Source organism: Anabrus simplex, chromosome 1 (genome assembly GCF_040414725.1).
Source record: "Anabrus simplex isolate iqAnaSimp1 chromosome 1, ASM4041472v1, whole genome shotgun sequence".
Lineage (NCBI taxonomy): Eukaryota > Metazoa > Arthropoda > Insecta > Orthoptera > Tettigoniidae > Anabrus > Anabrus simplex.
Window position 1 is genome coordinate 588,137,375 of NC_090265.1, and position 72,089 is coordinate 588,209,463.

Here is a 72,089-nt window from a genome sequence, read left to right on the forward strand (position 1 = left end):
ATCGTCGCCATAAGAACTCTCTGTGTCGGTGCGACGTAAAGCCCCTAGCAAAAAAAAAAAAAAGCTTCCTTCCAACTCCTAGCCCTTCCCTGTCCCATCGTCGACATAAGACCTATCTGTGTCGGTGCGACGTAAAGCAACTAGCAAAAAAAAAAAAAAAAAAAATGTGCCGGGAGGAATTTTGGGAGTTTATATAGGCTATTCATGGAGCAGCATGACAGGCGTGGCCTTTTCTCCAATGAATATCAGCATCAAGTCACTATCTTTCTACAGGAATCACACTGCCGAACTCTGTTGCATCGCACCCGAGATAACATACACAACCGAAGTAATTAACTACACTCGTCCATAGACCACATACTGCCAAGGCCTGGTATCATTTGGCAAAATTTGATCATCAAAACTTTGTGTAAACTAATTTGAATACAAAATGTTAAACAACTTAGTCCCTGATAAGGAGACTAAATACCGGAAGATAAGGTCATTCTCGTATGATGATGTTGTTTGGGTCATCAGGCCATACATTGGTTGGTTGTAGATCTCCATGCCACCCTATAACCTTCTCATTTCTTCGAGTACGTAATTACTACATCTGCACTAATCTGTTTGTCATATTCATACCTTCATACCGCTCTTACCGTCTACACTTCCCTCAGAAACCAACTGAACAAGTCCTGGGTGTCGTAAGACGTGTCCTATCATCTCTTCTCTCACCAGTTCGATTCAGGATCTCTTTAAAATGAACTTACGTGGCGGTATTTCTTAAGGCTGTGCGTGATTCGATCTACCCATGTCACCTTCAGCATTCTTTTGTAACACAACATTTCAAAAGCTTCTATTCTCTTTTTTTTTCATCTAGTTATTGTCCATGTTTCACTTTCATACAATGCCATGCTCCGAACGAAGGTCTTTAAGAACATTTTTCTAATTCCTATATCAAAGTGAGCACATTTTTTCTTGCCTTCCTTACTTCTGTTAGTCTGCTTTTCATGTTCAAACTTCCTCCATCATTAGTTAATCTGTTACACAAGTAACAATATTCATCTACTTCCTTTAAGACTACATTTCCTAATCTAATATTTCCTGCATCACCTGACTTCGTTCGACTGCCCTCCATTACTTCTTCTTCTTCTTCTTCTTTTTTTTTCTTATTGCTTTACGTCGCACCGACACAGATAGGTCTTATGCGACGATGGGATAGAAAAGGCCTAGGAATGGGAAGGTCTGGTGACAGTGCGGTTCGAATCCACTATCTCCTGAATGCAAGCTCACAGCTGCCATCTGGCTCGGGAAGAAGAATAATTAAAGATAGATGATGCCTTTGCTGGCAGGACCTAGTGTTTACAGTGCACTATGTCTTCTGGTATGGGCTAGAGCAATTTTGTTACTTTCATTGATCTGTCTGTCTTATCCTTGGCTTAGACAATATGGAAGTGACTGAGGTACGAGCGCTGCTATTAATGCCATTCCTTGTGCAGCCAGTCCCTGCTATGAATGGTGTGAAAATGTTGCTCATCGGGTCGGTTGGTGCATGCATTTCAGTGGGCTTGGCAGACTGATATGTAATAGCAACTTCTGGCTCGGTGAGGAAAGCAACGGGAAACTACCTCACTCCTCATTTCCCTAGTACGCCTCTTCAGTGATGCCTAGGCCATCTATGACAGCTGATGGCAGAGCTGTTGAGGATCCAACCAGCCTTAGGGCTGAAGACTGAACATACATACAGATGAGGATGAAGAGTTCTTTACACCAACGTTTACAATATTATTATCTGTCAGGATAACGTCAGGAGTTCAAATTATTATTGCCTCACCCTCGTATAGTAGGGTCTATCAGTAACTTAAATTCCCTGGTTTAAGAGAATAATGAGTAGTAATTCTCGATAGACCATTATGACAAATGCAGAAGTTCTAAGGAGAGCTTGGACAGAATGAGAATAAATAAACAGCAGTAAAGTTAGAGAAATAGCTTATCTAGGTCATATGCTGAGCAGTGTTGCCAATTTGGCGGATTTTCCGCTAAGTTTGGAGCAATTAGAAGACTGTCGGCGGAGAAATATATCATTTACCGGACAGCGGATTTTTTTGATGGAATTCTAGATTTATTATAGCGGAATTTAGTGTTTTTTACGTTTTTAAAATTTATACTCCGAGCTATTCCGTATTTATTTTCAGGAGTTAGCAGTCACATGTGAAAAACATGTTATTTGGATGTGATGTTATGAGATCATGGTATTGCAAATTTGTAATGCTTGGGGAAAGGATACTTATCTTTTTTTTTTTTTTTGCTAGGGGCTTTACGTCACGCCGACACAGATAGGTCTTATGGCGACGATGGGATAGGAAAGGCCTAGGAGTTGGAAGGAAGCGGCCGTGGCCTTAATTAAGGTACAGCCCCAGCATTTGCCTGGTGTGAAAATGGGAAACCACGGAAAACAATTTTCAGGGCTGCCGATAGTGGGATTCGAACCTACTATCTCCCGGATGCAAGCTCACAGCCGCGCGCCTCTACGCGCACGGCCACCTCGCCCGGTGCTTATCTATTAGTGAGAGAGTAGCATTTATATTTATGCTATGAAGGAAGACCCTTTAATGAACTGGCCTGTTTTGTGTGTGGCGCTTGAGGTAGGGGATTCACCTAGTTTCACCCGGCAGTAAAACGCCTGCAAGTTTTAGCCTGCCGGCTCGCAGACAGGGGGGTTAATCCCAGTGAAACTCACAGATCAGGTGAGTGCAGACATTTACTTTTATTATTATTATTATTATTATTATTATTATTATTATTATTATTATTATTATTATTATTACTATTATTTGAGATTGGATTTCTTGGCGGAATTTCAGCGGATTTTTAGTAGTATTTAGCGGAACTTGAAAATATAAGTTGGCAACACTGGTGTTGAGGAAGGAAAATATAGTTTTTTAATTATTAATATTGCAATGGATCACAGAGGGCAAGGGATCAGTTGGCAGAACATTAAGGAATGAGGAACATTCCGAATACCTGCCAGCTTTATAGAGGTACTGAATATGAGACATTTACTTTCCAGGGTAACCGACAACGTCTAGAAGAATAAGTAGAAGAAGAAGAACTCTTCGTACCAACTTTTACAGTTAATATCTATCGGGATAACGTCACGAGTACAAATCATTACTGCTTTACCCTCGTGTAGTATCTTAAACTAATAGCATCGGGGAACAGTAACTTAAAAACATCGATTTCCTTTCACGAAGAAACAAAACAGGAAGCACTCGTTAAATCTTTGATCCCCATTGCTATACTTCAGTTTTCTCTGATGAATCACAAAAGATGCTATCAGAAATCCGTAGTTAAAAGCTGATGGACGTATTGGAACTGTTTGGAGACACTCAAAACCCCTCGTTATAACGAGCAAGATCGTATCTTCACCACTTGCCTTCTTCCTTCTCGTGAATTCAACATAATTATCTTCCCTTGTTTCTAGAAGACAAGGTCTCCTGCTGAGGATTACTAAGGTTTGTGGTCCTACGTGGCGCCTAAGAAATTATTTTTGAGAACACTTCAGTGCTGGAATATATTGTGGATGAATGGTGATAGCAATAGTGGTGGTACTTGTTTCAAGGGGAATGACGACACTAAAGAGGAAGTTGGTCACTGAAATAATGGAATGGTTAAAGAAGACGAAAAATAAAAAGATTCCCTAACCTTCGTAAAAATAATAACCGTCAGGGTCGAAAGACGAAAAAAGTTGACCAAGGAAGTTTGGAAAAGAAATAATAATAATAATAATAATAATAATAATAATAATAATAATAATAATAATAATAATAATAATAATAATAATAATAATAATAATGTTTTACGTTCCACTAACTACTTTTACGGTTTTCGGAGAATAGCATAATAATAATAATAATAATAATAATAATAATAATAATAATAATAATAATAATAATAATAATAATAATATGGCCTCAGCTACCGTGTGCACGCCATTTAAGCTGCCTATAATTTCAACGTCCCGCTTTATTCTTCAAAATGGCGGAGACATGGATCTCTGTTGGGCAATCCATGACTGAGCTTTTAAAATTCATGTTGTCAGGTGAAGACCAAATATATCGCCTGAGATCTTTTACATGTCAACATCGTACGACATGTTGCGCTTAACTGCCATTTCGCCTTTCAAAAATCCATTTACTGTACCTCTGGATCAAAGAGGAACATGCCACAAGTAAATGGGCCTGGCTGAGTGGCTCAGACGGTTGAAGCGCTGGCCTTCTGATCCCAACTTGGCAGGTTCAATCTTGGCTCAGTCCGGTGGTATTTGAAGGTGCTCAATTACATCAGCCTCGTGTCAGTAGGTTTACTGCCACGTAAAAGAATTCCTAAATTTCGGAACCTCGACGTCTCCGAAAACCGTAAAGGTAGTCAGTGGGAAGTAAAGCCAATAACATTATACGAGTACAAGTAAACTGAAGTAATGCCACTCAACTGGGGCCGCGTATCTCCATTCCACGTTCACAAGGTGTGAGCCCTGAAGGATTCTGAACTAATGAGACGGAGAAATGCTAAATATTAATTGACATTTTTGGGACGGATACAGTTCTAACCCGAGAAAATCTGTAGAAACGTAGTAACAAGGCGAAAATCAGGAATCAGAACATGAATAAATTTTATTTTAATATTTAATTATTGCATTTGAGCTGAGTGGTTCAGACGGTTGAAGCGCTGGCCTTCTGACCCCAACTTGGCAGGTTCAATCTTGGCTCAGTCCGCTGGTATTTGAAGGTGCTCAAATACGTCAGCCCCGTGTCGGTAAATTTACTGGCATTTAAAAGAACTCCGTGGGACAACATTCCGTCACCTCGGCGTCTCCGGAATCCGTCAAAGGTAGTTAGTGTGACGTAAAAACAATAACGTTATTATTAAGGCGCACAGTAGAAGAAAATAAAGAAAGCTCATGAATGACATACAGCTCATTTTGAGCGTCGGTTTTGCCAAGACGGCTGCTGTCCATCCAAGTAGCCTGTCGATATTAGAGTAACACGTGTTCAATGTAACGACGTCATCAGCCGTATTGCAAGGCTTTCGTGACTGGATGTGATTTCTCTCGTAACAAACAGCTCCTCAGTTGGTCTCATGAGTCCTCAGTCCAGAATTAAACTACCTGGATTGTCCGGGAATCAAACCCAGAGTAAGACGCAGGCACGCTGCTCCTGCACAATGAGATTGGCAGAAAAAACTCATGTCAGTAATTGAATTTCCTTTTATCTTCAGTATATCAACGGAGTAATGGTAAACAGGCTCCTTCTACCTGGCCTTTTCCCCAATTTATTGGGATCGGCAACCGATGTGGATTTGGTGGTGGTGGTGGTGGTGGTGATTATTGCTTTAAGAGGAAGTACAACTAGGCAACCATCCTCTATATAACACTAATCAGAGGGAAAATATGGAAGGGATCCGACATTTAGGAAAATGAAGGCATCGGCCAAAGAAAGGCAAGGGCCACGAAGGGCGTGAAAATGAAAGACTCCCTAGCCCTCGCAAACGTAATAGCGTCGGGGTAGGAAAAGAACAAGAGTTGACGAAGTAAGGTCGGATAGAATAGATGAAAGTAAGGAGCCTGGCACAAATAAGTGGAAGCAATGCCAGGAAACAGCTAAGGGCCCCGTGGTCACCAACCCACGCTCCATAAGTTCAGAACCCCTGGGGCCCCTTTTAGTCGCCTCTTACGACAGGAAGGGGATACCGTGGATGTTATTCTACCGCCTCCACCCACAGGGGGATGTGGATTTGGCCCAGTTTTACGGCCGAATGTCCTTCCCGACGCCTACCCTATGTGTGGTGTGTTATATATATAGATTAAGAGAACTGTATTCAGACGATCATAAATACCCAGTCCTCGAGCCAGAGGAATTAACCATGAAAATGAGAATCCACAGCCTGTTTTCAGTCACTCCACCGGGTGAGGAATATAATGAATTAGGCCCCCATCTAGCGGCGAGGATAGAAATTGTGCCGGCTGCCGAAGCCTGTCGCACTCCTCTAGGGCAATGATTAATGACTGACAGATGAAATAAAATTATATTGGAGGGTTCCGCTGGAATGAAAGGTGACAGGAAAAATCGGGATACCCGGAGAAAAACTTGTCACGCCTCCTCTTTGTCCAGCATTAATCTATCATGGAGTGACCGGGATTTGAAACACAGAATTCAGCGCTGAGAGGCCGGTGCGCTGCCGCCTGAGCCACGGAGGACCACAGGAGCCTCACAGGAATTAACCATATGCAGTTAAAATACTCAGCCAGGCCAGGAATCGAACCCAGGACTTCTATGCTGAAGACCAGTAGGCTGACCATTTAGCTAAGGAGCCGGGCAATGGTAAACAGTAACAATTCCAATTTAGTTCCGTTAACAAAATTAGCGCTACAGTCTCGTATGTGTTCAAGTGAATCTCCTTTATCATCACGACGCGCAGGTCGCCTACGGGCATCAAATGAAAAGACCTGCATCTGGCGAGCCGAACTTGTCCTCGGACACTCGTGGCACTAAAAGCCATACGCCATTTCATTCTCCTTCCGTTATCCACAAGCAGGCACATACGGTATTTGGAGACAAAAAGTTTGTACTGACGCACTGTTCTGTGTGTTTAACATGTTCGAGGATCCCATAGACATTTTACTTTTAGGAACGTGAACCGGAAGTTATCTACCGTCAATTTTGTAATTATCTTTAAAGATTCGATCATACTGCCTCGTTCCTGGTTCCTGCAACTAAATAGGTTTCTTAGTCGCCAGTGTTTCCACGAAGATGACGAAGTCATGGAAGCTTTGAACATCTGACGTTCATGACAAGCGACGCCATTCTACGAGACAGTGTTGTACCGGAGTAGCCTAAACTGCAAAGAAACACAGTTTAAGGCAAACTGACCCAAGTGGACATTAAATAGTTTGAAAATATTTCAATAACTTAATAACTTATCAGGTTATAACTCAAGTGAAGAAAGAGTAGTCCGCCTCTGTAGTGTAGTAGTTAGTGTGATTAGCTGCCGCCCCCGCAAGGTCCGGGTTCGATTCCCGGCTCTGCCACGAAATTTGAAAAGTGGTACGAGGGCTGGAACGGGGTCCACTCAGCATCGGGAGTTCAACTGAGTAGAGGTTGGTTCGATTCCCACCTCAGCCATCCTGGAAGTGGTTTTCCGTGGTTTCCCACTTCTCTTCCAGACAAATGCCGGGATAGTACCTAACTTAAGGCCATGGTCTCTTCCTTGTCTATCCCTTCCAGTCTTTCCATCCCCCACCGAGGCCCCTGTTCAGCATAGCAGGTGAGGCCGCCTGGGCGAGGTACTGGTCATCCTCCTCAGTTGTATCCCCCGACTCAATGTCTCACGCTTCAGGACACTGCCCTTGAGGCGGTAGAGGTGGGATTCCTCGCTCAGTCCGAGGGAAAAACCAACCATGGAGGGTAAACAGATTATGTAAGTAAGTAAATAAGTTTCATGAAGAACAATAAAATCTGGTGATGTTAAAAAAAATAAAGCGAAAATCCATTTTTCTGATTTATAGTTTATGATATTTTATAATTAGAAAAGCCTCTTTTTTACCGGGCGAGTTGGCCGTGCGGTAAGGGTACGCGGCTGTGAGCTTGCATCCGGGAGATAGTGGGTTCGAATCCCACTGTCGGCAGCCCTGAAGATGGTTTTCCGTGGTTTCCGATTTTCACACCAAGCAAATGCTAGGGCTGTACCTTAATTAAGGCCACGGCCGCTTCCTTCCAACTCCTAGGCCTTTCCTATCCCCTTGTCGCCATAAGACCTATCTGTATCCGTGCGACGTAAAGCAACTAGCAAAAAACAAAAAAGCCTCTTTAAAATGTCGTCAAAAATTCTAAATTAAAACTTGAACAAGAGTTGACCGGGGAAGTCGGATAGTATAGATTAAATAACTATCAGATGCCACCCTTTGCAACATATTTACGAAGCTGGCTTCCAGGCATGCAAGAAAGTCATGGAATACAATAAATCTTTAAGATTATTGGTTTTACTTCCCACTAACTTCTTTTACGATTTTCGAAGATGACGAGATACCGAAAGTTTTATCCCGTTGGAGTTATTTTACGTGCCGGTAGATCTATCGAGAGGAGGAGGATGACATATATGTGCGCCTTTATATACCATCAGACTGAGCCGTGATCAAATCCTCCAGCTTGGGCCAGCGCTATATCACCTGAGCTACTCAGGCTCATGAAAGATATCTGCATGATAAGAGCGCACAGAACAGTAAGAACAAGATAAGTACTGAGGAGGATAATGGTATTAAAGTCGAAGTGAAAATTTCCATTAGGTGTCCAGAAGGGAGAGACGAACATACAAGGGAAGAAAGGAGGAAGAAATACTTAAATGGTAATACAGGAGAAAAATACAAGGAACGATTTTATCTGTGATGTAGTGGTTAGCGTGATTAGCTGCCACCCCCGGTGGCCCTAGTTCGATTCCCGGCTCTGCCACGAAATTTGAAAAGTGATACGAGGGCTAGAACGGTGTCCACTCAGCCTCAGGAGGTCAGATGAATAGAGGGGGGTTCGACTCCCCCCTCAGCCATCCTCGAAGTGGTTTTCGGTGGTTTCCCACTTGTCTTCTGGGCAAATGCCTGGATGGTACCTAACCTAATGCCACGGTCGCTTCCTTCCCGCTTCCTTGTCTATCCCTTACGATTCTCTCTCAGTACAAAGCCACTGTTCGGCATACCAGGTGAGGCCGCCTGGGCGAGGCACTGGTCCTGCTCCCCAGTTGTATCCTCCACCCAAAGTCTCACGTGGCGTGACCACTGGTCGATTGTCACGGTAGAGGTGGGATCCCTCGCTGAGTCCGAAGGAAAAAACCAACCCTGGAGGGTAAATAGATTAAGAAAGAAAGAAATGTATACAGCAGTTCATTTTCAAACGAAAATTATATTTCTAGCGTGACTGATTGATGATTCAATTTAAGGATCAAAACCATTTGGTCCTCACACAAGATCTGAATCCTTTGGAGACTTGCAGAGCTTCTCCTTTTCGTTCTCTAGTAAGCTGTTTAACGTCGCATTAACAAAAGTAAGTTTTCGGCGAAGCTGGTTAGGAAGGGTAGAGAACATGACCTTAATAAAGGCAATGTCCCGAAATTTGACTGGTATGAAAATGTGAAATCATGGAAGATCAAATCCAGGGCTTCTGACGCTGTGGTTCGAACCCACATCTTTCAAATGCAAACATACAGATAAGTGTTATTGTTAAACACTAAGTGCCAAGGTTACCAGTGGTGATAGTATTTTACCTTCCATTCCTCCAAGGACGTTCAAGCCTATGCAGAGATATACCTCGTCTCAAGCGAGTTGTACTCAAAAAGATCTTTTTCTTTCAAATGGTAAACCATGAAAACAGCAGTATAATGAATAAAATTGTTACCGTGCGATCACTATCAAGTCTTGGCTACCGGCAAGTTGTAAGGTATTCAGCCACTGGATGAGAATGGTGACGATCACGCCTTTGCTGCCTCGGCTAGGTAGCTCCAATACATGTATTTCAGCGCGAGCCTCCGTGGCTCAGGCGGCAGCGCGCCGGCCTCTCACCGCTAGGTCCCGTGGTTCAATTCCCGGTCACTCCATGTGAGATTTGTGCTGGACAAAGCGGAGGTGGCACAGGTTTTTCTCCGGGTACTCCAGTTTTCCCTGTCATATTTCATTCCAGCAACATTCTCCATTATCAGTTCATTTCATCTGTTAATCATTAATCATTGCCCCAGAGGAGTGCGACAGGCTTCGACAGCCGGCACAATTCCTCACCTGACCGCTAGATGGGGGCTTCATTCATTCCATTCCTGAACCGGTCGAATAACTGGAAACAGGCTGTGGATTTTCACATGTATTTCAGGAAAAGAAGTTCAAAGGAAATGGAACGCCTTAAAAGTTGGATATGCCAGATCCCACGCAAACAGGGAAGATGTGGTGCGAACAAAAGACGACGTTATGTCTACCATCATCTTTCCTTCTACCACTATTAGAAAACGACAGCAAGTTATTTATATAACTTCTTTTTGCCTTCTATTTTAGAAAATTAACAGTATTTTCCAGTTTTATAGTTTAATGCCCCATTAAATGGGGTAAACTTTTTACCTATTGAAAAATGAAAATCCACAGCCTGTTTCCAGTCATTCGACCGGGTCAGGAATGGAATGAATGAAGCCCCATCTAGCGGCGAGGATAGGAATTGTGCCGGCTGCCGAATCCTATCCCACTCCTCTGGTTTTTACCTATTGCATCTTTTAAATATTTTACTTTTGAATTGTTATTGTTCTTTAAATGTTACTTCTTTCTTTTTAATGACTGATGTTTTCTTATTTTTCTCATTCTTTTTATGGTTTTCCTTTTCTTTTAAAGGACGACACACACCCAGTCCCCGAGCCAGTGGAAATAAACCAAGTAAGATTAAAATCCCCGACTCGGCCGGGAATCGAACGCGGGGCCCCTTGAACCATTTAGCCATGGAGCCGGATAGTGAAAGGAGTTGCTTTGTTAACCACAATGCAATCCACATTTGTTTCAGGCCTACTGGAAACATGAAAATAGTTCCGGAACAAGAAAACGAAACTGAACGAATTGAACCACTTCCGCCCATTGTTCGCATTGAAACACCTTCGTCAGTGAGAAATAAGAAAGAGTCTTTTGAAAATCAACTGATCCAGGTAGTGAAAAGGGAAACATCACAGCAACACACAGCCTCGCCAGACAACGATGCGGACAAACTACTTTCATTATTGCCGAAAATGAAACAATTAAATCAGCCGGCATCTTTCGATGTCCAAATTAAAGTTATGCAAATGCTGCAGCAGTATTTGGCCGACAACAGAAACACCATACATCCCCACCTCTTGTCTACCGAAGTAGGTCTACCTACCTCTTCAAACCACCACCACCACCACCACCACCACCACCACCACCACCACCACCAACAACAACAACAACAACAACAACAACAACAACAACAACAACAACACCACCACCAACAAATCGTTCCCAGACTATACAAAACATGCAGACCCAACACCAAATCCCTCCCTCCGAAACGTGTAATCTAAACATGCCTTTCCTCGCGTTCAAATGCCTTCACCATGTTACCCATCCAATTCCTCCCTGTCCCAACAGCCAGTAATACCAACGGAAGGAAGTGAAACGATGATGTCTGAAGAATCAGTGATGTCAATTTGGAACTTATAAATTGGACATTCAAATGTTATATGCCAATGTAGAAATGGATGTAAAATGTTTATCTACATGACATAGACTTACCTTAATGCAACTGACAGTCTTTCTTCTGCTCCTACACCTTCCCTCGTCCTGGTGTTCATTTTCTTCAGATTGTCTGAGACCACAGCCAGAAAATAATCAAAGCAACTCTCCGACATTCGGTAGTACTCGAAACTTTATCAGTAAGCTTGTGATGGATGCATTACAACAAACCTGACTCCACGTTTCCTTATATTGGCTGTATCCACCATTTCCTTTGTTGCAATCGTCCTCGACGGCGAACCAGTGTCATACATAAAATTACTTTAAAAATGACTAGAGTAAATTAATACTTAATCAATAATTGTTGACTTACAATATTACTATCTGTATTTTGTTTGATATTATTGTATTTGGTGCACAGTACTCGTATACAAAGAATATCTCAACGCAACTGCACAGAACTGTTAGTAGAGCCGGACTACAGCAGAGAAGAGCAGTAAATTACTGCTTTCATCTGCGAAAAATTTACAGCAAAGAGGGTCATCCTTTTGCAGTACAAATTGAGACAGTAACACGCAGCAGATAATTACAGCTAGTGGAGTCCTGACCTCCTTATACATAAAACATGTCCACAGCTATTCGAAGTGGGATGAGCCGGGTAGAGCTACAACCAGTAATTCCAGTACAACTTTGGAATGTCTTGTCGCTAGTAAACGATCGAACATAGTGCGTCGGTTCAAACGGACGTTTTGTGTTCTTTTCTGGTGAATATCCTGTATATTAAAAATAAGCTGCCTCGTTAATAAGGGATCACCGGGCGAGTTGGCCGTGCGGTTAGGGGCGCACAGCTGAGAGCTTGCATCCAGGAGATAGTGAGTTCGAATCCCACTGTCGGCAGCCATGAAGATGGTTTTCCGTGGTTTCCCATTTTTACACCAGGCAAATGATGGGGCTGTACCTTAATTAAGGTCACAGCCGCTGCCTTCCCACTCCTAGCGCTTTCCTATCCCATCGTCGCCATAAGACCTGTCTGTGTCGGTGCGACGTAAAGCCACTAGAAAAAAAGGTGGGGGGGGGGGGGAATTGGAGCACAGAAAGCTTCTAAGGGGATACCTCATTTTCAACCCCTTCAAAAGGATTGTTGAAAACTCAAAATTTATTTTCAGGTTGTCTGGCATTCCTGTTTTACCCAAATTACGTGCTAAAGAAGGCATCAGAGCATGGAGAACTTATAAGGTTTCATCCACTCAGTTCTGAATTGCAATTCTTGGACGGGATGAGAATCGAATCTCGAGCCTGATCACAAGAATTTTATTTATACCTGGACACAATTCCACTGGCAGCATATTAATGAAGATTATTTATCAGTTGTGATCACTTGGAACTTTCGTCCGTCAATGATATCCACTTGCCTAGGATGAGTAAATGAATTGAATGATAAACAGATAAATATAACATAAATCAGTGGTCGCCTACGAAGTGAAATATCATGTGTGGAACCAGGTGTCTTATTATTATTATTATACTATTATTATTATTATTATTATTATTATTATTCCGATAGTTTAAGGTCGCACTAACACATCGAAGGTTTTCAACGACGCAAGGAAGGTAACGGCCGTTTCCTTAATTAAAGTACATCTCCTGCATTTGCCTGGTGTGAAAAGAGAAGCCACTGTAAACAATCTTCAGGGCTGCCGACGGTGGGATTCGAACCCTTCATCTCCCGAAAGCAAGCTCAAAGCTAGGCGACAGCAACCGCACGGCCAACTCACTCTGTATTACTATTATTATTATTATTATTATTATTTCCGGTCCCATGGCTAAATGGTTAGCGTGCTGGCATTTGGTCACAGGGGTTCCGGGTTCGATTACCGGCAGGGTCGGGAATTTTAGCCATAATTGGTTAATTTCGCTGGCACAGGGGTTGGGTGTATGCGTCGTCTTCGTCATAATTTCATCCTCATCACGACGCGCAGGTCGCCTACGGGAGTCAAAAAATGGCGAGCCAAACATGTCCTCGGACACTCCCGGCACTAAAAGCCATACGCCATTTCATTTTTTTCATTATTATTATTATGATCATAAGGGATCTATATTTTTACGCCAAGATAATCAGTTCAGAGCAGTGGTTCGCAAACTTTTGCACCTGGCACCGCCTTTTGTAAGCTTTGCAAATCTTATGCCCTCCCCGCGTCTCTTACCGTTATTACGAATATATTATTCATCAAGTAAAAGTCAATAGTAAGCTGCTGCTTCAAATCCGAAGTGTTGGCCTGAAGAGAAATTTAAATAAATATGTTAAAAAATCAATTATTTTGACACATTGATTTACCTTAAATTAAAAAAAAGAAGAATGCTCTGAAGAAGAATACCTATGCTCCAGTACAGACACTGAGAGGTAAGCCTGGAAGAGACATGCTGGGTGTATGGACAGAAACACCGAAACAAACCCTACAATATGTGCTCACTGGAAGGATCTATTGAATGATGATAATGATGATGATGATGATGATGATCCGTGTTGTTTAAAGGAGCCTAACATCTAGGTCATCGGCCCGATCTATTGGACATGGAGCGAGATCATAACTCATCACTCATAAGTTTTAATGTTATATGTATGTTAATTTACCTATTTATCAGGCCACACTTTCATTTTCTTTCTTCTGAGTAAGTTGTCTGCGGCCTTTTAAATCTCTGACGACGCCTTCCCTTCCCCCAGTTTGATAACCATAGCTTTAGAGGATAAGAAAAGTATCAGAAATTTAAAATAATATGTGACAGAGCGAAAATCTCAAATAGTAGAAATATAGCCTCCGAAAGTGATTTTCTTAATCCCTTAACTGAGTTTCCATTTTCCTCCTGTTGAGTAATTAATTTTGGTAATTTTTCCCTCCACAAGGGCAAAGTTAACATGAACCATAAAAAATTTTATACATACACACTCCAGACTATTGGTTCTGCTAGTTTATCAGAAAAGAAATGTTCGGAAACTCTTTTCCTTCTTCTTTTCTGTAGCCTATTGCCCATCGCGTAGCGCTACATCCAGATGGTAAAAAATGTCTATAGGTTCAGAGTTATCCTCAAAGTGCACATACAAACCAGCATCGCCGGTAAATAAGAAAATTTCGTGCTATTCCAAACTGTGCCCACTCTGAATGTCTATAATTTCAGTCACCTGCGTCATCTTCTGCATCTTTGCCACCACTCGGATCACTAAAGTAACTGTCAATATCAGCGTCACTGTCTTTCGAATCTAACTACTGTACATACGCGCAACATAGTTTTCGGCTAAATCTTTCAATTTGTTTTTGTCTCGGGAACCACTGTAATTTGCCATGCTGATAGCACTGTCTGTTAGATGCAAGGGCGATAGCTGCAGTCGCTTAAGTGCGGTCAGTATCCAGTAATCGGGAGATAGTGGGTTCGAGTCCCACTGTCGGCAGCCCTGAAGATGGTTTTCTGTGGTTTCCCATTTTCACACCAGGCAAATGCCGGGGCTGTACCTTAACTAAGGCCACGGCCGCTTCCTTCCAATTCCTAGGCCTTTCCTATCCCGTCGTCGCCGTAAGACATATCTGTGTCGGTGCGACGTAAAGCAAATAGCAAACAAACAAACAAACAAATAGATGCAAGGGCAGTGTGCTGTAAGAGTGACAGACGAAGATCCTGAAGGTAATTTCTCCATCCCTATTTGAATTCCGTGATCAGCAAGACGAACTATCAACACAGTAGATAGCAGAAAGGTTCACAAAAGATTATACGCTTTTAAGTGGTTTGCGCAACGTACAATGCTAATTTGGCTTGACGCTTGATAGTGGTTCACGCAGTGTGCCATGACGCGTATAACTAAGCGGTTGACGCCGCAAAGCTGTCACTAGCTAACGTGTTAACTATTAGACCAGCATATGGTTTACAGAAGAAAAAGTATTTCCGAGAAGCAGTGGACAAGGAAGTAAATTGCTAGTTAGTTACAGTGCTCCAAGGAACAACGAGTATCTAGTTCTACTAACGAACCTTGTAATAGCCGGTTACTAGCACGAACGTTACATACAGACGCGGTTCTCACGGCAACTTTCAGAGGCTACATTTTATACTATTGTCCCATGGCTTCTCGCGAGGGGGATGTGTGATTCATACACGAGTGATCATGGTGTTATCTTAAAATCCGGAGCGTAATGAATGGGATACGTGCCCGCCTGCCAAAATAAAAGTTCGGGCCCCCCGAAATAAAACGTAAAACCTATAATCAATACACTTAATTACATCAGGTAGAAGTAGTGCAATATATTGTTACGGTATACAAAGGAAGGGATTAGTCATTAGATCGTTAAAGACAATGTTTAATAGGTTTTATTTGATTGTCTCCGTGGTTTAACGCCTAAATTTCTGAACTACCAGCCGTGTACCACTTAGGTGTTCGTACTTTAATTGGTTTCGTTTTTCAGTAACTACAGAACTATACTCTGTAGGGAAACCAGTCTTAGTTATAAGTTCGATTAGAGGGCAGAAAAATATGCAAACAAAATGAAATTAAAAACGTTTCAAATATAAAAACATTTAAACTCTTAGGCTTTTTCAATCGTGAAATTACCAACGTTTCGCCACAGTATAGTAATGGGCTCATCAGTTGGATTGCTACACCTTTCCAAGACGCTGGCAGCTAGTGCGCCGTTGTGACACTATCTGTCTATTAATGTTTTCATTCCCCAACCTGAAGGGAAGGGGTGGACCACCTAGGGAGTAACGCCCTCTCTCTGGCCAAGAGATTCGGGCGGGATCTAAAGGAATGAAGGAATCGGGAGATGGGTAATTGGATGTGTGGATATAGGAAGGAGAAAAACTATTCAGCCTCTTGGGAGGGTATGAGACATTTTATTAAATGTCAACAGCATTTGGTTTTATTTACGTATACATTGCAGAGTACGCGAGATGATTCAGTGTATTGGCTGGGAATAGTTCAGTGGGAGCATCGATGAATATATGACAAGTGGCTAAGATTTGGTGGATTATTTATTTATTTATTTATTTATTTATTTATTTATTTATTTATTTAGTTGTTTATTTTAACACAGTGTTACTGGATGGGTGGTGCAGAGCGAGAATGCATGATGGGTGGGAAGAGATCTTAATTATGTTGACGGATTGATGATAATACTATGGATGACATGGGGATTATAAGTTGGGTGAATTATCTAGTGATACAGGGGCTGGCAGGGAAGCGTTGTTCAGACTAATGTTTCCAGACGGATGAAAGTGAAATGCGTATTAAGTCCACTGTGTGAAGTGTAGAAATGTAGGTTGAGAGTTTGATTCGCTTCTGCTTGAAGACTGGAAAGTACATGATGGCGATCGAAGGGATGGCTATTGTAAAGTGCAATTGTGATAAAGCGAATCATACCTTCTGTTGCTGTCGGGGGTAATAATGAGTGAGCTGGTGTTGTGGGGGTGTCAATTGTTCTAATAGGTGCTACAAGTTTTGGTCTGCTGGGGTTGGGGCGTGGCGTGCTTTGCAGCGGCGGGCATATGTAGGGTGTTGCGCACCACAGGTGTTACAACGGGGTGGCTGGAAAGTATTCGGACACTTGGCGGTAGAATGGTTTTCAGCACAGTAGCTACATTTGGGTGATCCAGCTTTGCAGTGGGATGCAGTGTGATGATTGTACGTGAGACACCTCTCACATCGAATGGACTGAGGCGGGGGAGCTCTTGATGACTCAGCCTTATGGTGATGTCGATGTATTGCCACCCCATCGGCCAAAACTCTGTCGACATCTTCTGAGGTGGGGAGCAGAATTCTAACCATATAGGCAGGTCCTGTTGCGTTCTTAATGCGTAAGGCTTTCCAGGCTGGAAATCCTTCTGCATGGAGCTCTGACAGAATGGTAGTCTCCGAAATGGAAGGGTCGACTCCTCTGTTTACACAGCTTAATAGGTTGTGTTTAGGAGGTGGAGGTGGTGTCTTGATGTGCGGTGGGGCGAGTGGTTGCAAATGGGGGGAAGATCCTAATATGCCTAACCCAATGGAGTGGGTTAATTTCTGCGCTGCGACTTCGCCGTTAATTTTGATGATAATGTCAGTAGAAGTCTTTCGAAAGTCTGCTATTTCTTCACGTCGCATGTTGTAGTTCTGAAGTTTGTTGAAGACAGTCTGGGGGGATCGAAGTTCAGGTGATGGATTTAATAGGAGGAATAAGTGTGTTCCAGGGGAGTCGATTGTAGAGAAAGGGGGTTATTGATTGGACGACGTGCACCTGAGGTTGGTAGGGGTTCGCTGGTGGAGGTAGCGCTAACAGTGGGATTAAGCGAAATTTCTGTTTCTTCTTCTACTTCTTCTCCTAATGTTCCTTGAGGTGTGTCAGGCTGTTGAATAAGTTGTAGACCAACCGCTAGTCGTTGAAGGTAGGGCCTCTTCCGGTGAATACTGGGATGCTGGACGCTTAGGCTGAACCCATGTTCCATCCCACTGCGTGCCCGGACGCACGGGGAGGTAGCTGGCTTGATAATTTGGTTCCAAATGTGATTATAGAAGCGCAGACTGAAAGGCAACTGCAACCGTGTCAGCCGCCGACTGAGAGCTGATGGTAGTGAGAGTGGTGGTGATGGTTGTAGTAGTAGCGGCTACGGGGACATACTGTTGATACGTATACATGCTTGTAATTGATCCTCTTGTACCGGTTTGTGTCGAGGTTTGGCAGACAGATCATGTTTTTTTGTCTTCTATCCTTGATCGGGGCAATGCCAAACTGACTCATCTAAATTTCAGAAAAGACGCTATGTTGTCTTCTCATTTCATCCGTTGTCTGCCTCTCGTTAACCTTATAGCAAGTAGGAATGAGTGTTTTACTGCACCGACTTTCAACAGTGTAGTGATACGTGCGCGCATGTGCGAGTGAATGAATGGGACTTCGCAACACAGACAAACTTGAAGCCGTGACCAGGCTGTGACCAATAAAAGGTGAGTAACGTTGGACGTTATTTTTAACTGTTACTTTTCACGGTTAATTTATTGTAGCAGTGACAGATGTAGCAGTTACACAAAAATAACCGTTTGTCACACCTCTACTATACCTACTTTTATCGACACTGTTGTCGAATAGTGTGTGAGGCAGGAGTTATATGTTCAACAAAATTTGTGCATAATACGATCTCAGGTGCACCACACGTCAAGAGAGTAAAATTTTCTAACTAAAATGTGGTATTTTGGTATTCATTATCATTGGTATAATATTATTTTTAAATAATTTGGTGCAGGTCTTTCGTGAGGAACGTGTCGCCGTGTTGCGAGAGACGGCAAGGGCAACCATTGTTTACAGCTGTGCTGTGTTACTCTCAACACAACAAACTGCTGCTAGATGCAACCATGTGAAACCTCTACGAAAAATTTGTAAAAGCGTATTATTTCGACTGATTTTACAAAACCGCCCCAACTGTTATTTTTATTTTGTGTGAGGAATCTGTGGGGCCCCTTATGGGTCCGGGCCCGCCTGCATTGCAGACCCTGCAGCCCTAACGTTACGCCCTTGCTTACAATAATACAACGCTTTCATGAGGTAACGCCGTCTGGCTACAAAAATCGTATCACATTACGCACTACCATGTTGGGATGTTTCACGCCACCTTACAACCAGTTGTGTGCTGTAACCCCCCCCCCCCCCGTTCCAAAAAATAAAAATATTTAGAAACATATGCGGTTTTCAAGAGGCTCTCCACTGAGTTTTCAATACTAAACAAAGACGCAAACCGAGTTCGATAGCTGCAGTGCGGCCAGTATCCAGTTATCGGGAGATAGTGGGTTCGAGCCCCACTGTCGGCAGCCCTGAAGATGGTTTTCCGTGGTTTCCCATTTTCGCACCAGACAAATGCCGGGGCTGTACCTTAATTAAGGCCACGGCCGCTTCCTTCCACTTCCTAGACCTTTCCTATGCCATCGTCGCCATAAGACATACGGTATCTGTGTCGGTGCGACGTTAAGCAAAAAAAAAAAAAAAAATAGTAAACACGCAAACAACCCCAACACGTACACACATTCCTCATACAAATTTAATTAAACGTACAATAACACCTGCAATGACAAAACATTCCCGAACTCGAAAACACTTGGTGTGAGTGCGCAAAAAAAGAACTTCTCAATGTTACCAAAATCATTGAAATAAAACCAGCAACGTTGCAATACAAAATTACATGTTATATTCTTACAGTGAAATTTATAAACTAGACATTTTAATTAAAAAATTCACAATATCAAGTCCTTATTTTGACAACGTAAAAAGTACAATTGTTATAGTTCATCGATTTACAAATGTGGCCATGGAATAGGCAAGTTGGGAGTATTAAAAGACCTGGCAGGAACAGCTGATGGCTTCCTCTACAGTATTTTGTTTTCCCGTTTGCTTTGAGCGATCCCCTCTTAATACTACCGCTGAGCCACGTTCTTATTTCGGTCGAAATGCAAGCGTGACCAGTGCTGCTGCCTCTCTGTGGTCGAACGAAGACTCGCTGTGAAGTGATATCTTGGCTGTTGTTTCCACAGCACATGGGCACGCATGCGCAAAAGGCAGAGTTCCTCCTTTCTGGCTAAAAGCTTAGAAATTCTCGCTGAGCTGTGACCTGCACAGCACCCGGCGTGGAGCGCACGACTAGTTAGCTGGTTGTGAGGGGAGTTGAATGATTTCCTGTTCTTTGGCAGACGTCTTTTTCAATGCACTGTATTTGATTGTAGATAACATTATTAAAGTAATTTATTTTTCAAATAGACAATGTGCTACAGCACTTCAGCACATAACGTACGACCGACCCTGCTTACAACTGATATTGGGACAGTTAGGCCTCGTCCACAACAAAACACCGCCCAGTCCCTCACTAACTTAGCTGCTAAATTAGACGCGTATCAATTGGTAGCGGTTGTAACAGACCACAGCACACTCGCCGCTGACCTTGGTACCAAACTACGCGCAACCCTAGCAGCGCACCTGTAAATTGATCTCGCTAGCACCTCACACCTCATTAAGTTGAGAACTTAGCGGCAGTCTTTTTCAGGTGTTACATAACAATAAAATTTATTCATTTTGTCTGAAGACATAATCGAATGAAGTAATATTCTCATGTAACCAAAGGAAATATTTGCGGATGTTGCCTTATATCATTACTTCGGATGTTAGGAAAAGTCATATTTCATTCCTGAGATCATTTTAACCGAAACATGGAAAATAATTGAATGATAGATTTCTGAACCCATTTAAGGGGACACTATAGTGAAATTTTTAACTTATATATTTTTCAATGAATTGTAACCATTTTTTTTTTCTGAGGTGTAACTCCTCGGATATAGTAATGCAACCAAATTTCAATATTCTCCCTATACAACGTTTTGAGTAGGAATTTTTTTACTTTCCTTTTACCAACATCGTTAAAAAAATTCCCTTGCATCACAATATTTTTCCATTTGGCACCAAATTTTGCACAAATATGCTGTATAGTTACGCCAACAAATATCAGTATAACAGTTTGTTGTTTGAGAAATATATGGGTCTGTAGAAGTTTTTAAATGTAATGTTTATTTTTTTTAAATATGTGTACACACAAAATTTTGGTAGGTCAAAAAAAGAATTGAATCACCTTAAACATCAAAATGCACACTGACATTTATGTACCAACTATCTGCTACTGTATAAAATTTCACCTAAATCAGACAAAAATTGCGTTATAAGGGATTATTTTTCTGAAAGAAATCATGAAGATTTTGCTAAGCCATAAAATCCAAAATAAAAATCTATGCAACTTCACTCACTTTAGAACTGTCCTGCACAATAAGTATGCCCTTCAGACTTCTTTCTTCTCTCCTCCAGTAATATTTTCATCACCTTATTCTGAAGATGGTTTTCCGTGGTTTCTCATTTTCACAACAGGCAAATATTGGGGCTGTACCTTAATTAAGACACGGCCACTTCCTTCCAACTCCTAGCCCTTTCCTATCCCTTCGTCGCCATAAGACCTATCTGTGTCTGTGCGACGTAAAGCCACTAGCAAAAAAAAAATCTTACCTTAACAGATCATTGCTTAAATTTATCACCCTTCCAATCGTCTAAAAAAATATCACAAACTGACTTGACTAAAAGCACCAAGTTGTTCTATTTACTCATAGAAATCAATCTTACAATCATGGCAGGAAGTAAGTTTTCCTCACATTTTTGGAAAGTATCTTAAACACAGCTATTTATTTTATTTCGCATTACTGTGTACTGAATCAGTCCATAATTCATGACGTCTTTGTATTTATTCGTCATCATGAATCATGAATCGGATTATATTCTTATCACCCTATTAATGTGATGAATTATATTAATGGGCCATTACATATTGTCAGATTTTCCAAAGAATGCAAGTAAAAATAGATCTTGCTGGAAGCTCACGGACAGATTCCACCACGTTTCCTAATTTAGTTTCATAACTGGTTACCATAACGAAAACTCGCATCTATTCAGTGGAAGAAAACAGAAAAGAAACATCCCCACCAATGGCAATTCTAACATTAATAATTACATACTTGCCATATATAGCTTAAGACTCCATTTTCTGACAAATATGCTCATCCCTCTAGGTAGAGGTTGGAATAAATTCAACTATCTTCAGAGATGATTACATCAGAGTTACAGAAAAGGTGGAACCCATGAACAAGAAGATTCAGTTCAGTAATATGGGATGAGATGGTTTAGCCACGTAGAGAACAGGGATGAACAGTGCGTGGGAAGCTAGTAAATCTACCGACACGAGGCTGACGCATTTGAGCACATTCAAATACTACCGGACTAAGCCGGGATTGAACCCGCCACCTTAAGCTCAGAAGGCCAGTGCTCTACCGTCTGAGCTACTCAGCCCGACGTACCCCATATAGATAAGGGAATGACGACGACGACGAAGAAGAAGCAGGTTGATTTAAGCAATGAAAAAAATAACAATCGTTAAAGAGAAATAATTAATAACATCAATTGGAAATTGCACTTATTAATTCCCTTAGAAATATATTATGTCTTCCAAGACAACAGCTAGGTACGGCCTACTTGGGTTTAAGAAAGGAAGAACAGGTAACATAAAAATAAACATTTGTTCTCACGAAGACTGTGGGTGGGGGTGGCAGAATAACACCCATGGTACCCCCTGCCTGTCGTAACAGGCGACTAAAAGGGGCTCCAGGGCTCTTAACTTGGGAGCGTGAGTTGGCGACCACGGGGCCCTCAGCTGAGTCCTGGCTAAATCTATGAATTTTCAGCATTATACACTACCATTCGCAAAATGTGTTACCATCTTGAGGACACTGAAATACAGCCCGGGATCCGTACTAGTCATTCAAGGAATGAATGCTTACACATATTCCCAATTCAGTCGTCCAATTGCAAAACCCGTTATGTGCAGCCAAACAAATTTTTCAGGAAGCGCAAAAAACTTTCCAGCGGTTTTCGTTCCTTATCCACTCTTTTCCGTAATGTTTGGTCAGCGACGTGTGCAGGTTCACTGGTTCTGGCACAATAGCAGAAAAGGGTTTCCCATGGTTCAATATGCTTTTTGCTTCCACCACAATCGCTGTTATAGTTTACTTCATTTCTTATCACACAGTTGCCTGATTTTGTTCGTATACATATGATCCTCTTACAGGGTTCTGCGACATAGCGAGCTTTGCTGCATAACACACGCTGGACATAACGACTTCTGCAGCAGTTCCGTTATTTGTCACCTTTAAACGTATGGATTAAATGGCCTTTGCTCACGTATTACATTACTGGATTGTAGCTGCATACAATGGCGGTGATAACTCATTTTGAGAAAAAAATGGAGATAACGGGTTTTGCAACTGGACGACTCATGTCACCGGCTCCATAAAGCCATTTTTGCCATTTGTCGAGAAGGGTAGTAGCTTCTGGACATAGCTCCAATGTCACTTCTCTGGGTTTAGATACGGGTTTATAGTAGTGTTTAATTTCATACATACACCACCTCTCGCCAACCACACCCGGGCGACTGGAGTGGGACATTGATGACGATGATCATGATGACCACCTCTTACCAATCATCTTTGCACATCACACATATCGCACTATTTAACACATTGAAACCATGCTGTTAACGTTATTCTATGATGGCTCTCTAACTGTATTTTGAAACTGAAAGGGAAAAGGTCAATTGCGTGTATGTGTCCAACCCTTGTCCGGTTTAGTTTCCAGAAATCAAAGAAAATCTTACAGCTGTACTTCCTACCATAGAGAGAACTAGAGTTTACTAAGAAAATAATAGAATATTCACACATCAGGTTATCTCGCGGTCATCGGAATGACCAGCCAGAGTCCAGTTAATATACTGGGCAGTTTCTATTTTGTCTCGTTCAAGAAAGGGACACTCTTCAAATCATTCATACAATTAGAAAATGTATTTCATGAAATGTACTGAAGTTGAGCATTGCCTTAAGAACTGAAGTTCATGAATACATCCAAACTGTACGAAATTACCACCTCTATTGTCCGATTCGTTGGCTGAATGGTCAGCGTACTGGTCTTCGGTTCCGAGGGTCCCGGGTTCGATTCCCGGCCGGGTCGGGGATTTTAACCTTAATTGGTTAATTCAAATGGCCCGGGGGCTGGGCGTTTGTGCTATCCCCAACATCCCTGCACCTCACACACCACACATAACACTATCCTCCACCACAATAACACGCAGTTACCTACATATGGCAGATGCCGCCCACCCTCATCGGAGGGTCTGCCTTACAAGGGCTGCATTCGGCCAAAATAGCCATACGAAATTATTTATATACCACCTTTATTTATTTTGTAAGAATTAGCGCAAAGAAATTAAAGGTCTACAAATTATGACACATTGCATACTTCGAAGCAAAAAGACGAACTACATTTTCCCAGAAATAATAATAATAATAATAATAATAATAATAATAATAATAATAATAATAATAATAAGTCTCCAGCTTATCCATGTTGTTGCTTTTTTGGTTCAAAAAGCTTGTAGTTTCACGTAACTGTTGATATCATGGTCATAGCCAAGGGACCTCCAGTTTTACGTGGAATCCAAACCACAGGGACGTGAATTTCATTTTAAAAATTCCACATACATTGGCCGGAATTCGAATCTCGGCCACCTTGGTAAGAAGCCAGTGGCGTTGTCACTCGGCTTCCATGCCCCCTCGTTCGTCCGCATTTAAGAGTGCATAAATGCGAGATATGATGCTGATGCTTGGTTTTTTTTTGTTCTTTTTTTTTTTTTTTTTTTTGCTATTTGCTTTACGTCGCACCGGCACACATAGGTCTTATGGCGACGATGGGATAGGAAAGGCCTAGGAATTGGACGGAAGCGGCCGTGGCCTTAATTAAGGTACAACAGCCCCGGCATTTGCCTGGTGTGAAAATGGAAAACCACGGAAAACCATCTTCAGGGCTGCCGACAGTGGGACTCGAACCCACTATCTCCCGATTACTGGATACTGGCCGCACTTAAGCGACTGCAGCTATCAAGCTCGATGCTTGTTGTTTAAAGGGGCCTAACATCTATGTCATCGGCCCCTAATGGTATGAAATGAGACGAAATGTAATGACAAATTAAAAAGTCCAAAATCCTCCACTAAGCAGAATTCAAAACGTGAGGACGAAGAATGAATGGATGGATATGAATTTAAAACAGTCAGTGGATCCGACCCGCAATGCCTCACATTCACAGATACTGACGTAAAACAATATTACTGACCAAGGGACTGCTTCTATAACACAATACTGAATCGATGATGCTTGTAGTCTAAAGGGGGTCCAAAATCCAAGTAATCGGCCCCTCATAATGGTAGAACCATTGTATTTGTTATGTTGCGGTACTAATCAAAAGTAGCGTAGACTCGCGGTATTCCACACATTATGGTACTACTCACAGGTAATGAAATTCGCACATGTAACACAGACCTATGGTGTTTCGCACATTGCGGCGCCATTTACAGGCAACGCAAACCTATGGTGTTCATCACATAAGTGTACTAACCACAGGGACTCTTACTATCCCGTGGTGTTCCTCATATAGCGGGCCAGAACCATGGTGTCGCTCATATAGTGGTACTAATCACAGGTAGTGTAAAAGGCGACAGCGCACTCTGTTGCTACTAATCACAAACCTATTTTGTACCTAACATAGTGGTACTACGCGCAAGTAAAAGCGACTCATGGTGTTCCCCGCGTGGTGGTACTAATTACAAGTAGTCTCAGGGTTCTATTTTGATCATCCCTTGGTCACCCCTTACGACAGGCAGGGAATACCGTAGGTGTATTCTTCGTCTGCGTCCTCCACCCACAAGCAAGAATCTCAATGTGGCGGGAAAAATGTCAACATTTGAGAGAACGGATGGTTCCAAAGGAAGAACTTCCTCCTGGACATTCTGAAAAGTGGACAACATGGAAGGCTCTCAATCGATTACGCTCCAGCACCACGAGATGCAAGACCAACCTACAGAAATGGGGCCTTCCTGTGGAGACAGTTTACTGCAAATGTGGTACTAAGCAGACTAACGAGCATCTGATACTGTGTCCATCTTCTCCAGCTACTTGTACCATTAAAGATCTAATGAGGGCAACTCCAAATGCGCTTGTCGTGGCCAATTTTTGGTCAACCAATGTTTAAAATTTCCTTGTTTAATTTTTGTCTCTCTTACTTTGTACTTCTGACACGATAAATAAATAATAAATACCCACAGGGGATAAATGCGAGATAATCCAGAGGATAAATATTTGTTGGTATATTACATAATTTTCCAGGACAACATTCCGGCACTCCAGTGTCCTTACTGATCGATAACGACTGAAGGGACATTAAGCACACACCATTACTAATTTATTAGTATATGCCAAACAGTATTAATGCTATTTTAAAACAGCACTGTCATCCTTCCTACGGACAATATATACTGGAAGTCAGTGTTTCACAACTTTCTTTTTCCGAGGAACCCTGGTTTCCCTAAACCGTATTTTAAGCTACGGGAGAATACGAAAAAAAGTGGACTGCTGTACAGTAGGCAGGCCAAATTGCAGTGCGTATATTCTGAATACAATTTTAGAAGAATATCTATTTAATAATCTTTAATAAAAGGCATCCACTTCGAATTTTCAATTTACGAAAACAGGGCGTAGTTTTATACGAAAACATTTAAAATAAAATTATTTATATTAATACGGTCTCTGTGAAGCAGTTTTTAAAATTCACTCTCACTTAAAAAGGTAATCAGTTCAAATATATAATTCTGTTGACAATGACAGTTAAGTGTATTATTATTTGAGCTTTTCTTTTTGACCGTAATTAAAATGTATTCTTGGTCGCACCTTTGATAGACTAAAAAGCTGGACAAAAGCCTGTTAGGATTTATACTAAAACGCATGTTCACAAAATAAGATGTGGATGTGATATGTCGAAAACTTTCCTCGAAATTGCAAGAGGGACTTTTTTCAGACAGTAGCACGATCACATGTCGAATCATCAAGGAAGTTCGTGTGTAGCGTCCACCATAGAAAGATACTGGTTAAGATTCACGATTGTTCTTAAATTATTTTATGTAGTTCCGCGGAGGCCGGCCCGGTGGTGTACGGGTAGCGTGCCTGCCTCTCGCCCGGAGGCCCCTTCGATTCCCGGCCAGGTCAGGGATTTTTCTCTTGACCTGAGGGCTGGTTCGAGGTCCACTCAGCCTACGTGATTAGAATTGAGGAGCTATCTGACGGTGAGATGGCGGCCCCGGTCTCGAAAGCCCAGAATAACGGCCGAGAGGATGCGTCGTGCTGACCACACGACCCCTCGTAATCTGCAGGCCTTCGGGCTGAGCAGGCCAAGGCCCTTTCAAGGGCGTTAAATGCCGTGGGGTTTGGTTTGGTAATTCCGTGGAACTTCTACATGACGTCGCGGAATCCCCGTTGGATATCATTGATATATGCAATAACATTCTTCAGGTTTTTGTGTGATCAGTCATTGTTCCGTCTTTCGACCTTGCACGGTGTTTAGTACTTGCTATCAAAATTATTCGGTAGATTACGGGACCGAGGGATAGAATGGTGTACGTGATGTCTAAAGAAATAATTTTCCGCGCTGCTTAATTCTACGCACTTGGCTAGTAATACACCATCAGCGAGATGAAAGGAGATTGCGGAAGAAATGCACATTTACTCAGCTCAGGTCGATCTTTGCAACTCTATACAAACCACCTCTTTATCCCAGATCATAGTTAACGACTCTTCAACAACTGACAAGTCGTGTGATTTCCTTCCAAATGGAAGCAGCACGAACTAACTTCAACAAGATGAAAAGCCTCCTCTGTAATGATAACCTCAGTCTGAAAGCACAACAATTTGTTAAAAGTTTCTGTTGGTCAGCATTACTACATGGTGTTGAGACGTGGGCTCTCAAATCCAACTCCGTTAGATGACGAAGCTTCTGAAATGTAGACCCACCTTAAGACCTTAAAACGAGCAAAAGTAGGTCGTAACATTTTATTTGATCCTTCTTCATCTACCGCTTTTCCCCACCTGTGAGGTTGCGGATAAAAACTTTGGATCTGGCCCTGCTTTACGGGCGAATGCCCTTCCTGACGCCAACCCTATGTGGAGAAATGTAATCACTATTGAATGTTTCTGTGGTATCTTGTCTGAATATGAAGAGGAAAGTGTTGGTACACAAAAACACCCAGTCCCCGAGCCAAAATAATTAATCAGACGTGATTAAAATCCCCGACTCGGGACCCTCTGAACCGAAGACCTCAACGCTGACTATTCAGCCAGGAAGTCTGACAAATTTTGTCTTTAATTACGCAACACAAAGTACAGTACTTTGGGCACGTTATGAGGGGAAGGAAGTGCCTAGCACGCTCTGCAGTTAATATTGCGTGAACAAATTAAGAGGGCAAGCTTGATATCTGTTGCAAGAGAATCTGTCAGAACGACGTCAAAGAATGGACGAGGAATGAACAGCACCCAACGGGTTTTCCATCAGTCCCAAGACAGGAGAACTTTCGCCGTAGTGACCGCTATAGCGTCCGGGGAACCGGACATGGCACGTAAAGAAGAAGAATATTAAAGACATCCACAGTTAGCAATTGAGGATGCCGATAATCATGTTACACTGCTAAAAATGTTAAACGTTTTATATCACTCCAGTACTACTTAAAAGATGCTGTTCACATGGCATGTACTGTCCGGCTCCTCGACCGAGTAGTTAGCGTAGTGTTCTTCGATCCAGTGGGCCCCGGATTCGATTCCCGGACAGGCCGGAGGTTTTAATTTTAAATGGCTCGGGTATTGGATATTTGTGCTGCCCCCAACATCCCTGCAACTCACATACCACACTATCCTCCAACTACAATAGCACGCAGATGCCGCCCACCAAGGTAACTAGAATATACCACCCACCCTCATCGCAGGGTCTGCCTTACCAGGGCTACACCAGGCTAGAAATAGCCACGGGAAATTATTTTGGTACTTACTCTTTTAAAAATAACTACAGCTTGCCAGATAAAACGTCTTTACTATCCGATCCCTCAAGAAATGATATTGAAACACATTCTGTTTCGGCTAAGGCACTCAACAACCATCGCAAAACGGAGCTCTCTTCTGTTATTAAGATCTCTTGATGGACAAAAATCATACAGAATTTTCTTACGTATAATGTGAATCAAACAATCAATGGAATTCTAAAATATGTAGTTTTGTTGAATATTTAGCGAAATAACCTAATTTTCAGAACATACTTCTGCCGTTTAGTAGAAACCAGTCGATGAATGAGCTGTCCAATAAAAATAACACAAGTTATAGTCAATAAATAACAAGAACAAGGAGCTTGGGAAGAAAAACCACAAGATTTTCTCATACATAACGTTTATTGTGTTTATATATATTTATATTGTTCCCAATACGTCAGGGGATTTTTACAAAAAATAATGATTCTACTATCAGTATGTTTTGCAAAAAACGGAAACTACACTCAACATCAGTGATATGATGCTACACCACATTGAAGAGGATGAGGAAGTTTAGAAACAATACTAGGTCTTTGCACATATACAGAACTATACAGCCAGTCCTCAAGGAGTCCATCAACAAGAGAATCTTAGGCCAAACATGGAGATGCTTACAGGTAAAAGTTTGTACAATTGTATACAAGCCTACATCAACGTTTTGATACAGGAGATATACTGTATATATAACGAATTAACAATTAAATGACACCAAACATCGCTTATTATGGAACACTGTTAATATTTCATAACTGTACAGTACTAGGTAGAGCAATAAAGTAGCGAGTGTGAGAGAGAGAGAGAGAGAGAAAAGAAGAAGGTATGTTAAGTAGTGAGAGAGAGAGATAGAGAGAAGAAATGTGTTGTACAGTTTTCTGAAAAAGAAATCTTATGCAAGTTTATCAAAACAGATTTCTCACGAATGTCGTCAGAGTTAAATGTTGGACTAGCTGTTATTAAGTTATATGAAATTTATAAAATAATTTTAAAGTCTGCTTTGACAATAATACATACACTGCATGTGATTGATGTAAGACTGGAGGAAAATTAATCCAAGGCCTGAGATAATTGTCCTTTGGCACAGTATTTAGATACAATTACAGATTTCCTACAATACAGGCGTTCACATTTACTGCCAGTATAAGAGTGAAAGTACCACTTAAGATGCTTGCTGTTGTATAAGGTAAAGTCAAGAGTTAAACAGTATATATATAATGCGTGTGTGTAAAATGTTATCTTTGTAAGGAACCAATCCTACTGACAAGAGAACGTTTGCATAATATTAGGGAGACGCAAAGTAAAAAAAACTATCCAACGTAAGAAAACTCTGAGAGAAGCTTTCACTGTTACTGACTGGAAGTCAATTTCATACAAGAAATTAATGACATCAAAAGTATGTTTCACTCATAGAGATTGTAACGTAAGGATCCAATAGGATAGAATATTTTAGCGTTCTGCTAAGAAAAGGTACTTAAAAGACTCTTCTACACGTGAGCTGATTCTGTAATCGAGCTCGGAGTAATTAGTCTCCAGAGCTGCAAGGCCTTCGCCAATTCTTAAACCTGTTGTACACGAGCAAATTTTTGTTAAATTCGAGACTTCACAAGTTTAATTGTCAAATCGCTTCCAATACTTGAGCAGTCTTGTGAAGTCATCAAAAGTCTTGAAAGTGAATTAGAACATATTCTAATTCAACAAAGAACTGACAAGTCTTTGACAGAATTGACCAATGGAATTCGAGTATTAACGGTGCGCTCAAGGTCGCTAGACATTCTGGAATTGTTGCGAATTTTAAAAAAATGGATGTCTGTGTATTAATAAGTATGAGGCTCATCCGTGCCTATATTCAGTGGACTCCGTAGAATCCCACAATAAAATGAATAAAACGGCAACGTACGAGAAGATTGCCAAAGGAATATCTCGAGGAAGTGGACATTTTTTATAAGTAAAACAAAGTTCAGCAACATTCGATTTATGACGATGATGACGCGTATTATTATTAATGAATTCCTAATATGTTTTCGAGTAATAGGATATGAATTTCCGTTGCATTACTATCATTTTCATTCAATTCAATTGAGTAAATGCAATATAACAAATTCTGCAAATGATGTTATGGCAGTAAATTCATTTAAAAAATGCTGAAGATAACCACATCAATATTTTTCCTATGTAAATTGTTTATTGCGCTTTTCTCTTCTTTTTAAGAATATATTCCACTGCTAGTCCAAGAACCAAAACTGCTGTTTGCCTTCCCTCTATGTTGAAACAAAATGCTATCAAACCTTGCAAAATCTTTTCAAATCTTGTCAAACCTTTAGCAATGTTGAACAATCTTTGAAAAGATTTGACATTTTTTTCCCCCCCTGAAGTATTGAAAGAAAACTTTGACGGTGTACAACAGGCATTAGATCTCATTTTAATTGTCTTAGTCTACCCTTTGCTTTTATTGCAGTGTACTTTAAGGGCTCTCGTCCATTGGAAGCGGAAACCTGCGATGACGATTTCGTACGAACACGCACGAAAACGGACGAACGATCCAAACCGCTGATTCAAGCGGGACTGCGTCCATTGGAACAGGCGGTGTTCGTCAGTGAACGCACGAATACCTGCGAACTATCCAGGTTGGTTTATTTTTCGGCCGAAGAGCTGCGTTTTATCATCAATGCTGAAAGGCTGATACTTCCGGTACAAGATGGGAAGTATTTGTGGGACCAGCGATAGTCTCATTACCACATGTGGGAAGTGCAAAAGTTGTTATGGAACGAGGTGGCGAGAGAAATGGATGAGCCAGGTAAATGTTATATAGTTATTCATTTTATACCACTTTACTTGATTCTTGTATCTGAAGATTCTTTATAACACAAGTTCAAAGTGTAATTTTCACTAAAAAAATTTGTCCGCCTCCTTAGCGTAACGGTTTGCATTATTAGCTGCCGTCCTTGGTGGCCTGGGTTCGATTCCCGGTACTGCTAGAAATTTAAGAATGGCAGGAAGGCTGGTAACTTATGTGGTTGAAATGGTACATGCAGCTCACCTTCCATTGGGGGTGTGCCTGAAGAGCTGGACCGCCTCGGGATGAGGACACGAGTTTACTTTACTTAATAAAAAGCTCTAGCAATATTTATATTTTCCCGTCCGATCACTTCATACCTACATCTGATTTTTTTTTTTGTAAAATATGTTCTAAAAATGCCGTATATAATAAATCATTGCCTCCAGTGTTTGAATTATAGAAAATAAAGATGCAGTTTCTCATTTCAGATAAATGTTATGAGCACTGATGAGAGAGAAACATTTCCGCTATTTCTATTAACTCTCGCCGTTACAAAACATCTTTCTTTCTTTCTTAATCTGCTTACCCTCCAGGGTCGGCTTTTCCCAAGGACTCAGGGAGGGATCCCATCTCTACCGCCTCAAGGGCAGTGTCCTGGAGCGTGAGACATTGGGTCGGGGATACAAATGGGGAGAAGGACCAGTACCTCGCCCAAGCGGCCTCACCTGCTATGCTGAACAGGGGCCTTGTGGAGGAATGGGAAGATTGGAAGGGACAGACAAAGAAGAGGGAAGGAGGCGGCCGTGGCTTTAAGTTAGGTACCATCCCGGCATTTGCCCGGAGAAGTGGGAAACCACGGAAAACCACTTCGAGAATGGCTGAGGTGGTAATCGAACCCACTTGTACTCAGTTGAGCTCCCGAGGTTGAGTGGACCCCGTTCCAGCCCTCATACCACTTTTTCGTTCGTGGCAGAGCCGGGAATCGAACACGGGCCTCCGGGGATGGCAGCTAATCACGCTAACCACTACACCACAGAGGCGGACTGTTAGCAGAAGTGTATCTAATGCATAGAGCTCACAAGAATCTTCAGGAGAGACCATCTCACACATACACCTACTAAATAATTCGGCCCAATACGCAACCAAAGGACGCGCGATTTCGGACGAACAGACTTCGTCCGAACTCGCAGTTCACAGGTTTCCGCTTCCAGTGGACGAGAAGCCTTAAAGCGATGTTCGAGAATGCTATGCGCAAGTTCGCAGAGCTTGTAGATCGTGGTCTAGAAGGTCTTCTGACGCTTCACCGAACACTGTTCGCTCTCGGCGAAGGTCAGTAACAGACTGAGCGAGAGCAGACCCTTTCAGAACGCCGAACGCAATCCTCAGCGAAACGTCGGGAGACCACATCCGTTCTGGACCACGGTCTACAATACCAACCCGGAAAACTTGTATACACGCAGAAGTGTATGAGTCTGCGAAGTAAGAAGTTTCATGTTATCATACCTGCTGACTTCGGAGTTGAATAAGAATGAAGTTGGAAATACCATGGCTTTACAATAATAAAAATATTCTTATAATCATTTATCTGAATTATACCTTCAATATCATATCGTTTCCATCACAAAAGAAAGTATAGAAACCTTAATTATAGATCTCAGGCCATGGACCAAGATTCTCAGAACTGCAGTCAGTCTTGTGTTTGGAACATCGAAGAGAACATCGGAGTAAGTTGGTAACCATAGTAATTACAGTACTACAGTATCTTAGCATTCCATTCTTTGGCCCTCTCATACATTAATTAATTTAATGAGGAATGACTGAATCAGAAATTTCAAGTTTTTCTACAAGCTTCTAAAAATATTCACATACAAATAATTATAAGAAAGCTGTAGGGTACCGCTTTCTTTTTCTTGCAATAATGTCATAGAAAAATTGCACTATCTTATCCAGATTTCCTCATCTCCACATATAGTTAACTTAAATTATTATTCTTTGGTTTCATCAACATATTAATAGTTCTTAACAACAAAGTTATAAGATAGCAGGTAACAATACCTGGAAGTTAAAAGTTTAGAATAAAGGTCAACTGTTTATATAGAAATTAACTTTCAATTAATATCAAAACGGTATATTCTTTAAAATAATTGTGGCCCTCTACGGGACGGCCACAAATATTTTGTCATGGTCTGATTCCATGGACATTGTTGCCAACGAGACATAGAGGTCTGTTCCCTTTTTCTTCACAAGCACAAATCGCCGTCGAGAATACGTTTCCCTTGCCATGCCCTGTATGTTTTGTTCTTTGTAATTTGTTTTGCGAAGCCGGTAAATAAAAATAGCAATAGCAAAATACAATCGCCAATATGGCATCTGTCACAGCAAACTATCGAGAGTCTACGTAACAACCAAATGAATTAGGACGTTGTTAGGTAACGCCTTTTCTTCAGCTTATCCCAGATATCTTAGGGGTCACTGGAGCCAACCAGGCTCGTTTTGGCCAGGGGTGTCCGGCAGGATGCCCTCTGATGCCATATGGTTTCTGAGATGAAAATCTCAACTCAGGATCGAACGGGGTTCGAACCTCAGCCTTCCGCGTGCGAAGAGCTGATCACGCCACCCCACCCTCTTAATGGCTTTTCATTTGTCTACCAATATGATTTCATTCCCCGCCTAAAGGGTGGCCAGTTTTTAGTTACGACGGCAGTCATGTTTTGGAGATTATTGAACACTTCAGAAATTTACTGCAAGTACCGAAAAAGCCCAGTCTGAAATTTTACATTACACGGAAGGTGTACAAGTTACCATTACCAAATAAGCAAAAAAAAAAAAAAACAATCATTAACTTAGAAACGTGTTTATCTTAAACGTGGGAAGAGATCACCAAATCTATTGCGATGTAACTGTATGCATGAACCAACAGGCCGATAGATCTCGTTAGCAACGCTGCCGTAACAGCGAACAATACAAATTTCTCTTCAATCAGTACAAGCAGCATGCTTGTAAATAGAAGTGAAATATATGAAATTCTACTCCAGAGAGAATTTTTAAAATATAGTTTGTTACCTGAGTGAAGAAGCAGATAACATTATATCAAGAAAATGTGCGAATTGTACAATCGCATGACAAAAAGTTATCGAAGCACCTTTGGTTTTTACGTTATTCTTTCCCATACACAACAAATACACATACCCAGAAAGCGTATTCATCTTAATTACAAACTTCACTAAGACAATAAATAAATAATAAATAATTGTGCTTGATTTTCCCGCATCCAGTCGAGGGCTGTCTGGAATAACCAACACTTAATCGATTGTAAAGGATTAGTAAGAAGTTTGACTAGTTTTTGAGCACTAGCTGAAATTACATCCACTTAAACGTAAATGTTTCAACATCAGATTTGCTTGAACATTTTGGAAGTATAATTAAAAAAAAAAAAAAAAAAAAAATTCTCAATATGAACTCATTTCCAGTTAGAGGCCTAAGTAACTTAACAGGATTTTATTTCAGGGGAGATTTTAACGGACTAATAGGTCTATGGCTTTTTGTGCTGCTGATCTAACATGCAAGCCTGCTCCTATTTCTTGATAGAGACTAGAGCAAAATGTAGCTTCCACTGAAGTCTCAGTCTCATTTATGGCTGTGACAGTATGGAAGCTGCTGAGGTAAGGGTGGTCCTGAGTAAAGACGCTCACTGCACTAGTGCGTCTGGATGTTATGAAAGGTGCAACTCATAGTTTGTCATGCTGTAATAGCTCTTTCTGGCTCAGTCAGGAAAGAAATGGAAAACTACATCGACCCTAATCATGTCTAGTACACCTCATTTTTGTGGTTTCTTCGTTGGTGCTATGTGAGGAACCAACCAGCCTGCGGACTGATGACTTGAAGATCAGATCTAACAAAAAGAGATACGAAGTAGGACGACACTCGCTCTTCAGCGAGTTAAGGCGGAAGTAACTGACATGAAAGTAGCGGGAATGATTGTTGATAAGAACAGCTGGAAACAATGGCAGGAGGTACTCGGAATGAGTATGTATGTCCAACCCCCGCCCTGTAGCTATGCGGGGTCGGGTATGAATGAGATGAATCTTCGCAGCGAGTTTTCATGACCGGATGCCCTTCCTGACATCTTCATCAGAGGAGCTAATGAGATGGAATGAATAACGTTATAACCTATATGATACTAGGAAGGGAGAGAGTGAAACCAGGTGCCGGCACAGAAGCCTACTCCTGTCGAATAGCATCAAGGTGTTTGCTCAAGGCTGTAGTCTCCTTATAGACTTTGCGCCTCAACTGTGGCCACCAGGCGAATTAATGAGGGGATAAAAAAGGCTAAATTAAGAATACATTCGATGGATGATGCTGTTCGCATTATCTGGCTTCAGTGGTGGGGTTATTTGAGTTGAATGGAGGATGACAGGTTCCTAGGCGAATAATGGATTCGACCAAGGAGGGGAAGAAAGTAAGAGAGGGAACAAGGCGACGACGGTTAGACTCAGATTTTAATGATAAGAAGCGTGCAAGTAAACAATGCCAAAGAGCTAGCTGTAAATAGAGGATTGTGGAGGCACTTAATTCACCGAGGCTTGCAGACAACGCGTGTACCGAGCTCGATAGTTGCAGTCGCTAAAGTGCGGCCAGTATTCAGTATTCGGGAGATAGCAGGTTCCAACCCCACTATCGGCAGCCCTGAAGATGGTTTCCCATTTTCACACCAGGCGAATGCTGGGGCTGTACCTTAATTAAGGCCACGGCCGCTTCCTTCCCACTCCTAGCCCTTTCAGCGTGGGCAATAATAAGCAAGGATAGCATGGATCAAATTTAGTCACCAGTCAACAGACATTCGGTAATAAAAAGTTTAATGACAAACCTAATGTTTCCGATGTGATCATGCACAGTTTTCAATGTGCTATACCCTTAGAATATGAATAACTACCCCGGCTCTTACTCGGAAATCGCGGGTTCAATTCCCAGCTCGTCCAATAACTTTAATCCTGGAAAGCCAAGCACTCTGGCTGAGGATGGCGTCAAGCTTGTCATGGGCCTCTACAACAACATATGCGATTTATACACTTCGAGAGGAATTTATACCCCCTCCTCCTAGCGCCCAAAAAATCCTTGTAAATATAGCCGTAATGAGAATTTTTGTCTGGCTTCTTGGTCTGGTCTTCAGTTCAGAGGGCCCCGGGTTGGATTTTTTAAATCCGTGAATGCTTAATTCTTCTCGCTCGAAGACTGGGTGTTTGTGTCCGTCTTAATACACATATTTATCTTTGTCCAGCTCCATGGCTAAATGTTTAGCGTGCTGATCTTTGGTCCAGTGTGCCCAGGGTTCGATTCCCGGCCGGGTCGGGGAGTTTAACTTTCAATAGTTAATTCCGACGGCTTGGGGGCTGAGTGTGTGTGCCGTGCTCATCATTATATTTCATCATAGATAGGGGCCCATCCTCACAGACGCACAGGTCGCCTATACGGCGTCAACTCGAAAGACCTGAACCAGGCCTCTTCGGAGACCACACGCCATTATTATTTATCTACACACACCACCACAGGAACACATGAATACATCCCTTTAATTAGGGTAGGTATCAGGAAGGGCATCCGACCAAAAAAACTAGGCTACATCCACCCAATGTGACGAGCCCAAGAAATTGGGAAAAGTCCAGGACGAAAGATCTCGTCCTACTACAGTATTCCGTCAAAAAAGGATACCAAGGAAAAAAGAGCCCTCCCCATCAGTTATTGCGAGACCCAGGTCAACCGACCGACTGCTACTTCTTGAAGGCAGTGAGTGTCATGCATCACATAGCCATTAACATAGGTTCCCGAGTTCAGGATCGCTAGTTTTAACACGCGACTCTTTTTTTAGAGCTTGTATAAAATCCATCGTAAGACGGTAATGTATGATTTAAACCATAACGTAGGCCATGCGATCATTGGGTCATGAAACGAGCTTTGTTACTTGAAGACAGCGGGCAGTTTGGAGATATATTAAATTTTACAAACGACGAGACTTTTTTATGCGAGATTGAACTATAAACATCAGACTTTCCATTTCGAAAATATCACATGTACTGACAATAGTTACCAGAACTGTCGACAATGCGCACCCTTTGCAGGGTACAGGCCCGAACAAATATCCCATGGTGCTTCATCCCTGATGGGCTTTGGCCTACCAAGCGACCACTGCTCAGCCCGAAGGCCTGCAGATCACGAGGTGCTGCGTGGTCAGCGCAACGAGCCCTCTCGGCCGTTTTTCTTGGCTTTCTAGAGCGAGGCTGCCATCTCACCGTCAGATAGCTCCTCAGTTGTTCTCGCGTAGGCTGAGCGGACCTCGAACCAGCCCTTAAGATTCAATTAAAAATCCCCAACTTGGCCAGGAATCGAAACTGGGGCCTACGGGTAAGAGGTAAGCTCGTTACCCTTACAGTTAGACTCAGACTGCGGGGCCACATTTTAAGAGAATAATAATTTTATTATCATTACTTTTAAAGTTTTCGGAGATGCCGAGGTGCCGGAACTTTGTCCCGCAGCAGTTCTTTAACGTGCCAGTAAATCTACCGACACGAGGCTGACGTATTTTAGCACCTTCAAATCCACCGGACTGAGCCAGGATCGAAACTGCCAAGCTGGGCTCATCCGAAATTGCACCACAAAAATGTTTGCGTCCTGAACCTTTTAGCTTTTGAATATGACGAAGAAAGTACAGTATGTCAGGATTGAGTGAAAAATGGGCAGCAAATTGTAGAGAACAGGCAGAACATTAAACACCTGAATGATGGGTAGTAAAAAGAAGGAACGATCAATAAGAAAACGAGTAGAGGAACTGATATTGACCTTAATATGGAATCCGAAACACAGGGCCGTGACTTTTCGTTTTAAAAGTCCCACATGCATTGGTTGGAATTCGAACCGCGGACGCCTGGGTGAGAAACCGGTGTCTATTACTCTCCCTGGAAGGAAAAACGTAATCTGGCTATTATGAGAGGTAGGAGAATGATTTTCTTGTCAATGAGAAGTGATAGATGTAGGCCACAAGAAAAAAGAATGAGAACACACACACAGTGAAAATGTAAAAAACCGAGTAGACGTTTTGACTTTTGTTTTGATCATCGCGTGGAATCCGAACCAAGGGATCGTCACTTCTCATTTCAGAAATTCCACTAGCAATGATCGGGATTGAAATCGCGCCTGCCTTCATGACGTTACTCAACTATCACATCACCCACTAACAGAAAATGGGAAAAATGGAGACTATCATTGATGGAAGGGGGAGGGTGCCAGAGAGTGAGTACTGCTAGGATTCAACTTTTTAAAAGGCTAAAAAGTAATTTTACAGGCCTGAATATGAGTTCTTAAAAAGACTATCGTAAAGGAAGATGCAAAAAAAGAGAAAGAAATGCCGAATAAGTGCCGGAGGAGACGAGACAAACCCTATCACATAGGTTATTTCAACTGGCAATGTAACAATGACTTAGCATCTCATGCAACAACAATTTACAGAAAGTAATCACAGCAATTACGCTTAACAATGTGTTAAACATTTCAAGAAACAGTTCAAACTTCACAGGCACTTCAAGCAAGATACAAAACAATTCATTTTTAAAAAACTGAGCAACTCATTCATTATCAAGCACGTACATTCCGTTCAAAAATGTTATATCCATATAGGCTATCACACCTAAGTAATATTCCTATAACTAAAGCCCTCCAAGTTTCTTCAAAATTTGATTACAAATCGTAGTACAGCCTCTTTTGGAAGACTCACACTTGGGTTTCATTTTCACCACATGCTAAATTGTATGTTCAGATACATAATTATAAGCCATGATTTCAGCATCTGATTACTGAAAATGAACTGCAAGTATCATGAGTAATTATGGCAACTAGACAGCAAGCACAAAATTTGCAAACAAATACACATCTTGAAAACTTAAGTCACCAAAAATGTCTGTCCAGAGGGAATTTTACAGCATTTCATATCAAAGAACCTAATTTAAAACTTTAGTGTGGTCTTGAGAACTCAATATTCTGCTATCATCAACATTATTATAGTGAAATTTTAAATTCTTGTTCGTCAAAGAAATAAAATGAAACATTATAACCGTAGCTTACGTTAATGGCCTACATATTGTATAACGTTAGCAATGATTAAAACACATCTAAAATATTCATAACCTCACAAGGCACTAGGCAATATAAAAAGCAACAGAATTCTCACTTCCTTGTTTTCTTTGCGTACTGGAGATACAATCTTATCCAAATAGAATGGGACTCTTGTGTGGAATATTTAAAACTTACGGAGAAGGAAAGTCATCTTGTTCTTGCCCAAGATGCAATATAGTTTCTCTATCTCCTTTTCCCTAACTTAATTTTTCTATTCAAAACAATCAGTGTAAACATAAGGAACATTGGTACAAAACCATAGCAATGTTACCATGGTACAAACCAGAAAATTCAGCAATTTATCAGAGCTATTCAATTTTTAAATCACTCTAAATTGGTTTAAAAGACTTATCAAGAGCTCCCCAGAGTCGAACTATTTCAATATAACGATATGTCAAACCTCAAGACAACTATTGAAAAAGAAAAGAAAAATCAAATTATCACATTGCCAGAAGAAATGTTAGTGTTACAATCAATATTTTCCAGTTGTATCTCGAACTGGTACCATAAATCTCAGTCTTTCAAGTGTACAAACATAGGTAACTAAGAACACTCGCTTCAAAGGCCATGCTGATCTTTCAACCAAGATAATACCTGCAAGATGAGCACAAAATCTTACTTGAGCAATCTGAAGATCAAGAACTGAAATACGAAATAAAATACTGTTTACGAAACTGTATTAAAACATTACAAGAATTGAAGCTAATGATCTGGATATAATGCCCTATATTTTAAATCACAAAATCACTGAAAAATTAATGAAGGATCAGAGAAGGTTCTATTGTAGTTTGCTACATAACAGGAAGCTGTACACCCATGGAGGTGGTAGCTTACTGTCACTAAATGCTTAGTTCAGTGCTAAATATAATCTGTAAATTTACTGTAATTCAGTGCCTTCATATGTTATTTCACTATATTTAAAACGGTCAGAGATAATAAATTGAAAACGCTGCAACAGGTATTGAAAGACTGAGTGGAATAATTTTCACACTCCCCTACATAGGCCTATGTCAAGTTGAGATAAAAAGTCGTCGAACACTAATAAAGAATGAACATTTTTAAAGTTAATAATGCAATTGCCCAAATAAAATACAATACCAGATATTATAATAAGCATGGCCTTCAGTCGACAGTTAAATCTCTTTGGTAAAAAGAAGTTTAAGGATTTTGAAGCCGAGAACACTAGGCGATTTCTCTAAATGGACAATGTGTGAAAGAACGTGGAGAACAAATAAAATGTCATAATGTAACTTTACAATTTGCTCCATTAAAATCCTTAAACTTTCAAGTATATCACTAGGAGATTGACAAGCGGAAGATGAGTGTGATGCATTACCTTTCATCCATCTCTTGTACACCTTACTGGGGGAGATAGCAGAGCTATATAATATATACACAGTACAAAATATGGCAGTCTTCATAATATAATAATAAATCATTTCAAAAAGAAATGAAAAATAAGATCACTTTATCTCTTCTTATTTTTACATTGCTTTGCTAATTTCCGCCTTTTAAGGATCATTTCATAGAGCGCTTCCATCCCTTCGTGAAGACCCTCCCCTGTAATGGCACAGGCAGGTTGAACGTGCCACATATGTTGGGGAGAACTGGGGGCGGATGAATTTTGACCTCCACTACCACTCCCACCACCTCCAAGTTCGTGAAGACCTAAAAGTTTCTCTAGTTCCTTCGGTTCTCTAGCCCCAGGAAGGTCTTGCTTATTAGCTAAAACCAATATGGGGACTCCCGTATTATCAGGTGATTTCGCCGTCCGAACTAATTCCATTTTGGCTTCTTCCATTCGTTCAATGTCCACACTATCCAGTACAAAAACTATTCCATCAGTGCATCGAGTATAACTTTTCCACAAGGGCCGCAACTTTTCTTGACCACCAACATCCCATACAAGGAAATTAATACCCTTCGCACGTCCAAGGGTACCTTTCACCTTCTCACAGTTAAATCCTATTGTCGGCACTGTGTTGAGATACTGATCAAACTTCAATCGATATAATGCAGTAGTCTTTCCAGCACTATCCAGTCCTAACATTACTACATGTAAAGTCCCTTGGGTCGAAGGAAGTGCGTCCAAAAGGGACGAGTTCTTACCCATGTTTGCTCCCATCACGCTGTAAACTGTAAATTGCTCAAATTAACTATCATAAACTTGAACTCATTTTAAAAGGATTAAGTACAAGTCCCTTACGGCACTTCAAAAATTGAAGAAATGATTTACTTCAGTAACACAGATTAAATGGAACATGTTTAAACCATCAACGTCATGTTCACCAAAAAGTTAAGTTTAAATGTCGCTGCAAAAATCAAGGAGCTAGCTGTTTATAAAATACACTCACAGCAGGGAAAAAGAGTAATATAACCTCACCTCATTCGTACGTAAGTTCAAGCGTAATACCTAAACTGACACACACGCACCGGGTAATCAGGAAGGAACTGTATTTCAGCTGTGTGACCTACTTCAGATAAGGTGCTTACTTTGGCCAAGAGCTCCGGTGCCGTTAGAATCCACCGGCTAGTTGCTGTCAGTTTTTCTTGTTTTGATCACAGCTCGAGGACCGCTCGCCGCCGCAGCAAGCCAGTCAAGCAAAACAACATAAAAATTAACCAATACGTAGCTGCTTCATTAACCACACTTTCAACCGGTAGCTTAACAGTGAATTATTTATGATTCTCCACTGATTTTTATTCACTACTAGCAAGAGGGCATGCGCACTACCAGAATTTACAGCAGCATAATACAAATCAATCGCCGTCGCATCTTCCTATCTCCGGCACACTATTATATTTTTAGCCAGACACACGGCAATAATAGAAATAACTTGCGCTTCAAGTTGATGTACGAGAAAAATCACGGTTCCACAAGTATATCTTGGGCTGACACGAAATATGCATTCACAGAATGATAACACTTTTACAAAAGGGCACATACGTTCACAGGTTCAGCCAGTTCTAGATTTATTCCAGATTGTAAACGTAGATTGTTATCTACTTCGAGTAATATACTCCAACAGTCTCAAGATCCTCTAAATAAAGCGCAGAAGGTTTCAAAGTTTGTGTTTACATCTAGAATTTGTAGGTTAAACTGTTTGAAGTCACCACTGTGAGCCAGAACTTTATTATGACGAACTCAATATTACACTTGCTCGACAGTTTTAAAGTCTCACATTTAATGTATAACGAACACCAGCTTCATTATTAGAGGCTGTGTTTTAGAAACAAACTGAACGAAGACACAACACATCCGACAACGAGCCTCGTTCATAACGAACTGAGCTTGTATGTGAGCAAACCGACAGGCTGTAGCTGTAGCACAACCTTACCTCTGCACAATGCCACCAGGAGACATGTTGGCGCTAGCAGCTGCGCGGTGCTCCAACAGTGCTCAGGTTATAAAAAATACAAACGCGGGAAGATGTAAAGGTCGACCTTGGGTGCAAGAGTACTATTTAAACTTGCCAAGTAATGATAAGTACCTGGAAACGAACGAGGCTAAGATGCAGAAACATAGTTTCTAAACATGATTAACATTTCAGTCGGTAACTTATCGATGCAGTAAGATGACCATAGTATTCTTGGTCAACACACTATTCGTATGCATACAGCGCACTACATTACCACAGAAAAAAGCGATACTGAATACATCCCTCCACCTCCACATAGCGATAGTGTCGGGACGGGCATCCGGTCGTAAAACTGGACCAAATCCAGCCGGCGTGCCGACCCACGGAACATGGAAATCCCCAGCCCGGTGAGGAATCGAACCCAGGGCCCTCTGAACCGAAGGACAGACATCCTAAAGATTATTATGATATACCGTACCTACTAAATTAATAATTAAACAAGCAATGACAAGTAATAGACTACGGTATTATGAAAGTGAATTTCACTTTACTCTGAAGAAAGTGATGAATTAATGGAAAAATATATTTTGAAAATAATAATTATACAGTATGTTACATTTAAAAAAATGCTATTTGTTCGCGGTGTCGACCTAAGAAGATCTTTTGCCCCCTACTTTGCACCATATGTTATTAACCTGCGTGTATTTGGAAATTGCGGAAGTGTTGAATGTGAGGATCATGTACAATTTAAAAAACCTGACCCGGCCGGAAAACGAACCCGGGACCGCCGGGTGACAGGCGGATGCGTTGCCCCCAACACCGCAGGACCGGACTAATATGTTACGTAATAATAATAATAATAATAATAATAATAATAATAATAATAATAATAATAATAATAATAATAATAATAATGTTATTTGTTGTACGTCCCACTAACTACTTTTTAAGGTCTTCGGAGACGCCGAGGTGCCGGAATTTAGTCCCGCAGGAGTTCTTTTACGTGCCAGTAAATCTACCGACACGAGGCTGTCGTATTTGAGCACCTTCAAATACCACCGGACTGAGCCAGGATCGAACCTGCCAAGTTGGGGTTAGAAGGCCAGCGCCTTAACCGTCTGAGCCACTCAGCCCGGCACGTACTATTAGAGACATCTGGAGAAATATATAGTTATTTATAATAGGGCATTTTGAGTTGATGTTTTTGCGATTTGTTAGATGTCTGAAGTATATCGCAAAGATTTGTTTTTTTTTTTTTTTTTTGCAAGTAGCTTTACGTCGCACCGACACAGATACGTCTTATGGCGACGATGGGACAGGAAAGGGCTAGGAATAGGAAGGAAGCTTTTTTTTTTTTTTTTTTGCGAGTTGCTTTACGTCGCACTGACACAGATAGGTCTTATGGCGACAATGGGACAGGAAATGGCTAGGAGTGGGAAGGAAGCGGCCGTGGCCTTAATTAAGGTACAGCCCCAGCATTTGCCTGGTGTGAAAATGGGAAACCACGGAAAACCATCTTCAGGGCTGCCGACAGTGGGGTTCGAACCTACTGTCTCCCGAATACTGGATACTGGCCGCACTTAAGCGACTGCAGCTATCGAGCTCGGTAGGAAGGAAGCGTCCGCGACCTTAATTAAGGTACAGCCCCAGCATTTGCCTGGTGTGAAAATGGGAAACCACGGAAAAACCATCTTCAGGGCTGCCGACAGTGGGGTTCGAACCCACTACCTCCCGAATAATGGATACTGGCCGCACTTAAGCGACTGCAGCTATCGAGCTCGGTCGCAAAGATTTGAATTGACGAACTGATATTCAAGGAGTGAATTTTACGAGCTGCACTCTCGTAGATAGTGCATAGTCTGTGGATAGGAGAATTTGAATGATTGAATGTTCGAACTATCCGCCTCTATGGAGTAGTGGTTAGCTTGATTAGCTGCCAGCACCGGAGGTCCGGGTTCGATTCCAGGCTCTGCCACGAAATTTGCAAAGGGTTATGAGGGCTGGAACGGGGTCCACTCCGCCCCGGGAGGTCAGATGAGTAGAGGTGGGTTCGATTCCCACCTCAGCCATCCCGGAAGTGGTTTTTCCATGGTTTCCCACTTCTCCTCCAGGCAAATGCCGGTATGGTACCTAACTTGAGGCCACGGCCGCTTCCTTCCCTCTTCCTTGTCCCTTCCAATCTTCCCATCCCCCCACAAGGCCGCCTGGGCGAGGTACTGGTCATCCTCCCCAGTTGTATCCCCCGACCCAGAGTCTGAAGCTCCAGGACACTGCCCTTGAGGCGGTTGAGGTGGGATCCCTCGCTGTGTCCGCGGGAAAAACCAACCCTGGAGGGTAAATAGATTAAGAAGAATGTTCTAACTACGTCCATTTGAAAGGTTACATTTATTCTACTAGTCCGCCTCTGTGGTGTAGTGAATAGTGTGATTAGCTGCCTCCCCCGGAGGCCCGGGTTCGATTCCCGGCTCTGCCACGAAATTTGAAAAGTGGTACGAGGGCTGGAACGGGGTCCACTCAGCCTCGGGAGGCCAACTGAGTAGTGGGTTCGATTCCCACCTCAGCCATCCTAGAAGTGGTTTTCCATGGTTTCCCACTTCTCCTCCGGGCAAATGCCGGGATGGTACCTAACTTAAGGCCACGGCCGCTTCCTTCCCTCTTCCTTGTCTATCCCCTCCAATATTCCCATCCCACACCAAGACACCTGTTCATCATAGCAGGTGAGGCCGCCTGGGCGAGGTACTTGTCATACTCCCCAGTTTCATCCCCCGATCCAATGTCTGACGCCCCAGGACACTGCCCTTGAGGCGGTAGAGGTGGAATCCCTCGCTGAGTCCGAGGGAAAAACCAACCCTTGAGGGTAAGCAGATTAAGAAAGAAAGGAAAAAATATATTCTTCTTCGGATCCTAAGAACATGACATTTTAAGAGTGCCAGGACAGAAAAATTCTACCGTTTATAATTTTGCACAGAAATGTCATAATATCGGATATCTGGGCTGCACGACTTGAAATTTAGGATAAATTCGTTATGTGTTGTCATTGTGTATCTTTTAACTCTATTTCTCTGAGAAATTGTCTATGCACTTTTTAAAAATATGTAATGTGTGTATTACATTAATAGCGCCATACATAACACATGTAATGGAGTACGTGTAAAATGGGAAGCGTTTTGGCTTCGAGAGGGTGCTCAGAATATGTTCAACCCAGCGGCCGCTATATTGTCGCATTATCCCGCCCACTGAATGCGCTGCTCTCCACGAAAAATACAGTATTACTTCGTTAAGTATCATTTGCGCCAGCGCAAATATTTTTACTTCATTACAACGACCATAACGGAAATAGTTTCCCATTTGACACAGACTATAACATACGCTGATGATGTTCTAGCGAAATACAGATACTTACGTACAGAATACAGTCTCAGAAGCGAGGCATTTCATGACTAGGGGATGGAACTCCATGTCAGCAGAAGAAAATACATGCTCTATAGGCCTACCAGAGGTTTTAATGGCGGCCCGGGAGGGCTTTAAAAATATATTTTAAGTAATGTGAAGACAGTTTTTTTTTTTTTAAATATGTCATAGCTAGTTCAAAATGTATTGTTATACCCTTTAGAGACCCAAGTCAGAACTAATTCCTTCTTGAATATTATTTCCTGTTTTTATTATTCACTTGGTCTATATGGATTATTTTTATTTAAAGAAACAAAAATCCAAAACTTCGGAGAAAAATGAGCCTTTACAAATGCCAATGCTTGGTCTTAACCATTATAAAAATGGCTATGGGATTCATACCAAATCTTGAACTCCATGTCAACCTCACTGTGGACATTTTTATGCAACGTAGCATGCAATGAATACCAAGAAATACTTTAATTGCGATTGGTGTAAGAAGCGGCTTCAATTCTTCATTTTAATGGAAGTACTCTTAGAAGTACATGGCTGGGATTTTAGGCACTTTGCGCCCTTCACACTTCTTCTTCTTCTTCTTCTTCTTAATCTGTTTTCCCTCCAGGGTCGGTTTTTCCCTCGGACTCAGCGAGGCATCCCACCTCTACCGCCTTAAGGCCAGTGTCCTGGAGCTTCAGACTCTAGGTCGGGGGATACAACTGGGGAGGATGACTAGTACCACGCCCAGGCGGCCTCACCTGCTATGCTGAACAGGGGCCTTGTGGAGGGATGGGAAGATTGGATGGGACAGGCAAGGAAGAGGGAAGGAAGCGGCCGTGGCCTTAAGTTAGGTACCATCCCGGCATTTGCCTGGAGGAGAAGTGGGAAACCACGGGTAACCACTTCCAGGATGGCTGAGGTGGGAGTCGAACCCACCTCTACTCAGTTGACCTCCCGAGGCTGAGTGGACCCCGTTCCAGCCCTCGTACCACTTTTTCAAATTTTTTGGCAGAGCCGGGAATCGAACCCGGACCTCCAGGGGTGGCAGCTAATCACGCTAACCACTAAACCACAGAGGCGGACTCCCTTCACACTACTCCTTCTAAATTGTTCTTCTGTAAGTTTTACCTTGACTACATTATTCATTTCAGTTTGTTTTTAAGTATTGTTTTTCCTTTTTGTCATTTGTCAAACATTAATTCAAATGAAGTGACATTGTTGGTCACAGGCTGAATTATCAGCATTGAGGCCTTCGGTTCAGAGGGTCCCGGATTCGATTCCGGGCCGGGTCGGGGATTTTAATTGTGTTTGATTAATTCTTCTGGCTCGGGGACTGGGTATTTGTGTTTGTTCCAAAACTTTCCTCACTATATTCAGACAACACACTACACTACCAACCGACACAGAAACACGCAATAGTGCTTACATCCTCCCATATAAGGTTGGCGTCAGGAAGGGCATCCGGTCATAAAACAGGGTCAATTTCACATTGCGCGACACTGTTCGCACCTGCGACCCCACAGGTGTGGGAAAAGTGGTAGAAGAAGAAGTGACATTGTTGGGTGTTCTTCTTCCGAACTCAATTGTCCTGGGTATAATAGCATTTGTTATGTATAATTTCACTCTTTTATGCAATTGTAAAATACAATTGAACTATGCATTATATTTCATACTGCTACCTACGTTTTATTTGTGGAATTTTACGAAAATTTGTCTATTATGCCTGGGGTTTCCAATGTGGCCCTCGAGCCCTTACTATTGCAAACCCCTGCTCTCTACCAAACAGGAATCAGTCAGTATAGCTGAATATTCAATGACTGAATGAGATCCTGAAATAATAATAATAATAATGATAATAATAATAATAATAATAATAATAATAATAATAATAATAATAATAATAATAATAATAATAACTTTCTCTTTAACAAGTAGAGCAGATTGAGTAGGATAGGCTACTTAAAGGGACCATAACAACGATAGATTCAAAGATTAATCACCAAATTCATGAATCAAATAATCTATATTACTCTATTAACAAACAACTAGGGAGCATAGGGCTTCGGCCTGGCTAGCCGAATTCTGCCAATCGAAATAGCCTAAAGATTTCGGAGTGAGATCGTCAGCCATATTGCTTGGCTTTCATGACGGGGTCGCTGCCTCTCTTAATAGTATCACTGCATTACAGCAACACAATATAAACGAACAAAGACAAGGAAGTGAGCAGAGAAACAAAAATGAGAATATAAGTGGTTCACCTTTCCACTCTGGTATATGGATCAAAAAGCTGGACACTGTAGAGTAAACTTTTTGCGAATGATGATGTTAACTCTATAGGTAGAGTCCTGCGCGGATATACGAAATAATATGCGCATCTGCTCCGCATCCGCACTTCCTTCATCCGCACCCGCATCCGCGAATGGTTATCCGCATCCGAAAAATAGTTCTCCGCGGATATTGTGAATACGTCGTATTTAACTACAGTATATTACATCTAAGATATTGAAATGGATAGATGTGTTAACATAATACGAATAGGCCTGACACCTGGCACCAGAACCCCTACAGTCACAGGTTGATGAGGGACTTTCTCTTGCGACAACTATCGACGTATTGACTTTTGTTCCTTACTTCCATTAATTGAGGACAGGAGCCAGCTAGGCTTAGGTCAGATTTTTGGCTTTTTGGTCTCAAGGCTCTTTACCCAACTACAAGCAAAACCAAGAGTATACCTGAGTGAAAATCAATAAACATCATTATTTAGAAATTATCAGCAAAATTATCCACACTGCCATAGAGTTTGTCATATGGCCCTGAGGTTCAGTCAGCCTACACCAAAAATGAGTACCAGCTTGTTTCCTGGGGGCAAAGGCGGCTGGGCGTAGAGCTAACCACTCTACCCCATCAAGAGCCGAGGTTACGGATAGTAGAAGCCTTTACCTTCCACCCTCCACAAGGGCCTTCATGGCCTGTACGGGGATGACTTTGCTTTTTTGCCATAGAGTTTATATCCGCCAAGACACTAACTTCGCGGATATCCGCATCCGTGCAGGGCTCTATCTATAGGGTAGTAAATAAGTTACAGGATTATGAGCGACTCCAAAATGAGCTCGACAATATGGTAAAGAGGAATGAAAAGTCAGGTTGTAAGTTTCACCAAGAGGAAAAGTCCTCTCAGTGTTAATTACTGTATTGATGTCCGGCTCCATGGCTAAATGGTTAGCGTGCTGGCCTTTGGTCACAGGGGTCCCGGGTTCGATTCCTGGCAGGGTTGGGAATTTTAACCTTCATTGGTTAATTTCGCTGGCAAGGGGCTGGGTGTATGTGTCGTTTTCATCATCATTTTATTCTCATCACGACGTGCAGGTCGCTTACGGGAGTCAAATCAACATACCTGCATCTAGCGAGCCGGATTTGTCCTCGGACACTCCCGGCACTAATAGCCATACGCCATTTCATTTTTTTTTTACTGTATTGATGGAGTGATCGTTGTAAATACCTAGGTGTTAATATACGGAAAGGTCTTCGTCGTCGTAAGCAAATTGACGATGCTGTAAAATAATGATTACAGATCTCTTCATATGGTTATGAGAGTGTGGAACTGAACTCACCTAACAAAAATATACATCATCATCTTCATCACTCGTCATCTGCATCCCTTGATTTTTCTGATGACGTCTGATCAATCAATCAATCAATCAATCAATCAATCAATCAATCAATCAATCAATCAATCAATCAATCAATCAATCAATCAATCTTGATTTGCATTTAGGGCAGTCGGCCAGGTGTTGTTTTCCTAGCCCTTTCTTAAATTATTGCAAATAAATTGGAAATTTATTGAAGATCTTCGTTGGTAAGTTATTCCAACCGCTAACTCCCCTTCCTATAAATGAATATTTGTCAAAATTTGTTCTCTCGAATTCTAATCTTATCTTCATATTGTAATCTTTCCTACTTTTAAAGACGCCACTCAAACTTATTCGTCTACTAATGCCATTCCACGCCATCTCCCCACTGACAGCTTGGAACATGCCACTTAGTCGAGCAGCTCGTCTCCTTTCTCCCAAGTCTTCCCAGCCCAAACTTTGCAACATTTTTGTAACGCTACTCTTTTGTCGGAAATCACCCAGAACAAATCGAGCTGCTCTTCTTTGGATTTTTTCCAGTTCTTGAATCAAGTAATCCTGGTGAGAGTCCCATACAATGGAACTATACTCTAGTTGGGGTCTTACCAGAGACTTATGTGCCCTCTCCTTTACATCCTTACTACAACCCCTAAATAATATCCGCATAACCATGTGCAGAGATTTGTACCCTTTATTTAGAATCCCATTTATGTGATTACCCCAATGAAGATCGTTCCTTATATTAACACCTAGGTAGGTACTTACAATGATCCCCAAAATAACTTTCACCCCATCAACGCAGTAACTAAAATGAGAGGACTTTTCCTATTTGTGAAACTCACAACCTGACTTTTAACCCCGTTTATCATCATACCATTGCCTGCTGTCCATCTCACAACATTATCGATATAATTTTGTAGTTGCTCACAATCTTGTAACTTATTTATTACTCTATGCATAATAACATCATCCGTAAAAAGCCTTATCTCTGATTCCAATTCTTTACTCATATCACTTTTATATATATATAAGAAAACATAAAGGTCCAATAATACTGCCTTGAGGAATTCCCCTCTCAATTATTACAGGGTCAGATAAAGCTTCGCCCAGTTTAATTTTCTGAGTTCTATTTTCTAGAAATATAGCCACCCATTCAGTCACTCTTTTGTCTAGTCCAATTTCACTCATTTTTGCCTGTAGTCTCACATTATCCATCCTATCAAATGCCCTAGACAGGTCAATCGCGATACAGTCCATTTGACCTCCTGAATCCAAGATATCTGTTATATCTTGCTGGAATCGTATAAGTTGAAATTCAGTGGAATAACCTTTCCTAAACCCGAACTGCCTCATATCGAACCCGTTATTAATTTCGCAAACATGTCCAATATAATCAGAAAGAATGCTTTCCGAAAGCTTACATGCAATGCATGGAAACTGGCCATAACTAGGGCACGTTTGTGATGATTTGGTCACGTCAAACGTATTGCAGAAGGAAGAATTGCACAACAATGGTTGCATACTGAGATTACTGGAAAGAGACCTGTTGGAAGACCTAGGAGGAGATGGCTGGACCAAGTGAAGGAAGATATCACATCCAAATGAATCAACTAGGATGAAGTCTTGAAGGGGCAGTGGTAGCCTACATGAATAGACTCAAATGGAGAGCGCTCGTAAACCACACCCGGGAAACTGGAGTGGAAACTTGATGATGATGATGATGATGATGATGATGATGATATCTATCACCCTTTTCTTTATACACAGGGGTTTTGAGAGCAATTGTCCATTCATTTGGTATAGCTCCTTCATGCAAATAATAGTCAAATGAGTACTTTAGATATGGTAAAATATCCAAACCCACTGTCTTTAGTATATCCCCAGAAATCTTATCAATTCCAGCTAGTTTCTAAGCTGCACTTGTTTTAACAAATCTAAGATCTTCCCACGGGACCTCATGGAAAACAATATTTTTCCATACAGCTTAGTCCAAACCTTACTCTCTTTGTTCTTAATTTTTTAACCTGACCGAACACGCGCTCGACTTCTGTATTTGAATGAGACAAAGTTAGAGCCGAAAGAGCAAACGAAACGAATTCTAAATAGGGATTTTCTACTACAGCATCTTTATACTACGTTCTAGCCAGGATTCAGTCGAGGAGGACCTATTTACCCACTTCTGAAAACTTATATTCCTTCACTAATTTTTCACTTTTTCAACACTCCTTTCAAATCCTGAACCTAAATCTGTTACGCTATTTAGCTGCGACACTTAGTAGTGGAATTTTTCTAAGGATCCGAAGTTGTTAAGCAGCAGATTTTGAATTTCATTAACTATACTTTTTTTTGTAAAATTGGCAATTGCTATTTTCTTTGGTGCCATGTGATAAGTGGAATTTTTCATTTCATTCTCAATTCATTAATCAAGATATGCCATGCAGGTAAGGGAGACGAACATGCGAGAAAAGTCGAATCGGTACTGTTGGCGTTCATTTATGAAAAATGGATGTTCAATTACTTTTACTGCCGAATCTCGAATTAAACATTATTAGTTAAATTGTATTTTGTCAAATAGCTATATTTACATAAAAACAAAAAATAAAAAAATATTATACCCATCGCGCATACCTACCTTTTAGAGCCCATGTCCCATGGATATTTCTCACTAGACTGAATATTTTTTAACAGTTCCTTTTGTTGACACAAATATTTAAAATAGCTTTTGCGATTCATATCTCTAAAATTAAATTTTGCCATTGAAATCCCTTTCACAAAATCAACTGTCAGTCTATTTCTCTCCTTTGTCCACTGTGATTTATTAAGGAGAACAATCTCTCAACACGACCGTTATGGGCTGGCCCTCCAAAGAACTGCGTAATCGAATCGATTGCAAGCGATGCAAATCGATATTCTCAGTTTTGCTAGCATAACAGATCGATTGTAAGCGAATGACAAAGGATGTAATTCAATGTTCGATGCAAATACGGGTTGAAACAAAAATCAAAACATCTTACTTCCCAAAAATAAAACATGCGGACATTAGCAGAGAACGTAAAAATGGTCGCGGACGCTACATTAAAAGTCGAAAATACGGTCAGGTCCGCATTTGTATGGTAATCCTACCCAAACTAGAAATATTAAAACCTGTTGCTACACTTGAAAATCGCGATAACAATGTCCAAAGTAAATATGGCTACAAATGGCCAAGTTAGGAAAATAAAGTGGCCAAAATGCCACTAGTGGCTTTCTCGAAAATTTATGGCTAACTTAATATGCAAAATGGCCACATTTAACTACACAGTCAACCCTATACCCCACACATGCTTCAACTTGCTCGCCGATTACCTGTACACGCACAGAAAAAAAAAAGCAGTCGACACTGGAGTGGAGACGATACAGGAATGAAAATTCTACCACACACGGACCGTCTTACCTGTCATCAATAAATAAACTCCTGCATGCACAGAAAAGTCAGTCGAGACAGATATACTTGGAGAAGATACAGAGATGAAAATTCTACCACGCACCGACCGCCTTACCAGTCATCAATAAATAAACTCCTGCATGCACAGAAAAGTCAGTCGAGACAGATATACTTGGAGAAGATACAGAGATGAAAATTCTACCACGCACCGACCGCCTTACCAGTCATCAATAAATGAACTCCTGCCGTTCCTAAAGTTGAAGAATGGACTGAAGTTGATACCATGCAAGAAAAACGGACGCCAAGGAAGGTACTTCAGCCTTTTGAAATGTTTACGGTTTTTTAATTGTCTTTGTTCCTTGATGTCAATAGCAATTTTGTAAATAGAGGAAAGGCAAGCAGCAGTTGTGGTTCCTGTTTTAGCAGTGGGATATATACTTAAAAAGGAGAGAAACGCGCAATAAACCATAATTTACATAGGGAAAAGATTAATGTCGTTATCCTCAACATAAGAGCCTCCGTGGCTCAGGTGGCAGCGCACCGGCCTTTCACCGCAGGGTTCCGTGATTCAAATCCCGGTCACTCCATGTGAGATTTGTGCTGGACAAAGCGGAGGCGTTACAGGTTTCTTTCTTTCCGGGTACTCCGGTTTTCCCTGTCATCTTTCATTAGAGCAATACTCTCTAATATAATTTCATTTCATCTGTCATTCATTAATCTTAGCCCCACAGGAGTGCGACAGGCTTCGGCAGCCGGCACAATCCTTATCCTCGCCGCTAGATGGGGCTTCATTCATTCCATTCCTGACCCGGTCAAATGACTGGAAACAGGCTGTGGATTTTCACCCTCAACATAAGTTTTGCAATATATTTACTGCCGTAACATAATTTTCAGATGTTATGTTGTATTACATTTACTCACACGAATTCAATAAAAATGATAGCAATGCAACGGACATTCATATGCGAAGTCGTCGCCATAAGACCTATCTCGCCCAGGCGGCCTCACCTGTTATGCTGAACAGGAGCCTTGTGGGGGAAATGGGAAGATTGGAAGGGATAGACAAGGAAGAGGGAAGGAAGTGGCCGTGGCCTTAAGTTAGGTACCATCCTGGCATGTGCCTGGAGGAGAAGTGGGAAACCACGGAAAACCACTTCCAGGATGGCTGAGGTGGGAATCGAACCCAGTTCTACTCAGTTGACCTCCCGAGGCTGAATGGACCCCGTTCCAGCCCTCGTGCCACTTTTCAAATTTCGTGGCAGAGCCGGGAATTGAACCCGGTCTCCGGGGGTGGCAGCTAATCACACTACCCACTACACCACAGAGGCGGACGCTCTCGTTATATTACTAAAGATAATTTGCTTGTTTTCAGCCGATTGCTTTCTGTGTCAAATGTGTACAATGTCCATCTGAAATTATTTTTAAAGTTCTTTATATTTTTTACATTGTTTTATTCCTAATGTTCTCGTCAGAAAGCTATTGCAGCGTTGCGTTTAAGGAACAAGTCAAGGGGTTGAGAGTAAGGAGATGACTGAAATGAGAAAATATAAACTAAACTGAAGTCCCAAGGGTGTTGAATTCTTTAAAAGCACAACTTCGATTTCTCACCAATACTTATAAGTTAGTAAGTGAGAGCCTAACCATCTGCAGCCCCTCGATCGGTATTTGTTTTTCCATTTTAAAAAAAGCAAAGCAAGCAAGAAATTACAGGCGATAGTTAATATCGTGATCATAGCCACGGGACCTCCGGCATTGCGTGTAATCCGGACTACTTTCCATTTCAAAAAAAAGCACGTGCATTAGCCGGGTTTCGAACCACGGCCGCCTAATGAGATGCCACTTGGCCAGCACTCCCAGATATGAGAAGAGGCCTGTGTATAAATCTGACGTATAATCTCGTGTAGCCTCTCTTCCTCATCTACCCTACTGAGTGTCCGTGCCTTATCCAGTTCGCTGACATGTTCAATCACCTGCTAGTTCACGATATGGCTGAGCTGTGTTACCGAACAAATTTGCTTATCACTGTTCATGTTTTGATCCAGGAACATGACGAGCTCTAGTACTGCGACATTATCAGTATCACAGATCTAGTAAAATAAGCTAAATATTTCTGTTAAGTATCTTTGAGATATAGGCGACCATTATCAACGTGGTTACGGTTTCTCGGTGGGCTATTTCGGAGAACCAACAACAACATTCACATGCAATAAATACACAGCTCAGTATAATTTCTGGCGAAATATAGTGTTTACAGTGCACTATGACTTCTGGTATGGACTAGGGCAGTGATGGCAAACCTTTACCGACTAGCGTGTCAATTAAAGTCTTGTTCAATTTTTACCGTCTAGTGTGCCATCGATTATTTTCCTATAAAATCATCATGAAACCCCTCGTTTGACTTAATTAAGGTATTACATTTTATTACATAGAAATCCATTCGACTGAATGTTTCATCATTTTATTTTGCAAACATCAGTGAAACTTACATTTTAAAAGTCCGCCTCCATGGCTAAATGGTTAGCATGCTGGCCTTTGGTCACAGGGGTCCCGAGTACGATTCTCGGCAGGGTCGGGAATTTTAACCATAATTGGTTAATTTCGCTGACTCGGGGGCTGGGTATATGTTTCGTCTTCATCATCATTTCATCCTCATCACGACGAGCAGGTCGCCTATGGACGTCAAATCAAAAGACCTGCATCTGGCGAGCCGAACTTGTCCTCGGACACTCCTGCCACTAAAAGCCAAACGCCATTTCATTAACATTTTAAAAAACGTTAATTTTAAGGATAAGGTCTATTTTTCTTCAACATTTGTAAAAAATATGGCCTTAGAATCAATTTAGCCATATGTAAGTAATGTTAATATGTGCTATGTTGCTAGATTTTCGACCTATTTATTACATGTTAAAAACATTAAAATAAGTTGCCTAACGTGTTTACGTGTTACCTAGTGGCACGCGTGTAATAGGTTCGCCATCCCTGGGCTAGGACAAGTTTGTTGCTTTCATAGATCTGTCTCAGTATCATCTTTGGCTTTGACATTATGAAAGTGAGGTCTAGTAATACCATTCTTTGCGCAGCCAGTCCCTGTTATGAGTATTGTGAAGATGTCACACGTAGGGTCAGCTGGCGTGTGCATTTTAGTGGACTTATATTCAAAGGTATAGGCTGATTCGGAGAGGCAGGCGACGGGAAAATACCTCATCCTCATTCTTCTGGTACTCATTTTCAATTACGCCTCGGCTGCCTATGACAGCTGATGGTGGAGCTGTTGGAGATCCAACCAGCTTTCAGGCTAAGGACGTGACATACTGATATTATGAAGGCCAGGTAATCTTATTGTTTGGGGACACAACAACTTTGTTTCTAAAGGAGCCTCTCACGGTTGTCACGAAATCAGAGTGTAGGTTGGCTTCATGAAAATTATCCTCACGGGCTCTGAACTTGCGAGCGTGGGTGACGACCGCGGGTTCCCTAGCTGAGTCTGACATTGATTTCCACTAACTTGTGTCAAGTTCCTCATTGTCAGCTTTGCTACCCGACCTCCCTTGGCCAAATCTTGTTCTGTTCCGACTCCGATGATATTAAATTTGCGAAGACTTGCAAGTCTTTCATTTACACGCCTTTAGTGGCCCTTCTCTTCTTTTCTTTCGATACCTTTATTCACGTACAAACATGTAATATTGTTGTTTCGCGTATCCAGTTGACAAGGCAATACGACGAACTAGGAAGCATATAATCTCTTTTACATTCTTCATACGGCGACGGTTAGCTATGTTAGCACGTGAAAGTAACAGCGGACTCTCCTATACTTAGCCTTTTCCATTAATTGATTTACTTCTCTCAGACTGGTTGTATTTATCATTTCATTCACTAATGACTTTCAACTATTTAAGGAAAATTATTAAAAGCACTTATTCGTTTATACTTCTTTATATGGAAAATTCAGGCCAGCTGCCAAGGTAAAACGTCGGAAGCTTGCCTTCCCTAAAAGTAGCAGGTATTGACCCACATCAAACCAGGGATTACCCATTTTTAAAAGAAACACACACACACACACACACACACACACACACACACACACACACACACACAAGTTTGTACATATGCACAAAATAAAATTTCAAAAGATAACAACCAATAATAGCACAGGCCGCAAACACAATCCAGAAAAAAGACGATGGAGGTAAAGAAAACTCAAATAGCTCACCTTCGAACTGAATATGTAACGTCACGTATGTTCTGTGCTGGATTTTGTTAACGAATTGTTTAATTGTATACTGAACCTCCAGACTTTAGAAGAAAATCAGCAAAGGCACTTTCGCAATACGGAGGTTCACGACTCATTCGTATATAGGGTTAGGTCTACATATTACACCTCAGTAACGCGCTTCAAATCATGCAAATTACCAGAGCCTGATTTTTAAGTGGGTTCGAATCCCACTGTCAGCAGCCCTGAAGATGATTTTCTGTAGTATCCCTCTTTCATACCACCGAGCTCGATAGCTGCAGTCGCTTGAGTGCGGCCAGTATCCAGTAATCGGGAGATAGTGGGTTCGAGCCCCGCTGTCGGCGGCCCTGAAGATGGTTTTCCGTGGTTTCCCATTTTCACACCAGGCCAATGCCGGGGCTGTACCTTAATTAAGGCCACGGCCGCTTCCTTCCAATTCCTAGGCCTTTCTTATCCCATCGTCGCCGTAAGACCTATCTGTGTCGGTGCGACGCAAAAAACAAAACCTCTTTCATACCAGGCAAATGTCCGGCTCCATGGCTAAATGGTTAGCGTGCTGGCTTTTGGCCACAGGAGTCCCGGGTTCGATTTCCGGCAGGGTCGAGAATTTTAACCATCATTGGTTAATTTCGCCGACACGGAGGCTGGGTGTATGTGTCGTCTTCATCATCAGTTCATCGTCATCACGACGCGCAGGTCGCCTACGGGTGCCAAATCAAAAGACCTGCATCTAGCGAGCCGAACTTGTCCTCGGCCACTCCCGGCACTAAAAGCCATACGCCATTTCATTTCACCAGGTAAATGCTGGGGCTGTATCCTAATTAAGGCCACGGCCGCTTCCTTCCCGCTCCTAGGCCTTTCCTATCCCATCGTCGCCATAAGACCTATCTGTGTCGGTGCGACGTAAAGCAAATAATAATAATAATAATAATAATAATAATAATAATAATAATAATAATAGACTAATAATAATAAATGAATGAATGGTTAATGTGCCATGCTGCTTAACTAATCAAGAATAAGTAATTGTTTTTTTAAATGTGATTGAGTTGGAATGTGTTTTCAATTGCTGGTTAAAAGTATTATTGGAATAGAACAGCCTTTTAGAACGAGGATGATATACCTTTACCATTGGCTGTTCTTGATGGTATATTTATCAGGCGGTTCAGACACATGGGTCACCCATGGGTGTCACTTCGAAAGACCTGCACCAAGCCCCTCCGACGGTCACACGCTATTATTATTGGATGGTTAAGAGGTCCATTCCAACCATGAAAATAAGACTACTCAATAATACATGTATTAAATACTTTATTAGAAACTTCCAACATAGATTTGAGTTTATAGGAGCAACACTGACGAGTTCTGCGAGTGCGTCTGAAGTCCAGATTTTCGCTCGGGGAAAAAAAAAAAAATCTTTTATACTAGATTGTGAATTTTGGGTGCGTTATGCATCATCCAAATTCCTATTTTTTCCTGAGCACGTGCGATGTTGCCAATTACAATGTAGTCACATTCCCTAAAATACAGTTTCTTCTAGTAGGGTAAAACAACCTAATTATTGTGATTTTGTCCTAAAAGGATTTGTCAACCATTTTCCGGCTTCTTGGTTGAATGGGCGATGTACTGGCCTTCAGTTAGAAGGCTCTGGGTTCGATTTCAAGGCGAACCGAGTGTTTTAACTGCGTATGGTTAATTCCTCTGGTTCGGGGACTGGGTATTTCTGTGCTCGTCTTAATGCACTGCTCTTCACCTACACACAGCACGCCACACTACTAACCACCACGGAAACACGCAATAGTGAATACATCCCTCCACATAGGGTTGTTTTCAGGAACGACATCTGAACGTAAAACTGGGCCAAATGCACATCAAATGCCGACCCTAATAAACTGGGGAAAAGATCAGGAAGGATCACTACTGCGATATTCAAGATGCTCACGACCTTTCTGGAGGGGAAATAGAAGGACGTAATAATGCGATAGGGAGACAAAGGCAGATTCATGGACGAGATAAAGGCAGGAAGAAAAATACAGTGACAGAGCTCGATAGCTGCAGTCGCTTAAGTGCTACCGGTAGCCAGTATTCGGGAAATAGTGGGTTCGAACCCCACTGTCGGCAGCCCTGAAGATGGTTTTCCGTGGTTCCCCATTTTCAAGCCAGGCAAATGCTGGGGCTGTACCTTAATTAAGGCCATGGCCGCTTCCTTCCCACTCCTAGCCCTTTCCTATTCCATCGTCGCCCATAAGACCTATCTGTGACGGTGCGACGTAAAGCAAATAGCAACAACAAAATACAGTGAAGTGAAGAGACTGGCCCTAGAAAGAAGGAGTCTGTAAGCCCACCAACCTCTGGATTGAGGAGAGAAAGGAGGTAGTGTGACGATGTTTACATGGGATATTCTCAAAATAAGAGCCAACATAATTACTAAATTTCATTAGGAACAAAACCGATCTTCCCTGATATCCATGTCTTATGAAGGAGATATCACTAATAATGATATTCCATAAATATTCAAGTTTCTAATAGCTATTTTCTCGTCGTTGACCCAGAGTTGATGGACAGGGCCGCCATTGGACATACTTTACCTACATCAACACCTAATCAGAATGTAAATGTTAGAGATAAAACCGAACTATGCAAAAATAGGGCATGACTACATGATTTATCAACTCGACGAGTTCTAAGACCTATGTAAAATTCGAATTTCTCTCACTTTTGTGAAGTTAATTGATAAATTCCTGGTTATCTGCAACATACCGGTAAAAATGATATATTTATTAAAATACACTATAATCCTTTGTTAAAATTCTTAAAATAATAATACAAATTGAATGAATTCGATTTTTTGAAACTGGAAAGGTCCGCCTCTGTGGTGTAGTGGTTGGTGTGATTAGCTGCCACCCCCGGAGGCCCGGGTTCGATTCCCGGCTCTGCCACGAAATTTGAAAAGTGGTACGAGGGCTGGAACGGGGTCCACTCAGCCTCGGGAGGTCAACTGAGTAGAGGTGGGTTCAATTCCCATCTCAGCCATCCTGGAAGAGGTTTTCCGTGGTTTCTCACTTCTCCTCCAGGCAAATGCCGGGATGGTACCTAACTTAAGGCCACGGCCGCTTCCTTCCCTCTTCCTTGTCTATCCTTTCCAATCTTCCCATCCTCCACCAAGGCCCGTGTTCAGCATAGCAGGTGAGGCCGCCTGGGCGAGGTACTGGTCATCCTCCCCAGTTGTATCCCCGACCCAGAGTCTGAAGCTCCAGGACACTGCCCTTGAGGCTGTAGAGGTGGGGTCCCTCGCTGAGTCCGAGGGGAAAACCACCCCTGGAGGATAAGCAGATTAAGAAAGAAATTTCAAAATGTCATTTTCCATACCAGCCAATCAAATTTTATCTCCTAAACCTACGCATTAAGTCCGCTGCAAAGCCAATCACGAATCCACATACGAAAACGGTAAAACGATTTTCTTTGTTTCCTTCTTTCTAGTGTTTGGTAGTGTTTATTTCTTTTAAATACTTCCTGTTAGGTAAAGTGAAATGAAATGGCATATGGCTTTTAGTGCCGGGAGTGTCCGAGGACACGTTCGGCTCGCCAGGCGCAGGTCTTTTGATTTGACGCCCGTAGGCTACCTGCGCGTCGAGATGAGGATGAAATGATGATGAAGACGACACATATGCCCAGCCCCTGTGCCAGCGAAATTAACCAACGATGGTTAAAATTCCTGACCCTGCCGGGATTCGAACCCGGGACCCATGTGATCAAAGGCCAGCACGCTAACCATTTAGCCATGGAGCCGGACAGTTACGTAATAACGGACGTAGCGATAAAGGAACACGCCAAATTGTGTGAATGATAATTGTTACCGTGTTTTTGTGGTAGTTATGCATGAAAGAAGGTGCGGGGTGGTGAATAGGTCTCAAGCTACTAAAGTGAAATTAATTTTAAAATTTAACAAGGTTATATTTTCTTTTCAAAATTAGGTAACAACAAATAGAACAGGTACTTAGTAGCCGAAACACGATTGAAAAATACATTTACATAGGTACCCCATTTGGGGCTTCGAAAGTCAGAAACATAATTCTTGAGCAATGAGCCCAACCTTACAATGAACACCATACAACAAAGGGGCCGAAAACCCCCAAACATGCCAGAAACATTTGCTTCCAATTACACCCAAAAGCCTCCTTGAGGCAGAAACACAATTTTCAAGAAAGGGCAACTTCCCCCTAAAATACAAGCCTATCATAGGCCACTCCGAACTCCACCTTTAAGCTGTCCTCAAAGGACATATACACAGGGGTAAAATACCCAACCTACTGAGGTCTGTTAAATGACAAGAAGGTTAATGCATGACCTCTAAAATACAATTTGAGAGGAGGCGAACTTGCACTCCTAATACACTTTGCTTAAGACCTACTTGGCACTAGGCCGTTAATACAAGGGCTAATCCCATACTACAGAGGTGACTTAATAGCAATTTACATTACATTACGGAAGAATTGGTTGAGAAAAATAAGTTCACCTCAAGATGATGTGAGTGGGAGCTCGAGAGGGTTAAGCACTCTCTATCCCGAAATGTCGTTTGAAAATAGAATAGATACCAGTTGTTTTTACATTTTAAAGGAAAGTTACATGGTGGAAGGCCTAGAACCCGCCTCGAGTGTTAAACTGCTGAGCAAGCAAAGAAAGAAGTTATTAATCGGCCATTACCTTGTTGTTGACCGCTGCCGAGGAAAGAGGCGCTTCCCGCCTCCTGCGATGTACTTTACACACTGAAAGATGGAACAGAAGTGGCGCAGAGACCCAAAAATCAGCAGTTTATATCCTCTCGTGGAAGGTTCTAGGCGTTAGGGGAATGAAAACACCCGCCCACAATTATTTTATTGGCTAGGTTACAGAAACATATCCAAGTTGGGGGGAAATACATCGGATTGGTCGGAAATTACTAAAAGAAATTCGGGATTGGATAAATCTAAAACAAGGGGAAAAAGAGGGGTATACAGCCAACTTAAACAATAACAGAAAGAAATTTAACAAGAAACAAACATTTGAAATAAAAATTTCTCCAACAAAATAGTTCTTTGACTCCGCACTAGGGTGCACTATTGTTGATCTTCAGTAGTGTCCTCTAGGAGAGAAGGTTTACACTTCTTACTTCAGGCGAAACAAAAACACATCAAAAATGACACAGTTCAAAAACTCAAAATTTTCCACGTGGTGACATCTTCTGAGAAGTTAAAGAATTAATAGCGTAGATAAAGTTCAGACTTCCTCCAGCAGAGGAGTTTCAACAGGCGCACATTTTAAATTAGCGGTGTGGAGGTGTACCGCCCGGTACAATAATATTTGCTTTTCGTCCGTTCTAACTGCTACCCGATTTATCAGGCGCTGGGATGTCAATTTCTAGTCTCTCAAACGATTTTATCGTGCTGTAAGATAGAAAGAGGAGTAGTGGTATTTCAGCAACCATACCACCACCTGTAGCCAGAATCGAACTCACTATCGAGGGAAAAGAAGTCAGCGACTATCTGGCAATTAATCCAAAATTTTAACGTTAAATGTGATGTTACAGTAAATCTGCTACAAAATCTAAATTTAAAATTCAAAAATTTACATTTAGGAATGTCCAAATGAAGTGTCGTAGGTGAAGTAATGCGTGGGGAATGGGGGGATGAAGATGAGACCTGGGCACTCGCTCATGAACCATTAAACCACTAAAAACGAATTTAAAAAAGTAAAAGTCTCAAAGTCCGCCTCTGTGGTGTAGTGGTTAGCGTGATTAGCTGCCACCCCCGGAGGCCCGGGTTCGATTCACGGCTCTGCCACGAAATTTGAAAAGTGGTACGAGGGCTGGAACGGGGTCCACTCAGCCTCGGGAGGTCAACTGAGTAGAGGTGGGTTCGATTCCCACCTCAGCCATCGTGGAAGTGGTTTTCCGTGGTTTCCCACTTCTCCTCCAGGCGAATGCCGGGATGGTACCTAACTTAAGGCCACGGCCGCTTCCTTCCCTCTTCCTTGCCTATCCCTTCCAATCTTCCCATCCTTCCACAAGGCCCCTGTTCAGCATAGCAGGTGAGGCCGCCTGGGCGAGGTACTGGTCATTCTCCCCGGTTGTATACTCCCGACCAAGAGTCTGAAGCTCCAGGACACTGCCCTTGAGGCGGTAGAGGTAGGATCCCTCGCTGAGTCCGAGGGGAAAACCGAACCTGGAGGGTAAACAGATGATGATGATGATGATGAAAAGTCTCAAAAATATTCAGAATGGGAACAAAATCTTATGTTCTAACAGTTTTCCTTTATATGCCTACATCGGCGTTCGAAAATGGGACAAGTCAGCTATAGTCACTGACCAAATTCACAGAACTTATTTGAGGAAAACCATTTCCACCATGCATTATGAAATTATTTTGAACGCTTGAATTAAAACCGGTTGAAGCGAGATATTAGGCTATTTCGAAACATTTGATACACCAAAATACATGTAAAAAACTTCGAAATAATGTCGACACATGATGCATTTTCGTCGCGGTTTTCTTTGCTATTGTACGTTCCAAATTTAACACTTCTTTCACTATACTGCGAGAGATATGAGGCAACACAACATGGAATGTTTGAAACATAAGAAACATCTCATTTTAGTCCCGCTGTAATTACAAAGCACGAAATTTATGGCCGTAAGGGAAAGGTATTTCCTAGTAAAGTTCCCCAGCTGTGCTAAGGAACTTTGTTCCAGTTAGACCAGATAAGATGAGCTGTCTTTCCAGATCCAATATAGATGTATATGATTATTAAATAATGTATTCTCATTAAAATTTTAAAGCGATCAATAATCCATGTAAAGCAACTTGAACTAATTACAGCCCTCTCTTCATGGCCACATTTCACTGCACGCGTTTGGGAAAGTCTCCTGTAAACACTTTTAACAGCTACAGAGAATTTCTCTCGGTCATCGTTTGCTCACTTTCTTATCGATAAACAGTTTCACAGTCGTAACTCATAGTAGGCAGCTACTTAATGACATGTCTGGGACCTTACATTCACCCAGCGAGAGAAAGCTTCGAACATCATTAATGTTGCGGATAATTAATAAATTGACTGGAAATGTTGTTGACCAAGTCGTAATGACTGAAGGACTGATCAGCTTTTCTAAGCCGTAACTATGAACCCTGCACCTTTACTTAGCTACCTCAGAGGCCCAGAAATACCTTTCGACCATAAGCTTTAAACAGCATAAAAATATAGCCTACGGGTGGGGATAATTGAGGGATTGTTCCGCTGGATTTCCCGATACAGTATAATTTTATTTACAAGTGGCCGATGATTACTCCAGCAGTGAGAGATTTCTTTTTCCTTTATATTTCAGACTTTTGTATTGGTAAATTTTTCTAAATCTTTCTTTGTTTTCCTTGTGTTTTCTATTTAAGGACGACACACACACACCCAGTCCCCGGGCTAGTGGAAATAACCAATTAAAGTTAAAATCCCCGACCCGGCCGGGAATCGAACCCGGGGCCCCTTGAGCCAAAGGTCAGCACGCTAACCATTTAGCCATGGCGCCGGACTGAATGGCATATTAGTGGGCAAGTGTCACGTCAATACATAAAAACTGACATAAACAACGGCCGATTTCATATTTACGGCTGCTATGCTATTTATATTATTTGTTACCGAGCAAATGACCGCGCTGTTCGCGATACTTATCTATCAGCTTGCATTCCGGAGATAGTGGGTTCGAACGCCACTGTCGGCAGCACCGAAGTTTTTCCGTAGTTTCCCATTTTCACACCGGGCAAAAGCTGGAGCTGTAACTTAAGGCCACGGTCGCTTCCTTCTCACTGCTAGCCCTTTCCTAACACATCGTCACCATAAGACCTATCTGTGTCGGTGCGACGTAAAGCAAAATTGTAATAAATAAATAAATAAATAAATAAATAAATAAATAAATAAATAAATAAATAAATAAATAAATAAATAAATAAATAAATAAATACATAACTAACTAAATAAATAAATAAATAATAAATAAATCATCATCATCGTCTGTTTACCCTCCAGGGTCGGCTTTTCCCTCGGACACAGCGAGGGATCCCACCTCTACCACCTCAACGGCAGTGTCCTGGAGCTTCAGACTCTTGCTCGGGGATACAACTGTGGAGAATGACCAGTACCTCGCCCAGGTGGCCTCATCTGCTATGCTGAACAGGGGCCTTGTGGAGGGATGGGAAGATTGGAAGGGATAGGCAAGGAAGAGGGAAGGAAGCGGCCGTGGCCTTATGTTAGGTACCATACCGGCATTCGCCTGGAGGAGAAGTGGGAACCACGGAAAACCACTTCCACGATGGCTGAGGTGGGAATCGAACCCACCTCTACTCAGTTGACCTCCCGAGGCTGAGTGGACCCCGTTCCAGCCCTCGTACCACTTTTCAAATTTCGTGGCAGAGCCGGGAGTCGAACCCGGGCCTCCGGGGGTGGCAGCTAATCACGCTAACCAGTACACCACAGAGGCGGACAAATAAATAAATAAATAAATAAATAAATAAATAAATAAATAAATAAATAAATAAATAAATAAATAAATAATCCGCCTCTGTGGTGTAGTGGTTAGCGTGATTAGCTGCCACCCCCGGAGGCCCGGGTTCGATTCCCGGCTCTGCCACGGAATTTGAAAAGTGGTTTTCCGTGGTTTCCCACTTCACCTCCAGGCAAATGCCGGTATGGTACCTAACTTAAGGCCACGGCCGCTTCCTTGCCTCTTCCTTGTCTATCCCTTCCAATCTAACTTACCCCCCCCCGCAAGGCCCCTGTTCAGCATAGCAGGTGAGGCTGCCTGGGCGAGGTACTGGTCATCCTCCCCAGTTGTATCCCCCGGCTCAATGTCTCACGCTCCAGGATACTGCCCTTGAGGCAGTAGAGGTGCGATCCCTCGCTGAGTCCGAGGGAAAACCAACCAACCCTGGAGGGTAAATAAATAGATAAATAAATAAATAAATAAATAAATAAATAAATAAATAAATAAATAAATAAATAAATAAATAAATAAATAAAATAATTTATTGTGAACTAAATTATCTGGCTGTTCGCCTGGCAACACGGCTGGCTAATTACTCAAAACATTTGGTATGTATGTCCAACCCTTGTCTCGTTTCCCTATGGAGTCGTGTATGAAATGAGATGAAGCTTCATAGCGAGCTTTTACGACCGGATGCCCTTCCTGACGTCAGCATAACCAGAGGAGTTCATGAGATAAAGTGAATGACGTAATATATGATAGTAGGAAGGGAAAGGGTGAAACCCGGTGCCGGCACATAACCTACTTCAAAGCTTAATGTCTCCATCCGACGGACGAATTACCATCAACAGTCTCATATACCCTTACTCCGGAGAGGTTTGGAATTGAGTTCAGGCTTTTGGCACGCAGTCAGATAGTATATCACCACTTCTCCTAATCTGCCCAGCCAACCTTCTGATGGTGAATTTTTTCGACCAACGGGACTCGAACCGGCTAACTACGGTGTCAGATCATATGGCCTAAACGATCATGGTCATCAGGCGGGATGTTTCAAAACATTTGAAAATTCCACACACCTTGTAACTTCTGCCAACGGCCGTAGCCGTGTTGAAACACCGGATCCCGTGAGATCTCCAAAGTTAAGCAACATTGGGCGTGGTCAAGATTTGGATGGGTTGCCACGCGCTGTTGGTGGAGGGTAAGGGAATGGAGGAGCGGAAAGGAACTGGCCACCCTACCGTACGTAACCTCCGGCTCAGGCACACCTCGGCGGCGGTTCGGACCTGCCTTCGGGCAGAATACACCCTCACCTTACCTTGTAACTTCTGACCAAATTGTCTAAGTCTATCACAATGGCACCATTATGTTCAGCGTAATCTATTAAATGATATTACCATTAAACCAATCCAAACCCCATAGTGCAATAGCTCCGAAGGGCCTTGGCCTACCAAGTGACCGCTGCTCAGCCCGATGGCCTGCAGATTAAGAGATGTCGTGTGGTTAGCACGACGAATCCTTTACTTTCTAGACCGGCGCCATTATTACCCTGTCGGGTAGCTCCTCAATTGTAATCACATAGGCTGAATGGACCTCGAACCAGCCCTTAGATCCTGGTAAAAATCACTGTCCTGGTCGGGAATCAAACCCGGGACCTCCGGGTAAGAGGCAGGCACGCTACCCTTACACGCGAATGATATTACCATTATGGGTACCTACGAATTTATATTCCGAAGCCGCTATGAAGCAAATTAAGAAGACATGTCTACATTGTTGACCCCGCATAACGTTGTCCCTGGTAGTTGTAGGGCAACCGCTATGCTACCATCATCTCGGGCACAGAGATAACTTTCTAACGGTACCGTGCATGAAGGGTCGGGATTGATATTTAGACGATCAAACGGAGGCCCGGTTTAGATTCCCGGCTCTGCCACGAAATTTGAAAAGTGGTACGAGGGCTGGAACGGGGTCCATTCACCCTCGGAAGGTCAACTGAGTAGAGGGGTTCGATTCCCACCTCAGCCATTCTTGAAGTGGTTTTCGGTCGTTTCCCACTTCTCCTCCAGGCAAATGTCTGGATGGTACCTAATTTAAGACCACGGTCACTTCCTTCTCTCTTCCTTGTTTATCCATTTCAATCTCCGCCCCCCCCTCAACAAAGCCCCTGTTCAGCATAACAGGTGAGGACGCCTGAGCGATGTACTGGTCCTCCTCCCCAGTTGTATCCTCCGACCCAATGTCTCACGCTCCAGGATACTTCCCTACCGTGGCCATAATTAAGGTACAGCCCCAGCATTTGCCTGGTGTAAGAATGGGAAACAATTGAAAGCCATCTTCACAGCTACCGACAGTGGGGTTCGAACCCACTCTCTCACGAATGCAAGCTGATAGCTACGCGACCCAAACCGCGCAGCTACTTGCTCGGTTCACTTAATAAAAGTCCAAATTCATGTCCGTATATTTAATTGAGATCTGTCGATTGTTTCATTTTATCTCAAGTCTCACATTTCCAATCAATGGTGCTTCAGTCATTCGGATATGTTTACAAATAGGGAATATTTCAAAGCACTCTCTGAAATAAACATCGAAACACGTGCTCATCAGTTCCATGCGAGCGCTGACACTGTTAAAATGTGTTTAGTGCTCCTTCAATTGCTATAGATTATAAGAGACGACAGGGTGTCTTAATTTTCCTCCGTAGGTGTTCTATAAATCCGCCTCTGTGGTGTAGTGGTTAGTGTAATTAGCTGCTACCCCCGGAGGCCCGGGTTCGATTACCGGCTCTGCCACGAAATTTGAAAAGTGGTACGAGTGTTGGAACGGGGTCCACTCAGCCTCGGGAGGTCAACTGAGTAGAGGTGGGTTCGATTTCCACCTCAGCCATCCTGGAAGTGGTTTTCCGTGGTTTTCCACTTCTCCTCCAGGCAAATGCCGGGATGGTACCTAACTTAAACTCACGGGGACTTCCTTCCCTCTTCCTGTCTATCCTTCCAATCTTCCCATGCCCCCGCAAGGCCCCTGTTCAGCATAGCAGGTGAGGCCACCTGGGCGAGGTACTGTTCATTCTCCCCACTTGTATCCCCCGACCCAGAGTCTGAAGCTCTAGGACACTGCCCTTGAGGCGGTAGAAGTGTCATCCCTCGCTGAGTTCGAGGGAAAATCCAACGGCGGAGGGTAAACAGATAAAGCAGAAGATGGTGTTCTTTAACATGTCGGAAGCGAACGAAAAAAAAAAAAAAAAAAAAAAGAAAGGCTGGTTGAAAGAAAGCAAGCTTGCACAGGTTTACGTGACTGTGGATATCGTGATCATAGCACAAAAGCTCCAGTTTTAAGTGGAATGCGAACCATAGAGGCGTGACATTTCAAAAATCCCACTTACCGAGCTCGATAGCTACAGTCGATAAAGTGCGGCCAGTGTCCATTATTCGGGAGATAGTGGGTTCGAATCCCACTGTCGGCCGCCCTGAATATGGTTTTCAGTGGTTTCCCATTTTCACACCAGGCAAATGCTGGGGCTGGACCTCAATTAAGGCCACGGCCGCTTCCTTCCCACTCCTAGCCCTTTTGTGTCCCATCGTCGCCATAAGACCTATCTGTGTCGGTGCGACGTAAAAATAAAAAAAGTCCCACCTACCTTGGCCGCGATTCGAACTGCGGTCGCCTTGGCGAGACGCTAGTAACTAGGCCTCTCGTTTATCACGTCCCATATGATCTGTTTTATCGAAGATTTTTTACAATTTGCTTTACTTCGCACCGACACAGTTATGTCTTACGGAGACGATGAGACAGGAAAGCGCTAGGAGAGGGAAGGAAGTGGCCGTGGCCTTAATTAAGGTACATCCCCAGCATTTACCTGTTGTGAAAATGGGACACCACGGAAAACCATAATCAGGGCTGCCGACAGTGGGGTTCTAAGCAACTATCCCCGAATGTAAGCTCACAGTTGCGCGACCTTAACCGCACGGCCAGCTCGCTCGATTGATATAGAAGTCTTTGCTGGACTATAGAAAGGAGAAATGAAAAACTATATTTACACACGTGTTTTAGCCTAGTAAATAAATAAAACTTTTTTATTCTGGCAACTATCGAAGTCTGTGTAACGATATACATAATACTGATTGGGATTGGCGTTTTGGGACTTGAAATGAAGTACCGTATTCTATTGTGAGTGAGTGTGTGAGTGATAAAGAGGTTGTAGGGTCGCAAAGTTTGAGGGGATAAGACCTAGTCAGAAACGAAGCTCGCGATATACAAGGTGTTTCTAAATTTCCCTTACAGACTTAGAGGGCTTGCAGTGGGGACCAAGACAGTTAAATTTATCATAGGAACTTGCGTCCGGAAACGTGCCGTCTTCTCGCTATCCGCTTAAAACCACCACAACACACGTTTACAGCTCCCGCATTTCCGACGCTCTGTTCAACTCCTACTGCTTGTCGTCTGGGTCCAATTACAGACGACCACCGACGTCAATACAGACACGGTACTACGTATTATGTTCTCGTACACATGATCATCATTACCTGGTCCTCCAACATCCGCCGCAGCCATAACCCGCGCCAGTAGGTCTTCCGCGGATTCCACAGGGGTCTCGTAAATCAAGTTTTCATGTGCACCCACAGGTAGTAGTCTAGCGGTGTCAAGTCGGGTGAACGTGCAGGCCAAGCAATCGGACCACTACGACCTATCAACTATTGCCCAAATCTTTGGTGCAGGTGAACTACTGTACGTACAGCTTACTGCTGTGTACGTAGTAAAGAATTGCCGCTGTACTGTAGTATGAACGAACAGCAGGTACAACACGTCTCCGTGCGGATCACACACTCAACTGAATGGTATGGGATGTCAACAAACCTGTAGAGGAATGAGACATCACGTGACCGTTCAATGACGTACGTACTCTAGTCAGTGGCGCCGAAAATGCGGGAGATTTCAACGTGTGCTTTGGTGGTTTTGTTACGGGTAGCGGGAAGACGGTTCATTTCCGGATACACGTTCCTATGCTAAACTTAACCGTCTTGGTCCCCACTGCAAGCCCTCTAAATCTGTAATGGGAATATAGAAACACCCTGTAGTCCTCGCCACGTAAGGCTATATACTGAAAAGCGAATAACCGGGCGAGTTGGCCGTGCGGTTAGGGGCACGCAGCTGTGAGCTCGCATCCGGGAGATAACGGGTTCGAACCCCACTGTCGGTAGCCCTGAAGATGGTTTTCCGTGGTTTCCCATTTTCACACCAGGCAAATGCTGGGGCTGTACCTTAATTAAGGCCACGGCCGCTTCCTTTCCATTTCTAGGCCTTTCCTGTCCCATCGTCGCCATAAGACATATCTGTGACGGTGCGGCGTAAAGCAAATAGCAAAAAAAAGAAGACAAATACCGCCACCCTATTCTCTCTTTTTTTAAATCGCTCATCACTGCTGCCAACATGATTAGTTACATACTGAAATCACGAAACATAACCATCAACAAACTAAGCTCAATGTAAATATTAATAATGAAGCTTGCCTTACCCAAGTAAATGATCAATCAAGATATTCTATCGGCAGCCCTGAAGATGGTTTTCCGTGGTTTCCCATTTTCACACCAGGCAAAAGCTGGGGCTGTACCTTAATTAAGGCCACGGCCGCTTCCTTCCCACTCTCAGGCCTTTCCTATCCCATCGTTGCCATAAGACCTATCTGTGTCGGTGCGACGTAAAGCCCCTAGCAAAAGAAAAAACAATCAATATATTAATAATTAAGTCGGTTTTCGAGCTCAATGAGGAGTTAAGGAAGTACAACACTCTCTTTCATCCTCACTTAATTTTATATTATATGTATATATTTGTCTTTAGTTTGATATTCGCATTACTG

General features: G+C 42.2%; 1 protein-coding gene across 1 annotated transcript; it reads right to left on the reverse strand.

The window, feature by feature from the left end:
* Positions 1-34,979: 34,979 nt before the first annotated feature.
* Arl4 (ADP ribosylation factor-like 4) lies at positions 34,980-42,973 on the reverse strand. Its single transcript, XM_067135594.2, has one exon. The coding sequence runs from the start codon at positions 41,831-41,833 to the stop codon at positions 41,177-41,179; it is 657 nt and encodes a 218-aa protein (XP_066991695.1). The 5' UTR covers positions 41,834-42,973; the 3' UTR covers positions 34,980-41,176.
* Positions 42,974-72,089: the final 29,116 nt, after the last annotated feature.

Coding starts and splice junctions, on each gene's coding strand:
- Arl4 (XM_067135594.2), bottom strand. CDS start 41,833: ATGGGAGCAAACATGGGTAAGAACTCGTCCCTTTTGGACGCACTTCCT.